Source organism: Salmo salar, chromosome 15 (assembly GCF_965601325.2).
Source record: "Salmo salar chromosome 15, fSalSal1, whole genome shotgun sequence".
Lineage (NCBI taxonomy): Eukaryota > Metazoa > Chordata > Actinopteri > Salmoniformes > Salmonidae > Salmo > Salmo salar.
Window position 1 is genome coordinate 3,737,691 of NC_138305.1, and position 72,089 is coordinate 3,809,779.

The window sequence follows — 72,089 nt, forward strand, 5'->3', positions numbered from 1 at the left end:
CAGGACAACTTGGGAGAATGATGATCCACGACAAACAGCGTATGAGAAGGCCATATTCTCTGATAGTAGGCCATCTATTAATGCTGATACCTCCTGACAAAATAAACACTATGAATTACCTGCTAATGTGGCTTTCTGGACCTTGTAAACTGTCTAGAAAATACCCATTAGTAATCCAGTAGCATACCACCCTGCATCCCAATGCTGGCTTGCTTCTGAAGCTAAGCAGGATCGGTCCTGGTCAGTCCCTGGATGGGAGACCAGATGCTGCTGGAAGTGGTGTTGGAGGGCCAGTAGGATGCACCCTTCCTCTGGTCTAAAAAAAATATATAATATCCCAATGCCCCAGGGCAGTGATTGGGGACATTGCCCTGTGTAGGGTGCTGTCTTTCAGATGGGATGTTAAATGGATCGCCTGACTCTCTTTGATCACTAAAGATACCATGGCACTTATCATAAGAGTAGGGGTGTTAACCTCGGTGTCCTGGATAAATGCCCTCATATGGTCATCTAATCATCCCCAGTTTACAATTGGCTCATTCATCTCTCTCCCCTGTAACTATTCCCCAGGTCGTTGCTGTAAATGAGAATGTGTTCTCAGTCAACTTACCTGGTAAAGTAAGGGTTAAATAAAAATCACTTATTATTTCGGAATGAAACATGCATGCAAAAACACAGGGCTTTTTAGCAGTTATTGAAATGACCAGTCATGGAAAAAGTACCCAATTGTCATACTTGAGTAAAAGATACCTTCATAGAAAATGACTCAAGTAAAAGTCTAAAAGTAATTGGTTTTAAATATACTTAAGTATCAAAAGTATAAATCATTTCAAATGTCTTATATTAAGCAAAGCAGATGGCACCAATTTCTTGTTTTAAAAATGTACAGATAGCAAGGGGCACAACTCCAACACAGCCATTATTTACAAAAGATGCATTTGTGTTAAGTGAGTCCGCCAGAACATAGGCAGTAGGGATGACCACATGTTCTCTTTATAATTGCGTGAATTATGGGTTGTCAGGGAAAATGTATCGAGTAAAAAGTACAATATTTTCTTTAGGAATGCAGTGAAGTAAAAGTTGTCAAAAATGTAAATAGTAAAATACATAAACTCGGCAACAACAAGAAAACACTTCCTCACTGTCAACTGCGTTTATTTTCAACAAACTTAACATGTGTAAATATTTGTATGAACATAACAAGATTCAACAACTGAGACATAAACTAAACAAGTTCCACAGACATGTGACTAACAGAAATTGAATAATGGGTCCCTGAACAAAGGGGGGGTGGGTCAAAATCCAAAGTAACAGTCAGTATCGGGTGTGGCCACCAGCTGCATTAAGTACTGCAGTGCATCTCCTCATGGACTGCACCAGATTTGCCATTTCTTGCTGTGAGATGTTACCCCACTCTTTCATCAAGGCACCTGCAAGTTCCCGAACATTTCTGGGGGGAATGGCCCTAGCCCTCACCCTCCAATCCAACAGGTCCCAGACGTGCTCAGTGGGATTGAGATCTGGGCTCTTCGCTGGCCATGGTAGAACACTGACATTCCTGTCTTGCAGGAAATCACACACAGAGCGAGCAGTATGGCTGGTGGCATTGTCATGCTGGAGGGTCATGTCAGGATGAGCCTGCAGGAAGGGTACCACATGAGGGAGGAGGATGTCTTCCCTGTAACGCACAGCATTGAGATTGCCTGCAATGACAACAAGCTCAGTCCGATGATGCTGTGAAACACCTCCCCAGACCACCTCCAAATCGATCCCCCTCCAGAGTACAGGCCTCGGTGTAATGCTCATTCCTTTGACGATAAACGCGAATCCGACCATCACCCCTGGTGAGACAAAACCGCGACTCGTCAGCGAAGAGCACTTTTTGGCAGTCCGGTCTGGTCCAGCGATGGTGGGTTTGTGCCCATAGGCAACGTTGTTGCCCGGTGATGTCTGGTGAGGACCTGCCTTACAACAGGCCTACAAGCCCTCAGTCCAGCCTCTCTCAGCCTACTGCGGACTGTCTGAGCACTGATGGAGGGATTGTGCATTCCTGGTGTAACTCAGGCAGTTGTTGTTGCCGTCCTGTACCGGTCTCGCCGGTGTGATGTTCGGATGTACCGATCCGGTACAGGTGTTGTTACACGTGGTCTGCCACTGCGAGGACGATCAGCTGTCCGTCCTGTCTCCCTGTTGCGCTGTCTTAGGCACCACATAGTACGGACATTGCAATTTATTGCTCTGGCCACAACTGCAGTCCTCATGCCTCCTTGGAGCATGCCTAAGGCACGATCACGCAGATGAGCAGGGACCCTGGGCATCTTTCTTTTGGTGTTTTACAGAGTCAGGAGAAAGGCCTCTTTAGTGTCCTAACTTTTCATAACTGTGACCTTAATTGCCTATAGCTTAGGTATGATCATTTTCTTGTCCCTAAAGAAGCTTAATCAATTGGGGCGATGTTCGAGCCGGAGCGCAGCCTGGGGAGCACACTATCCTAGTCTACCTGTCATTCCATAATCCGATTTAAAAATAAATATATACATTTCACTGTGTAAATTCATTGGGTATAGGCTATTCACTGCAATATTAGGCCTTATATTCAGCTAATGAATTATGGGTTGCATACGCTTCTACATAACTTAGGCTAGCGACACCTGTCTTCACGTTTCTCTTTGCGCAATTACGCACCTGGCCTCTGCTGCCTCTCAGCTCCAGCTATTCCTCTGAGCTAGTGGAGTCCCAGGAAAAGCTACACTACAATAGCTTGTGTACAATTAATTTGAGCATTTTATTTACTACTACTAGCCTATCAAGGAGAGATTCCAGAGACAGCGAGAGCGTGCGATCAAAATACATAAAAGCCCCGTCCCGGGACCAGAAGTATGTGGACACCTGCTCGTGGAACATCTCATTCCAAAATCATGGGCATTAATATGGAGTTGGTCCCCCCTTTGCTGCTATAACAGCCTCTACTCTTCTGGGAAGGCTTTCCACTAGATGTCACCACAGCAATGTTCCAACTTGCTTCCATTCAGCTACAAGAGCATTAGTGAGGTCGGGCGTTCCAATTCATCCCAAAGGTGTTCGATGGGGTTGAGGTCAGGGCTCTGTGCAGGCCGGTCAAGTTCTTCTACACAGATCGAAAACCATTTCTGTATGGACCTTGCCTTGTGCACGAGGACATTGTCATGCTGAAAAACAGGAAAGGGCCTTCCCCAAACTGCTGCCACAAAGTTGGAAGCTCAGACTCGTCTATAATGTCATTGTAAGCTGTAGCATTAAGATTCCCCTTCACTGGAACTAAGGGGCCTAGCCCGAAGCATGAAAAACAGCCCCAGACCATTATTCCTCCTCCACCAAATTTTACAGTTGGCACTATGCATTGGGGCCTGGCATCCGCCAAACCCATATTAGTGTGTAGCCCAAACTGCGTGGACGCTGCAGATGTTTGTGAGAAAAAAAAGATTTTCGGGATGTCTCCTGGTCTGTAAAAAAAGAGCTTGGCCACCTTCCACCGCAGAACGCCGACATTGGCAGATGGATTTTGACGGGGATGAAAAAAAGGGCATAATATTATGCCTCAAGCGGAGAAGTGCATTTGTTTTATGCCCAGTTCACGAGGCCCCTTGATGAGGCTCGAGGCAATTACCTCTTCTACCTAATGGTAAGTCCACCAGTGCAAACAGGCTGGTCATAAATGTATTATGTTTTGACTCAGTCATTCATTCCACTTTGCTATGTGAAACAAATCAATGGCATGTAGCTAGCTAGCAGAGGTTCAATGACGACAAGAGACAAGAACTTCAATAAATAATGATTTAATAAATATTTTATAAATAGGCAACAACCAGCTGATTGTCGAGTCAGTAAGATATTTATGGGATAGCTAGGCTAACGTTACTTCTCCTTATGGGATAGCTAGGCTAACGTTACATCTCCTTATGGGATAGCTAGGCTAACGTTACATCTCCTTATGGGATAGCTAGGCTAACGTTACTTCTCCTAATGGGATAGCTAGGCTAACGTTACTTCTCCTTTGTTAGCCAACGAAAGCTAACACACAGTCACAGCAAGCAGCTGAAATGATAAACTATGTGCACTTTCATTGGTTTCAACTTTGTTTCTATTGGCATATCTTTGGATATATTCATTTTAAATGATCATGATAAATTAATTTGCCCTGGATCAAAGAAGCTGTCAGTCTCGTCACGTTCATATATGCGTGACACGGTGGAGACCACAAAAAATAAAACTGCAACATGTTTCAGAAGTCGGATAGTCACACAGCGAGACTTAGCTCTTACCCCGCTGTACCCTAACCAATGCTAGGCTAGTGGCATTGGGAAATATTGTCTAGATGCTTTTTTCGGAGGGAGATTGACTGGCTGGGCTGACCATGTAATAGAACTCCTTATGATCTAAAAAGGGAAAAACTGATCCTATATAAGGACTCGTAATATAACACTTGGTGAATACAATCCCAGGTATCATTGACTCTGTACCCTGTATATAGCCTCGTTATTGTTATTTTATTGTGTTACTTTTATTATTTTTTACTTTAGTTTATTTGGTAAATATTTTCTTAACTCTTTCTTGAACTGCACTGTTGGTTAAGGGCTTGTAAGTAAGCATTTCACAGTAAGGTCTAAACCTGTTGTATTCGGCGCATGTGACTGATAACGTTTGATTTGATCACTAAGAGTAAGTAACACTAACAGGGTGAAACAGAACAGACAGAAACAAAGCAGCAACCCACTCCTGGAGAGTCAATGGGTACCTCCCAAATGACACCCTATTCTCTATATAGTGCACTACTTTTAACCAGAGCCCTAGGGGATTAGTGCACTAAGAAGGGAATAGGGAGCCATTTGGGACACATATCAGTGTGAAGATCAAACCTATAAGGGCAATTCCACAGGAGGAGTGGAAAATGTTTTTTTTTTGGTATCTCAGATTGGTCTCACATAGGAACTCCACTGAGAGGAAGGATGTTTATTAACATGCTTTTTTACATTTGTATCAAACATTTTTTTTTTTTTATCCAGATGAAATGTTCAATTTAATGAGGCCCTTTTCAGACCTATACATGCCTCTTGTAAGAACCGATGATCTGTGAACCGTACACGATACAGAAAACATCTTGGTGTCGTTATAGTCCTTTGTTCTCTCAAATATGGAGTATTCTGAAACGCACATTTTCACATTCATTTATTCAACATAAAAAAATATTAATCTCAACTACCCTTATTGATTTTTCAACAATAAAAACTGTAACAATATACTCTTCAAACATCACATTTCCAGAGTTGGATCTCTGTTACTTTTAATGATATGACCTATTTTACACATAGAAATTGACATTGGTTCATGACCTATCACAGCCCTTCTTTAGGATTGCACATTCAGCAAGTCACCAGCAGATGGCATTTCCTTTGAATCCATTTCCCATTCAATGTGCTGGTGGTGATAATAACGTTGATCATACCTTCAAAATTAGCAGAGCCCACTCTGGAAATGTTATGTACTAGTAGAGTATATTGTTCCAAACACGTCTTAATAACATGAACCAAAAAATATATAAAAAACAGGTAGTTTATGTTGAATAAATTCATGTGAAAATTGTATTTCAGAATCTAGTCACAGTCCATATTTTAGAGCACACTAAGGTTTATTATGACGACACCAAGATGTCAATCTTGCACCAAGATGTCAAACTTGCACCAAGATGTCAAACTTGCACCAAGATGTCAAACTTGTACGGTTCACAGATCATAGGGTCTTAAGAGTTTGGTTGGTTCACGGTTGTGCTCTGTCTTAAGGTTTTATAGTTGTACGGTTGTCCGTAGCGAAACACCAGTAATGGCTTGACTAGTTTTTCCTTCTTTGTTTTTGTATGTTGACAAATTCATTATTTGCTGCACTGCTCATCTCAAAGTAGTCAGCAGAACTGACTAGAAAACGACAAGATTAGTGATGGATAACGGATAACCATGGCAGCTTCACATAGACTATTCTTCTACAGTTAGTGGGAGACAAAAGGAATGAAACAGTGACATGATGAATGAAACGGAGACATGGATCTCATAAGTGAAACAACTAAAAGGACTGACAGAATGGTTGTTCTAGTCCCTAACATTGAGAGAGACCTGAACTAAGACTACTAACAGACAAACAGGCCAAGCATACTGTACTCTTCCAGAGCAGAGCCCTTCTCAGATTTCCATTCTCAGACAAAGCTCTGCGGATGAATCCGAGTCCAGGCATTCTCAGGAGGGTGGGAGGGGCCACAAATTACTTGACCTAACAGAGACCCCAAGCCCCCTTCACAAGTATTGAAGAATAGGATAAATTGACCAGCCACTAGACGCTGATCTAGGGACAGTTCTTAGCAGTTCTCGTCCCTAATGGTTAAGGTTAGAAGGTTAGGGGTTGGGTAAGAGGATGCTAGATCTGTGCAGGTAGGCAACTTCTAACCGCTGCCCATCTCCGGTGGAAAAGGAAGTGTATCCTCTCACTGACCAATGACAGAGTTAGTCTATATATCTCACTGACCAATAACAGAGTCCAGCCACTTCCTGTATGCGAGGGCGAAGCGTCCCTGCTCAGGGGAGCGGCAGCTGTCCAGGACACTGGCTACGAAGCTGTGCTCTGAAGGCAGAGCAGGGGGGCAGGGGCCAGGGGGACCCCTCTTCAGGCGCTTGGTGTCACGGGGGTCCGGGACTCCAACCCCGTCCACTTCCATGGCATCCTGACCCTCCTGAGCCTGTCCATTCCTGCGCTGCACCCTGTCTAGACACACACCTCCAGGGCAGGCCGTGTGAGGGTGGCTGCTCAGCCCAGCATCGGTGTGGTTCGGTTGGGGAGACTCGCTGCCAAAGCCCTGGCCGTAGTGGTGGTCCCTCCTCCATTGGTGCCAGAGGTAGAAGACGTGTCGCCTTGAGAAGATAGTTGTTATGAAATACTGCATGAGCATTGGACTGGAATCATGTCAATGTGATACAGTACGCTACACTGCAAAGCCTTTAGGGGGATGTATTATTTATCTGTACGGAATGTGAAGCTTCAAAAATAAATAAGCACTTGATGGTTTTTAAGGGGGAAAAGATACAAAACTATGTAGGCTAAAAAACAATATCCTTTTTAATAAAGTATTTGAGGAGGAGCACAACTGCTGTCATGTAAAAAAAAAAAAAAAATCTACTTTTCTACAATCATCTTTAAAACCTAAGATCGATCTATATGTGTGTGTGTGTCTCACACATTCAACAAGGATATGAACACTGTTGCCATGGCACCACTCACTTCTCCCTATCACAACAAAGCTGGTCAGGATAAACACTTGACTGTGCAGCTGGTCTTCAGCCTCGGGGCAAAACATATCTCTCACTCTCTCCCTCTCTCTCGTCTATCTTCTCTCTTTTCTTTCTCTCCCTTGCTCTCTCGTCTTCATCTCTCCCTCTGTTCTCCCCCTCTAGAAGGAAGAATTTTCCACAGCAAAACAACATCAATGTCATGATAACCCCCAACACATCTACTCCTGAGAACATTGTCATGGTCTAACAGATTAGAAACTGGCTGGTTCAAGCACTGAATGCTGATTGGCTGACAGCCGTGGTATATCAGACCGTATACCAGGGTTATGACGAAACATGTATTTTTACTGCTCTAATTATGTTGGTAACCAGTTTATAATAGCAATAAGGCACCTCGGGGGTTTGTGGTATATGGCCAATATACCACGGCTAAGGGTTGTATACAGGCACTCCACGTTGCGTCCTGCCTAAGAAAAGCCATTAGCCGTGGTATATTGGCCATATACCACACCCCCACGCACCTTATTGCTTAAATAAACATGACTGGCATAATAAAGCATTTGCCACCAATATGGAAGGTAGTGAGACAAACTCTGTACAGTATCTATGACTAAGGCCATGGCTAGAGTTAGGCCAAACCCTAGATAAAGAGACATGGAGTTCCTGTATGCTCCTACCTGTGACGCCAGAGCATGTCAATATAACATGTGTTCTGTGATTGGCTAACATTGTAGTCCCAGGTTGAGTGACAGTAATATCTAAAAGACACTAATAACTAACTAACCCAAGATGTATTATTGGTGTCGTTTCCAATGGAAGCACATTAAGCATAGTTCATAGAACAAGAAAGGAGGTGGGCACAGCCAAGCACGAGCTAGTGAGATCCTATTGGCGTGTTTTAGCATGCATTTGCACATTTACATTAGGTAAAGTCTACTCTGAAGTGTGTGTGGGAAATAACTCAATTCACCCTTGCACTCCTTCTAAACATTGTAATTCTTTCAAACTTGTAGAAAGGGTCAAGTCCCCAAAGTGCACTGTTCGTAACAGATTATAGTTTTGGGAACAGAAAATGGTATTGAGATCAAATGTTTCATTGATGACAAAATTTGCAGAATGGTCGGCCAAGTTTAATCTAGCTCCATTTTATCCCACTTCCTGCCACTGGACTTCCTCTCATCACCATATTTGGTGGTGAGTGGAAGTTCTAAATGCATGCTTCAGATTTATGCCCAGTGACGTGTCTGGGTTTCCCTTTTGGTCTGTGGTAATACTGTCCTGTAGGCTCGTACCTGTGACACCAGAGTGTCTCGTGTCCGGGGAAGGACTTGATGAGGTCAGTACATAGTTCCACCTCCTGGTGGAAGAGCTGGGGCAATGCCGGCACCGAGGCCAGGTCCTCTGGGGAGGGGGGAGAGGGGCAGGGGGCTGCTGCTGTGGCCTCTCCGTTGGCCTGGTGGTGGGGGTTGGCTTTGTGGGGGCTGTGGCTAGGGTTAGAGCTGGGCTGAGGATGGTAGTGCTGGGGAGAGGAGGACAGGGACTGGCTGAGCTCCCTGACCAGGGCCTTGAGCAGGAACTGGCGGTAGTGGAAGCCACTGTGGTCCGACACGTGCATGGAGACCCACTGACGCATAGAGGAGAGCTCATCATGGAGGACCTGGAAGGAGGAGAGAGGTCTTACAGCACTAATCATATGCATAACCATTAATCTCATGTTCTGTTCATCATCATGGGTGATTTCATTCACATGGGAGTGTTTTTTATAAGCGAAGAGCACGGCATTATTCTGTAGCAGAATACAATAGCAACTTCACAGAGAAGAGAAGGAAATGAAAGATTAAATTTGATGATATATGGATGAAACCAAATCAAAGTATGATGACAAAATTATAAAAAATTAATGTTGCTTCTAAACTGATAAAGTTTGATCATATAGTTACACCACCCTTAACTCTCATTTTAATACACCAACGGTAACATGATATTCTATTACCTAGTTTAAATACCGCTTTGTAACCAACATCGGACATGGCGTGGTTAGGGCTGTGGCGGTCATTACATTATGTCAGCCAGTTATTGTAATGCAAATAACTGCCGGTTTCACAGTAACTGACCATTAATTAACAAACATGTTTAGCAGCTGCAGGCCTCCATGCAGCTGCTAAACATCCACCGTCACAATAAATCCGTCACAATAAATCCATTATTTATTTTAGGCAGAAACACTATGATATGAAGAAATGCACTTCAGAAGACAAGAATATGAGTTTGCCTACTGCATGTTATCTGGCTACGCTCCATGCTCTAGGCTGTAGGATTATTCATTTACCTGACAAGATATAAGTCCCATGCCATTCTTTTATATTATAGTAAGAAGAACATAACTTAACTGAATAAAATAGAAAGGAAAACTTTCCCATTCCAGAGTGAGTGCACATATGAAGTGGCTATGTTGAGCATTAAAGTGATCATTTCAAACAGGTCCTATATACTCTATTTAGAGTTATTTGGCAACTTTAGTTGTGAATGATACAAACCTTAGAATGTGTTTGAAATCTAGGCATATATGGGCTGCATGATGCGACTACAGGATATTGATGATTTCAGAAGGTTGCGGGGAAAAAAGCTTGCTCTCTGATCCTCGCCTCAGGCTGCACAGCTGTTCTCTCATCAAGTGATCACATTTTCACCCATCAGACTATTCTCAACGTAATCTTGTCTTCACTAATATGTAAAACAAGTTTTTATTTAGTATGGCCTGTGATCAAATGGACGGGATCAGAGGCAGGGGAAAAATACATGTCATCCGTATGCACTCGAATAGCGACTGGGTGTTTGATGTGATTTTCCATTGCATTTGCATTGATGTCAGAATGGTTAGAGGGACAATAGAGCCCTGAGTACCAGGTCATTAGGACCTGATGGAGGGACAATAGAGCCTTGAGTACCAGGCCATTAGGACCTGATGGTCATTAGCAAGTTGGGTACTACCAAAGCATGTTCAGAGTGCATAAAAGGAGATTACCGTAGAATATTTACTGTGGTCATGACCACAGACCTATATCTATCCAACACTGCCTTTCTAAGGTCTTCGAAAGCCAAGTTAACAAACAGATCACCGACCATTTAGAATCCCACCGCACCTTCTCCACTATGCAATCTGGTTTCAGAGCTGGTCATGGCTGCACCTCAGCCACGCTCAAGGTCCTAAACGATATCATGACAGCCATCGATAAAAGACAGTACTGTGCAGCCGTATTCATCGACCTGGCCAAGGCTTTCGACTCCGAGAATGCGGTGATTGACATCGGCAGACTCAACAGCCTTGGTTTCTCAAATGACTGCCTCGCCTGGTTCACCAACTACTTCTCAGATAGTGTTCAGTGTGTCAAATCGGAGGGCCTGTTGTTCGGACCTCTGGCAGTCTCTTTGGGGGTGCCACAGGGTTCAATTCTCAGGCCGACTCTTTTCTCTGTGTACATCAATGATGTCGCTCTTGCTGCTGGTGATTCTCTGATGCACCTCTACGCAGACAACACTATTCTGTATACATCTGGCCCTTCTTTGGACAGTGTTAACAAACCTCCAGACGAGCTTCAATGCCATACAACTCTCCTTCCGTGGCCTCCAACTGCTCTTAAAATGCAAGTAAAACTAAATGCATGCTCTTCAACCGATCGCTGGCCGCACCTGTCCGCCCGTGTAGCATCACTACTCTGGACGGTTCTGAGCTAGAATATGTGGACAACTACAAATCCCTAGGTGTCTGGTTAGACTAAACTCTCCTTCCAGACTCACATTAAGCATCTCCAATCCAACATCAAATGTAGAATCGGATTCCTATTTCGCAACAAAGGATCCTTCACTCATGCTGCCAAACATACCCTCGTAAAACTGACTTTCCTATCGATCCTTGACTTCGGCAATGTAATTTACAAAATAGCCTCCAACGCTCTACTCAGCAAATTGGATGCAGTCTATCACAGTGCCATCTGTTTTGTTACCAAAGCCCCATATACTACCCACCACTGCGACCTGTATGCTCTCGTTGGCTGGCCCTCGCTTCATATTCGTCGTCAAACCCACTGGCTCCAGGTCATCTACAAGTCTCTGCTAGGTAAAGCCCCGCCTTATCTCAGCTCACTGGTCACCATAGCAGCACCCAACCGTAGCACGCGCTCCAGCAGGTATTTTTGACCCAAAGCCAACTCCTCCTTTGGCTGCCTTTCCTTCCAGTTCTCTGCTGCCAATGAATAGAAACAAACTGAAAAAAATCACGGAAGCTGGAGACTCATATCTCCCTAACTTTAAGCATCAGCTGGCAGAGCAGCTTACAGATTATTGCACCTGTACATAGCCCATCTGTAAATCGTCCACCCACCTACCTCATCCCATATTATTATAATTTTTTTTGCTCCTTTGCAAGCATCTCTACTTGCACATTCATCACTCCAGTGTTAATTGCTAAATTGTAATTATTTCATCACTATGGCCTATTTATTGCCTTACCTTCCTAATCTTACTTCATTCGCAAACACTGTATGTAAACCTTTCTATTGTGTTATTGACTGTACGTTTGTTTATTCCATGTATTTATCTTGGCCAGGTCGCAGTTGTAAATGAGAACTTGTTCTCAACTGGCCTACCTGGTTAAATAAAGGTGAAATATAATTTTTTTGCACTGTTTTTAATAAGTATAAGTAATATGGTCACTAACAGCCCTACGTGTGCTTTATATAGATTGGTGCCAACATTTTACTGTAGGGTGTCAGCAAATATAATTAAACGTCTACCCTATTCATCTACGGCAAAGATAACAAATATTTGGTTGATTTTGAGCATTTCTAACCCACAAAGAATATTATTGTTGATATTCTAGTCACTCAAAAGGCTATTTTACATGGGAATCAGAATGACTGTTCAGGACCTTTAAGACATGGTAGAGACATTCGACCAATCAAATGTCATCAGCCATTACATAACCCAAACACCAATGGCTGATCAGAGAGCAGGGCATCTTACCAATAACAGGAAGTGCCTATTGCAGCTACATATCCCTGGTCCTACCATAGCTCCATGTCCCTGGCCCTACCGGAGCTCCATATCCCTGGTCCTACCGGAGCTCCATATCCCTGGTCCTACCGGAGCTCCATATCCCTGGTCCTACCGGAGCTCCATATCCCTGGTCCTACCGGAGCTCCATATCCCTGGTCCTACCGGAGCTCCATATCCCTGGTCCTACCGGAGCTCCATATCCCTGGTCCTACCGGAGCTCCATATCCCTGGTCCTACCGGAGCTCCATATCCCTGGTCCTACCGGAGCTCCATATCCCTGGTCCTACCAGAGCTCCATATCCCTGGCCCTACCGGAGCTCCATATCCCTGGTCCTACCGGAGCTCCATATCCCTGGTCCTACCGGAGCTCCATATCCCTGGTCCTACCAGAGCTCCATATCCCTGGTCCTACCATTGCATCACTCCATATCATGGGAATGCCACTGCGGCTTAAAAACAAGCCACAACAAAACACTCTCCATACACCTTAAAAATCCCTAGGGCTCAGTCCTGGGGGGTTGGCTGTTCCCAGATCAGTTCAATGGACCACAAAGGTCCTATCGTCATGGTCACACAGCACAGTGACAGGCCAGACAGATGAGACGTGAGGCAGAGAGGCTGGAGACACACTGTCCTTGGTGGTGATACACTATAAACCCTACTGACTGACACACAGAGCGGCCGGTCGGTCAGGATTCCTTACCTTCCTGGCAGTATAAGACCTGCTAGCTGACTGCTTGACTAGAACCCAGAGAGGTTACATTGAAAGAGCAGTTGTTTTAACAGAGACCGTGTACAATTAACATAGGCTATATTTAAGAGGCTGAGAGAGAAGATGATAGAGAAAGAAACAAGAGAGAGAGACATATGTAGAGCCCATCTAGTCCTACTCCTACCTTGAGGTTGCCCGGGGCCATGTTCTGCAGAACCCAGATACGGTGCGACCAGGCATTGTAGTTGCTAGGGTAACGGCCGGCGGCGTCGGCACACACCTTCATCTCTTCATGTAGGACCCTGTGGAGGTGCTCACTCAGACGTGTCTTCTCTGCTGCGTCACGCCGATCACCGTCCCCCTGCTCCTTCCTGTCCGGCCCGGGGGAAGAGCACTCCCGTAACACCTGCTGTAGTATCCAGCGCCTGAAAACACAGGGGACATGTTAGAGTCACGCAGGCACACACACACACACACACACGCACTTTAATCACCCTCGGCTGGTTCCCAAAACAACAGCCCTAAACACAGAACCAACCACAACCTAAGCATCTGGTTAAACAGAGCCAGGACACAAACACGACATGGATAACATCAATACAAGATGGCTACTGCAGTGAAATATCACCTCCATTGGCATTTCTTTGTATACATGGGGCAATCACAGTTTTCTCACGCTGCTAAACCCTTTGCTGGTCAGATGAGGGGTCGTTTGGAGTTGGGGCTGACCCCAATTAGTCGACTCGTCAATTGTTTGGTGATAGGCTGTTGGTTTTTGCTTTGTCATTATGGGATATTGTGTGTAGATTAATTTAAAAAATAAAATAAAACAAATCTCATCAATTTTAGAAAAAGGCTTTAACATAACAAAATGTGGAAAAGGTCAAGATTTGAATACTTTCTGAAAGCACTGTGTGTGTGTGTGTGTGTGTGTGTGTGTGTGTGTGTGTGTGTGTGTGTGTGTGTGTGTATATGTGTGTGTATATGTATGTATGTATGTATGTATATGTATGTATATGTATGTATGTATGTATGTAACATCAAGGAGCTGACCCGATCCTGTAGGTTCATGCTCTACAACATTCGCAGAGTACGACCCAGCCTTACACAGGAAGCGGCGCAGGTCCTAATCCAGGTACTTGTCATCTCCCGTCTGGATTACTGCAACTCGCTGCTGGCGGGGCTCCCTGCCTGTGCCATTAAACCCCTACAACTCATCCAGAACGCCGCAGCCCGTCTGGTGTTCAACCTTCCCAAGTTCTCTCACGTCACCCCGCTCCTCCGCACACTCCACTGGCTTCCAGTTGAAGCTTGCATCTGCTACAAGACCATGGTGCTTGCCTACGGAGGGGAACGGCACCTCCGTACCTTCAGGCTCTGATCAGTCCCTACACCCAAAGAAGGGCACTGCGTTTATCCACCTCTGGCCTGCTCGCCTCCCTACCTCTGCGGAAGCACAGTTCCCGCTCAGCCCAGTCAAAACTGTTCGCTGCTCTGGCACCCCAATGGTGGAACAAGCTCCCTCACGACGCCAGGACAGCGGAGTCAATCACCACCTTCCGGAGACACCTGAAACCCCACCTCTTTAAGGAATACCTGGGATAGGATACAGTAATCCTTCTACCCCCCCCCCCCCCCAAAAAAAAAGATAGATGTACTATTGTAAAGTGGTTGTTCCACTGGATATCATAAGGTGAATGCACCAATTTGTAAGTCGCTCTGGATAAGAGCGTCTGCTAAATGACGTAAATGTAAATATGTATGTATATATATATATACACACATACATACAGTACCAGTCAAAAGTTTGGACACCTACTCATTCAAAGTTCTCGATTTTTACTATTTTCTACATTGTAGAATAATAGTGAAGACATCAAAACTATGAAATAACACATATGGAATTATGTAGTAACCAAATAAAAGTGTTAAATCAACATTTTAGATTTTTCTAAGTAGCCACCCTTTGCCTTGAGATCTCTGCACATTCTTGGCATTCTCTCAACCAGCTTCACCTGGAATGCTTTTCCAACAGTCTTGAAGGAGTTACCACATATGCTGAGCACTTGTTAGCTGCTTTTCCTTCACTCTGTGGTCCAACTCATCCGTAAGCATCTCAATTGGGTTGAGGTCAGTTGATTGTGGAGGCCAGGTCATCTGATGCAGCACTCCATCACTCTCCTTCTTAGTCAAATAGCCCTTACACAGCCTGGAGGTGTGTTGGGTCATTGTCCTGTTGAAAAACAAATGATAGCCCAAACCAGATGGAATGGCATATCGCTGCAGAATGCTGTGGTAGCCTTGAGTGTCACCAGCAAAGCACCCCCACACCACCTCCTCCAAACTTCATGTGGGAACCACACATGCAGAGATCATCCGTTCACCTACTCGGCAGTTGGAACCTAAAATCTCAAATTTCCACTGGTCTAATGGCCATTGCTCATGTTTCTTGGCCCAAACAAGTCTCCTCTTCTTATCGGTGTCCTTTAGTAGTGGTTTCTTTGCAGTAATTCGACCATGAATGCCTGATTCACTCAGTCTCCTCTGAACAGTTGATGTTGAGAAGTGTCTGTTACTTGAACTCTGTGAGGTGCAATCTGCGGTGCAGTTAATTGCTGATTTCTGAGGCTGGTAACTCTAATGAACTTATCCTCTGCAGCCGGGGTAACTCTGGGTCTTCCTTTCCTGTGGCGGTCCTCATGAGAGCCCACTTCATCATAACGCTTAATGGTTTTTGCGACTGCACTTGAAGAAACTTTGACATCTTCCGAATTGACTGACCTTCATGTCTTAAAGTAATGATGAACTATCATTTCTCTTTGCTTATTGAGCTGTTCTTGCCATAATATAGACTTGGTCTTGTCATGACGTTGGCCTGTTGGGGAAGTTTATGACCCCCATAAATACACCCCCCCCCCCCCGTTTCGCTCTCTCTACTCTATAGAGTTGAATCTTGAAAAGCCCTTTGTTAACAGAGCTTCTGGGGACATCAAAAGGTGGGAAATATGCGTTGGGACTTAACCTGTTAGGGCTAGGGGGCAGTATTTACACGGCCGGATAAAAAACGTACCTGATTTAATCTGGTTATTACTACTGCCCAGAAACTAGAATATGAATATAATTATTGGCTTTGGATAGAAAACACCCTAAAGTTTCTAAAACTGTTTGAATGGTGTCTGTGAGTATAACAGAACTCAAATGGCAGGCCAAAACCTGAGAAGATTCCATGCAGGAAGTGGCCTGTCTGACAAGTGGTGTTTCATCTTGGCTCTTTTTATTGAAAACTGAGGATCTTTGCTGTAACGTGACACTTCCTACGGCTCCCATAGGCTCTCAGAACCCGGGAAAAAGCTGAATGATGTAATTCCAGCCCCTGGCTGAAAAACATTAGCGCCTTTGGTAAGTGGTCTATCAGAGGACAATGACACTGAGGCGCATGCACGAGGTGACCCCATGTTTTTATTTTCTCTCTCTTTGAACGTAAACACGCTTTCACGGTCGGAATATTATCGCTTTTTTACGAGAAAAATTGCATAAAAATTGATTTTAAACAGCGGTTGACATGCTTTGAAGTACGGTAATGGAATATTTAGATTTTTTTTGTCACGAAACGCGTCGTGCGCGTCACCCTTCTTTACACTTCGGATAGTGTCTTGAACGCACAAACAAAACAGAGGATATTTGAACATAACTATGGATTATTTTGAACCAAACCAACATTTGTTATCTAAGTAGAAGTCCTGGGAGTGCATTCTGACGAAGAACAGCAAAGGTAACAACATTTTTCTTATAGTAAATCTGACTTTGGTGAGGGCTAAACTTGGTGGGTGTCTAAATAGCTAGCCCTGTGATGCCCGGGCTATCTACTGAGAATATTGCAAAATGTGCTTTCACCGTAAAGCATAGCGGACATAGCGAGTGCATAGAGGAGTTCTGTATCTATAATTCTTAAAATAATTGTTATGCTTTTTGTGAACGTTTATCGTGAGTAATTTAGTAAATTCACCGGAAGTTTGCGGGGGGTATGCTAGTTCTGAACATCACATGCTAATGTAAAAAGCTGGTTTTTGATATAAATATGAACTTGATTGAACAAAACATGCATGTATTGTATAACAATGTCCTAGGTGTGTCATCTGATGAAGATCATCAAAGGTTAGTGCTGCATTTAGCTGTGGTTTGGGTTTATGTGACATTATATGCTAGCTTGAAAAAAATGGGTGTCTGATTATTTCTGTCTGGGTACTCTGCTGACATAATCTAATGTTTTGCTTTCGTTGTAAAGCCTTTTTGAAATCGGACAGTGTGGTTAGATTAACGAGAGTCTTGTCTTTAAAATGGTGTAAAATAGTCATATGTTTGAGAAATTGAAGTAACAGCATTTCTAAGGTATTTGAATAACACGCCACAGGATTCCACTGGCTGTTACGTAGGTGGGACGATTTCGTCCCACCGACCCTGATGATAGGACGACAAACTGTATCTTGGAAAATCAACACATTCTAGTGTAATTTAAATGTTTAAATATGAAACTATTTGTGAAAAGATTACATGTAATTTTAGCTTCTTAAATGAGAGAACGGTTTGTCATGGAGAAACTCTGCTCACTCAGAGGCCCCGCCCAAGTGAACAGACTTTGGTTGTAAACTATGAAACACGCCCTTCTTTCACCACTATATAAACCCGTTGACGAAAATGTAACTTCCTGTTCCGAGGACGACGGTCCTATGTTAAAAGGGCTCAGATAATAACCTAACGAAATTAGCATCGTGTTCAATGTGAAGGTGACGATCGACACGCCGAAAGGATGAATTTCGACTATACCAGCCAGAATATAGCACGAGCTTAAAAGTATGGCAACTTGGTATGAACTTTGAACTCATATTCACTCCAGAAGTGATACCTCCTAGCTGTTGAGTTAGCAGCAGCCGCTGTAAACGTGGGCTAGGAGAGGACGGACAGAGGATCCATTCTACCACGGTCCAGTTCACCACTAGACATTCTTCAGAGGACAAGAGAACCATGCTGGACAACCCGGCCTTCTATCTACGACCAATCTACCGAAGCGCAGCTCCGAGTAAATATTTATTGCATTTTCCATTTTCAAATGGGCGGTTATTTAGAATGCATAAGATACTGTATTTACGATAGCATAGCTGCCTACGGCCCGATAGACAAAATCTTTTTGTTCCTCAGTCTTCCCGCTCTTTCATTCAAAACCCAATCCCCTTCTTTGTGTAACCAGCCGTCATATCTGTTCCGTCCGCTAGGGACGTTTTCCTTTATGACATTTGTAATCAATGTATGATCCATTCTGTGTATATGTAATTCTGTGTGATTATTTAGGTATTTAGTAAATAAATAATTAAACCAAATTTTGTATTGCTGATTCAACTTGTTAGCCAGGGTTTGTGAAGATAACCAAGAATTTACTTTCAGATGAGACTGAATAAATTGACGATTAAATATTGACTGCTACTGATGTAAAATATGACTAGATCTTTAAGAGTTTGTTCGGAAGATAACAGCTCCATAAACATTATTTCGTGGTGCCCCAACTTTCTAGTTAATTACATTTACATGATTAGCTCAATCAGGTAATATTAATTACAGAGAAATTATTTTATAGAATAGCATGTCATATCACTTAATCTGGGAAAGCCAAAGACACGACAGTCTTTTACCAAATAGGGCCATCTTCTGTATACCATCCCTACCTTGTCACAACACAACTGATTGGCTCAAATACATTATGAAAAAAATTCCACAAATTAACTTAACAAGGCACACCTGTTAATTGAAATGCATTCCAGGTGACTACCTCACGAAGCTGGTTGAGAGAATGCCATGAGTGTGCAAAGCTGTCATCTAGGCAAAGGGTGGCTACTTTGAAGAATCTCAAATATATTTTGATTTGCTTAACACTTTTTTGGTTCCTACATGATTCCATGTGTTACTTCATAGTTTTGATGTATTCACTATTATTCTACGATGTGGAAAATAGTAAAAATGAAAACCCTGGAATGAGTAGGTGTGTCAACTTTTGACTGGTACAGTATGTCTTCGTCCTCCATTACTATGACATAATAATCCCTGTTCACATGCTACAGCTAGATCAGCAGTAGTCAAACTTGTTAGTTATTTTCCCTCAAATTTATGAGGATCCCATTTTTTGGCCAAAAACAATCCCGCAACCCCACCGCAAATCTAATGACAACCTTAAAAATTTCACATTTAGATTTTTACATCAGCAAATAACCTTCAATTCAATAGATTTATCTCTTATTAAAATAAAAAGACCAACAAATACATTTACTTGATAAGTAGTATTTTTAAAATTATATATATATATATATATATATATATATATATATATATATATATATATATATAAAACTTTTAGGCCCATACAATAATCTGTCGTCTTTAATTGTGATAACTTCTTTCGTTTTGAGTTTTTGGGGGCGACCTCACTACAGACCTGACATGGAAGACCACTGAGCTAGAGGTGGAACCCCCATCTGGAACCTCCTCACCGGCAGGCAGCACACAATGACAGGATGTAACAATTCCCACACAACAGCCACACCATGACCTTGCATGGCACAGATGTTTGGGGGTAATATATCTCTATGGGAATTACGCTGACCTTCAGTCTCTCAAAATAAATATCTTACTCATCGCCCTCTCCCTCTTTCTGTTTCTTTCGCTCTTTCTTATTCTCTGTCCTTCACCTTCTTTCTCTCCGCCCCCCCCATCTGTTGCTTACGTGCCCTTTCCAACAATGCAGAGTTAAAAGAAAATGTGGACAAAATAAAAACAGGTATGAGGTAGTTGAGGTAACATGTACATTTATGTAAGGGAAAAAGTGACTAGCCAATCAGGCTAGATAAACAAAACAGTAGCAGCTGCGTGTGAAGAGTGTGAAAGAGCGCCTGGGTGTGGCGTCAATATACAATATAGTGTGTGTGTGTGTGTGTGTGTGTGTGTGTGTGTGTGTGTGTGTGTGTGTGTGTGTGTGTGTGTGTGTGTGTGGAGTGTCAGTGAAGCATGTGTGAGTGTGTGGGTCGAGTCCAGTGCGAGAGTCAGAGTGTATGTGTGTGTGTGTATTTACAGTGGAACCTGTAAATGCCATCGCTTTAGAGGCACTGAAGTACACTACATGCCCAAAAGTATGTGGACATAGCGGGGCATTATCATGCTGAAACAGGAAAGGGCCTTCCCCAAACTGTTGCCACAAAGTTGGAAGCACAGAATCGTCTAGAATGTTGTTGTATGCTGTAGCATTAAGATTCCCCTTCACTGGAACTAAGAGGTCAAGCCTGAACCATTAAAAACAGCCCCAGACCATTATTCCTCATCCACCAAACTTTAGTTGTTACTATGCATTTGGGCAGGTAGTGTTCTCCTGGCATCTGCCAAAGTCAGATTCGTCCATCAGACTGCCAAATGGTGAAGCGTGATTCATCACTCCAGAGACCACGTTTCCACTGCTCCTGAGTCCAATGGTGGTGAGCATCACTCCAGCCGACGCTTAGCATTGCGCATGGTAATCTAAGGCTTGTGTGTAGCTGCTTGGCCATGGGAATTCATTCATTAAGCTCCCAACAAACAGTTATTGTGCTGACGTTGCTTCCAGAAGTAGTTTGGAAATCAGTAGTGAGTGTTGCAACCAAGGACATGATTTTTACGCGATACACTCGGCGGTCCAGTTCTGTGAGCTTGTGTGGCCTACCACTTGGTGGCTGAGCCATTGTTGCTCCTAGACGTTTCTACTTCACAATACCAGAACTTACAGTTGACCGGGGCAGCTCTAGCAGGGCACAAATTTGACAAACTGACTATGACGGTGCCACATTGAAAGTTACTAAGCTCTTCAGTAAGGTCATTCTACTGCCAATGTTTGTTTATGGAGATTGCATGGCTGTGTGCTCGATGTTACACGCTTGTCAGCAACAAGCGTTGCTGGAATAGCCAAATCCACTCATTTGAAGGGGTGTCCACATTCTTTTGTATATATACACTGTATTTTGGTCCACTGGTGACGAGACGTGCATTGTAAAATCGCCACAGTTACTAGGGCTGGGAATTACCAGGGACCTCATGATACCATATCACGATACTTGTGCATTGCAATTGTATATATGTATTACGATTTGATACTGCGATTCAATGTTCCAAACATACTGCTCCCCATACGCTGAAAACAAAATTGCTTAATTTAAGAAGATGGAACAACCTATGAATGAAAAATCCTGGAGATTTGGTGCAGGTACAGCCAATTAGCTAAAAGTTACCAAAAGGATGGTAACGTGGAAACTCCACCCCCCACCAGTCCTACCTGTGTATCCATGTCTCAGGGCTCTTGGGGAACTTGGTGAGGGCCAGTTTTCCCAGGTACAGGTCTCTCTCTGGACTCAGGGCTCCACATTGTAGCAGTTCCTTCCTGCCAGAGCAGACAGAGGAACTATTCAATGACTTTACATCTCAATGCTCCTGATGTGAATCTTATGTTACTACATAGTAGTTTTTTGTATGCTATTTGCGTACTTGTGTTTGTTTTAAGAAACACTCCATAAAAGAACTTCCCAAAAGAACAGATCAATTCTCTCTCTCTCTCACAACACACACGTGCACGCCCCCAAAAGATGGTTAGGAGGTCAATAAACAGAATATATATTTTTTTTAATTTAAAGACTAAAATAGACCATGGCAGGGCTGCAGGTCTTGGTTTAATCAAATACAACAGGCACAGATTAGGTCGTGACCTTGACAGTTGGACACGGCATTTGGTACGACAGAATGATTTGACCAGGGCGTTGTCTTTGAAGGGAGGACCTGTATCTTAAAGGTGTTGGTCCACTCTGCACTCAGAGGAACATGAAGCTGAGCTGACTGGTTGGTTCAGGGCAGTGGAGAGTGTTGGAGTCAGGTCAATGTGTTAAAGGAAATGTCATCAACAGAACAACAGGTTAGGAGACACCAACGCACACAGAACCAGATTCCAAGACACAGATTAAACCTAGTCCTGGTCAATTGATAATCTCCTTTGAGCCTGCTTTTTATTCCAGGACTAAGCTTAATCTGTCTCCGGGAAACCGGCCCACAGAGTCACACACCCTTAAAATACCTCCCTGTAAATGGTCTTCAACCCTAGTCCTAGAGACCAATACAGGGTGTGTGTGCAGGTTTATATTCCAACCCAACACTAAATCACCTTGATGACTAGTGATTAGCTGAATTAGGTGTGTTAGTGCCAAGTTTGAACAAAACCCTGCAGCTCTCCAGGAAGAGGGTTGAATAACACTGCCATTATGTTGAGCCACTATAGTGCATGTGGTTATAATATGATATTTAGTGCCATCTCCTGGCCAAAAGTGGAAGCACAAGTTGCAGGTATCAGGCGTAAAATCAGTGTACAAACAGCTGCTTCACGTCTTGCATCCCCTTGATATAAAATCAACTGCATTTATGAACTTAAGTACTAGCTTATAATGACAACTGCCTGAAACAAGAATCAACTACCAAGTCAAACATTGAGGCCAGGCTAGTCAAAGAAAGTCTACTGTGACGTAATATATGAAAGAGCAGCGAGCAAGAGCGAGAAGGCCACAGGCCAGCCCATAGTACAGCAACCAGAGACCTACAGCAGGGAAGAGAGAGGCCCCACTAGACTCTGATGATGATGGGCCATATCAGGGCGGCAGGTAGCCTAGTGGTTAGAGCTTTGGGCAGGGATCGAATCCCGGAGCTGACAAGGTAAAAATCTGTCGTTCTGCCCCTGAACGAGGCTGTTCCTAGGCCGTCATTGAAAATAAGACTTTGTTCTTAACTGACTTGCCTGGTTAAATGATTTTTTTTGGGATCAATACCATGTATTGCCTTGTTAGTTTCTCTGATGCATCTCTACGCAGACGACACCATTCTGTATACTTCTGGCCCTTCTTTGGGCACTGTTAACAACCCTCCTTCCGTGGCCTCCAACTGCTCTTAAATGCAAGTAAAACTAAATGCATGCTCTTCAACCGATCACTGCCCGCCCGCCCGCCCAGCATCACTACTCTGGACGGCTCTGACTTAGAGTATGTGGACAAATACCTAGGTGTCTGGTTAGACTGTAAACTCTCCTTCTAGACTCACGTTAAACATCTCCAATCCAAAATTAAATCTAGAATCGGCTACCTATTTCGCAACAACTGCTGCCAAAAATACCCTCGTAAAACTGACTATCCTACCAATCCTTGACTTCCGCGATGTAATTTACAAAATAGCCTCCAACACTCTACTCAGCAAATTGGATGCTGCCCTCCTCACAGTGCCATCCGTTTTGTCACCAATGCCCCATATACTACCCACCACTGCTCTTCTTGGCGGGCCCTCGCTTTATATTCATCACCAAACCCACTGGCTCCTGGTCATCTATAAGTCTTTGCTAGTTAAAGCCCTGCCTTATCTCAACTTACTGTTCACCATAGCAGCACCCAACCGTAGCATGCGCTCCATCAGGTATATTTCACCGGCCAAAGCCAATTCCTCCGTTGGCCACCTTTCCTTCCAGTTCCTCTGCTGCCAATGACTGGAACGAATTACAAAAATCACTGAAGCTGGAGACTCATATCTCCCTCTCTAAATTTAAGCACCAGCTGTCAGAGCAGTTCACAGATCACTGCACCTGTACATAGCCCATCTGTAATTATCCCATCCAGCTACCTCATCCCCATACTGTTATTTCTTTTTTTGCTCCTTTGCACCCCAGTATCTCTACTTGCACATTCATCTTCTGCACATCTATCACTCCAGTGTTTAATTGCTAAATTGTAATTATTTTGCCACTATGGGCTATTTATTGCCTTACCTTCCTTATCTTACCTCATTTGCACACACTGTATATATACTTTTCTATTGTGTTATTGACTGTATGTTTGTTTATTCCATGTGTAACTCTGTGTTGTTGTTTGTGTCGCACTGCTTTGCTTTATCTTGGCCAGATCGCAGTTGTAAATGAGAACTTGTTCAACTGGTCTACCTGGTTAAATAAAGGTGAAATAAAAAAAGTTCCTGACTGTACACACAATGGACAGTACTAAGACTTTAGAACGCTAAATGATTTACATTATATTCTGAGTTGAGCAGATTTAAGCAAAACTCGGAGTTGCACACATTTATCTTAACTCTGAATCAGGCCCAAACTAACAGACTATATACCTCCAGCATTTATGATGATAGCTCCAGCATTTAAAGGCTTGTGTGGAGTATGAGACCAATGTGAAATAAGACAGAATTCCTGAAAGGATAATAAAATATATTTTTTTACAGTAATTCAGAGTTCACCCTGTCCAGATACAAGTTACCACAGAGATCATACATCCATATAGACAGCATCAGAGTTATCCTCAGAGGACAAGTTACCACAGAGATCATACATCCATATAGACAGCATCAGAGTTATCCTCAGAGGACAAGTTTCAGATACAAACCAGACACGGATACTAGAGTATTATTCTGTCACAACAGTCGTCTGGATACTGTAACATAGAGAGATATTTTGTCCCTTCAGAGGGGGAAGGGCGTACTGGCCCTTAGGCATCGTCTTGGCAGTTATTTCAAAACGTATAGGTTCATTATCATTTTGACATACTTAATATCTAGTTTTACATGTTGAAGAGTGGCCTGGAGTGTTTTTTAGCCCCAAATAATAATCACCTCCATAACAAAACAAAAATATCAAACCTCCCGCGGGCCATATGTTGCCCACCCCTGAGAGGATGGAGTGGGTCTATTTACAGGGATTATTATTGTGTCTTCAATGTGGCCACAACATATACAGATCATAGTCTTTTACACAACACAGCTGGAATGGTGTGAGCCGGAGTTCTTACCTGACATTCCAAGCAGTGGTGAAGTCTGGGTTGAGCAGCAGCAGAGTGCAGGTGATGTCTACCAGAGCTTGAAGAGGGAGAGACAGGTCAGTATATCAACTGATTATTTGAAGTAAAAGTCATTTATAATGCCCATTTTGTTAGGTACAAGAAATTCTGTCCGTCCAAAATGGTAACGAAAGGATTTTGCCACATCCCCAAAAGCTAATTTATACGACGTAGACTGAATTCATCCTGTCTCTAGAAACCAATATGGTTTAGGTATAGGCCAGAGCTGTGTTCGAATACTCATACTAACCGTACTATTTGTGAGGTAAATTGAGTATATAGTATTGCTTATTGGTCATAGTAATGGTATGCCAAAAGTTCCCGGATGTCGTACTACATTCGCCAAAATACGAAGTATACAAGCAGTGGACACTATTTCCGTGCTTTTAGGGCCCATAATGCAATTCTTCGGGAAATGGGCGTGGCTTCTCATCATTTTCAGATTTGAAGAAAATTGTGTTAAATATGCAGCCGAAGTCCGACGAGAGCGCCTACAAATTCATTGCTTTAACTAATTATGACAAATGTTAAGAAAATGTTGCGCAATGTAATAAAGTCATTACTTTTCAAATAAGTTACCTTACACGTTATGTTGGCTGACAATTTGTTAGCTACGCTATCCTTACGAACCACAAAGCATTACAGCAGTATGTACCGGTATGTTAGCTAGCTACCTAACGTTAGTTGGCTACTAACACATCAAACTTGCCAATATATTAACTATAGGCTAACTACCCAACGTTGATTGACTTGATTAGTCCTGTTATTCCTAGTTAAGTGGTATAGTCGTTGGGCGTTCTCAATGGACATTCGGGTGCTTTCGTAAATTCGCTCTGGCTATCTGACTTGCCTAGTTAAATAAAGGTTAAGTGTAACAGAGCGCAGAATAACTGATGCTTTTACGAAGGCTCAACACCCGTTGAATATGGCCTGTGTCAGTAAACATCGGCACAAAAGTGTAATTAAATTGTTGCCAGCATCAGTTACAGTCACTAACGTTCTGGATAACATGAAAACACCCTAACCAGCTCTGCTAGGGCGAGTAAAATGGTCAGAGTGAGTTGTTCTCTTATTTGTCTGGAAGTAGCTAGTAAGTTAGCCAGTTAGCTTGGGTGCCGTTGTGAGGTCAGAACGTTCGAGTTGTGAGGTAGAGCGTCCAGTTTGCACCCTGAAGCGAAACACTATGAATTTACAAAATGGACAATCTGACAACACTCTGAATTGACGAACGCCCAGAGTGCACTCTGGCACTCCATATTGAATTTAAGAACACACCCGAAGTCGTAAAATGTCTAGCTAGTAATTTATTATGCTAACAAGCTAGCAAGAGGTTGCATAGCAACAGCATCAACTTCCGGTAGACCAGCAAAGCGCTAGTACTCTCAACTGTTTGTTTACAGTATACTAAAATAAACTAATAGTATGTAGTATATACTCATTAAGTATGTGGTATACAGTATGTTAGTATGGGTATTCGAACACAGCTCATGACTTCAGAGTACAGTAACCCTTGCAATCTACAGTGAGGTGTCGCCAAGCCAGCAGCTGTACAAAAGGTTACTTTCCCTGTCCTAAAAGCAGCAGGTATGAAAAGGTGTTGATGCCATCTCCAACCGTTGTGCCCTTGAGCAAGGAACTTAACCTCAAACTATTCCAGAGGGCCTCCTGAGTGGCACAGTGGTCTAAGGCACTGCATCGCAGTGCTAGCTATGCCACTAGAGATCCTGGTTCGAGTCCAGACTGTAACTACCAATTGGATACCACGAAATTGGGGAGAAAACAGGGTAAATAATTGTTAAAAAAATCACTGAAAAACTGTCCCAGAGGGTAGAGCTGCATCATGGCTGATCTGTGCTTCCAACCCCTTGGGGGAAATGTGTGTGTATCTCGGGGTGTTGGACAAAAAAAAGAAAATACATTTCTGAGGACAGTAAGGAAACTGGACAATAAAGTTCTTACCTTCCCTGTCCAGCCACTGTTTGCGCTGCCTGTAGAGCAGTAGCTTGTTGTGGACGTAGGGTAGCAGGTATTTGACACACCAGCTCTCCACCCCCAGCTTGTTCTCTACCAGCACGATGGGGCTGCGGTTATACCTGACCTCTGGACACGGGATCAGACCTATCTCATCACTGAGGGAGGGAGGGAGAAAGGTGAGTGAAAACCTGCATGCTAACTGCTCTAACACTACAAGGACACAACACTCCACTCTCAGTGGGATAGCCAGAAAACAGATGTTTTCAGGGATACAGTATTTCAACTTAACTTCCGTTTCCCCTGAAAAACTAGATGTGGGGACTCTGCTCAGGCGTCGTTTTACGGCTACAACGTTAAGTTAGACACACACACACACAGTTTATAAGGAGCAACAACATCCAGCCCAGTCTAATGAGGGCTTTATTGACTGTCTGGTGTAGGGTTGTAACTAGCCCAAATGGGTATCTAGTTGAAGGAGCTTTTAGATGCCCAACATAACACTGGTCTGGACGGGGGACAAGCCTTGTAGAGCGCAACCTAGTTTGCACACATGCATCTCCAGAGAGTCTACGCCATGAGCGCACAGCAAAACTGGTTTGCCTCAAACTGCGGCACACACACACACAGAGTCCCTTTTGCATTAGGGTCATGTACAGTATGCAAAATGTCACAAAAAGAACTGAAGTGATTTCTAATTCTATATGCTAGAGAGGAATGTTCTACACAACTATATCTGAATGTTCCACAATGTTATGCTGAACACAGCCCAGCTCTGGCACAGGCAGAGAGGGACACAGACAGAAGGGTGGGATTTTAACTTTTGAGGGGGTGTGTGTGTGTGTGTGTGTGTGTGTGTGTGTGTAGTCTAGCTATGCATCAGCATGAGTCAGGTGAGTGGTATCAAACACAGACATTCTCAAAGCACTGCACTCAGTACAGCTGAGCACAGCCCAGGTCACTTCCAATAACACCAGAGGGTTGGAGAAGCCTATGCAACATTATACTCACTAACAGTACAAATCAAGCTTAGATGTTGGTTTTTTTGCCTCTTAACCTTACCATATAAATTAGAAATGTAGGTTATCAATCAGAGAAGTTCAGGCACGGTCTGACAATTTTCTACTTTTGATAATAATAACAATTATTTGGTAGGTGCTATGGTACTTGATATTTGTCCTATTTCATGCATCAGTGTGTATTAATAAGAATTGAAATTTGTTTTATTACATATCCCAACTCTCCCTGAGACACTCTTGGAGAATGGCAGACCTGGCTCTCAAGAGAAGACAGGCTATGTGCAACACTGCCCACAAAATGAAGTGGAAACTGAGCTGCACTTCCTAACCTCCTGCCAAATGCATAACCATATTAGAGACACATATTTCCCTCAGATTACACAGACACACAAAGAATTAAAAAACAAACCCAATTTTGATAAAACTCCCATATCTATTTGGTGAAATATCACAGTGTGCAATTACAGTAGCAAGATTTGTGACCCCTTGCCACAAAAGGGCAACCAGTGAAGAACAAACACCATTGTTTATTTATATTTAACTAGTCAAGTCAGTTAAGATTTTTTATTTATTTACAATGACAGTCTACCCCAGCCAAACCCTAACTGGACGACGCTGGGTCAATTGTGCGCCGCCCTATGGGACTCCCAATCACGGCCAGCTGTGATACAGCCTGGAATCGAACACGGGTCTGTAGTGACGCCTCTAGCACAGATGCAGTGCCTTAAACCACTGTGCCACTCGGGAGCTTATTGTAAATACAACCCATATTTATTCATTTTCCTTTTTGTACTTTAATTATTTGCACATCACTACAACACTGTATATAGATATAATATGACATCTGAAATGTATTCATTCTTTTGGAACTTTTGTGTAATGTTTACTGTTCATTATCTATATTACTAGCTTTGGCAATGTTAACATATGTTTCCCATTCAAATAAAGCCCCTTGAATTGAATTGAGTAGCGTCACAGCCAGGGTCTGGATAAACTAACTGAACTGTCCATCAAATGAAAAGTTCTTTCTCCACATTCCGTTGTGCCGCGTACAGCTCTGCAGCATTCTCTCTCTTTCTTTTAAATATGTGTATAGGCTTGTTGTAATGAGCTCTGAGCTGGCTGTCAAAACGCAAGGAAACACAAATGAAAGAAAAGATCTGGAATGTTCAGCATCAAAGTAAAAGCATTCACACCCTGTTCTTAAATGAGAATGTAGGCCAGTTCTAATTTAGAACACTCAGTCAAGGACGCTTCTACACAGAAGCTAGTTACATTCCAGTTCTATTCTGCATTCTACACTCTACATCTGGGTTCCCCAACTGGTGGCCAGCAGGTGATTTTATTGTCCCCCAAGTTTTCTGAGCAAAGAAAATAAAAAATGATATGTTAGTATTTCTTTTTGTCCCCCCCCCCCCAAAAAAAAAAAATTGTTAAACATAAGACTTAAAACACCACGAAATCAGCTCCAAGTGATTTAGATTCTGTAAATCTGTTCCCAAGTATTGACAAAACTGAGTTTGGGAAGCCCTGACATAGTTACCCTGCTATGACATTGCAAGTCGCAAGCCGAGGAAGGTGTGACTCTTCCAACATTATTTGGCTGACTGGTAAAGTTACTTGTATGTGGTGAAAGGCGCTTTCTGATCACATGATTTGTGCATGCCATTCCAGTAATAGGAATAACAACAAGGCTATGTTAACCGTTTCTGCTAATCAAGCTAGATAGCTATGGCCAATCGCCTAGCTAACATTATTTGGCTAATGAATAGCTACTGTAGATAGCTAACTAGGTAAGTGGCAAACAAATTCAGCAGCAAAGTCAAATATATTTCCTCAGCGATTTGTGGCTCAATGTAAGCAAAGACACTAGCTATCTACCTTGCTATTTTTGCAAGCCTATACTGCCCTGGCTAGCCTTTTATCATGCTAGCTAGTTAACGTTAGCTGACCAAAAATCAGTGATGAATAACGTTAGCTAGCTAGCTAATGTAATGATATAGCTTGCTAGCACACCACGCAATGATTCATTTGATGTTATAGTGTAGCTAGCTTATCATCGATAAAGTGGATATACGTACATATTGGGGTTTCTCTTGAAGGCGTTGTTGATATCTTTTACAACTCTCTGGACCAAAACCTCCACCTCGTTCTCCGACTCTGCCATTTTTTTTGTACACTGATGACGTCAACGGATTATCTCAATTTCATCCGGGTCATTGAAAATGAACACACTTGGCTGGCCAAAGTGCGCATGTGTAAAACAGGTTTCACCATGGTAACGTTGTAGCAACTTGCGTGACTATGCTACACTCTTACGTCGATCGAATATTTTACTGCTATGGAATGTTACTCACGTTCTAATCTTTGCTTTGACGGTCCCGTTCTATGACGTCACAGTAATTGGAACGGAATTTGGAAGCCACTTAATTTTGCTAGCTGAGAATCCTGAGTGCAAAAGGCTTCATTCAGTTCAGTGGAAGTTTTATTGGTGAATAACGGTTCAGTCTTCAAATTCAGTCACCATGTCTGATACCAAGATGTATTACAGCAGACCAACTCTTATTTCCAATTGGTAAGTAGACTAGCCAACTATTCATTCTAAAATATCTCTCAACATCACAGCTATCTGCAGATCACATGAATGATGTACATATTATTTCCATCTAGGCATAAAAACAGAGAGGCCGAACCCAAAGACTATGACTTCACTCTGTGTCCAGATGGAAAGAAGAAACTCAGCAAATCTACCTACAAACACTTTGGAACCTACATGGATGCTGTGACCAATACCTCTTCTTTGTGAAACAATAGGAGATTATATATCAAGGCTTTTTATTTGATATTGATTGTTCATGTATCAGTTGGCCTTTAAAATATATATATATATATTTTGTTGTTGTTGCTGCTGCTGTAACATAATCTACTCCTTACCGAAGTTCCCTTTGGGGAAAAAACAATATATTCTAAGAGTTCTATTCTATGCTATTCTATTCTGTTTAACCTCCAGGATTGGAGCACAAGCACAGAAACCCAAATGTCACAGTATCTACTGAAGAGAGATTATGAGCCCAAGAAGATTCTCAAGTCTATGGTAGAGGCTGACCACTTCCAGTCTGCAGACTTTGACAAACGTACAGTCAGGTAGGCTGTAACTGTAGAACTGTAGCATGGTGCCATCAGGTACAGTAGCTGGCTATAGGAGGACTGTAGCATAGTGCCATCAGGTACAGTAGCTGGCTATAGGAGGACTGTAGCATAGTGCCATCAGGTACAGTAGCTGGCTATAGGAGGACTGTAGCATGGTGCCATCAGGTACAGTAGCTGGCTATAGGAGGACTGTAGCATAGTGCCATCAGGTACAGTAGCTGGCTATAGGAGGACTGTAGCATAGTGCCATCAGGTACAGTAGCTGGCTATAGGAGGACTGTAACATTGTGCCATCAGGTACAGTAGCTGGCTATAGGAGGACTGTAGCATAGTGCCATCAGGTACAGTAGCTGGCTATAGGAGGACTGTAGCATGGTGCCATCAGGTACAGTAGCTGGCTATAGGAGGACTGTAGCATAGTGCCATCAGGTACAGTAGCTGGCTATAGGAGGACTGTAGCATGGTGCCATCAGGTACAGTAGCTGGCTATAGGAGGACTGTAACATTGTGCCATCAGGTACAGTAGCTGGCTATAGGAGGACTGTAGCATGGTGCCATCAGGTACAGTAGCTGGCTATAGGAGGACTGTAGCATAGTGCCATCAGGTACAGTAGCTGGCTATAGGAGGACTGTAGCATGGTGCCATCAGGTACAGTAGCTGGCTATAGGAGGACTGTAGCCCGGTGCCATCAGGTACAGTAGCTGGCTATAGGAGGACTGTAGCATGGTGCCATCAGGTACAGTAGCTGGCTATAGGAGGACTGTAGCATGGTGCCATCAGGTACAGTAGCTGGCTATAGGAGGACTGTAGCATGGTGCCATCAGGTACAGTAGCTGGCTATAGGAGGACTGTAGCATAGTGCCATCAGGTACAGTAGCTGGCTATAGGAGGACTGTAGCATAGTGCCATCAGGTACAGTAGCTGATTATAGGAGGACTGTAGCATGGTGCCATCAGGTACAGTAGCTGGCTATAGGAGGACTGTAGCATAGTGCCATCAGGTACAGTAGATGGCTATAGGAGGACTGTAGCATGGTGCCATCAGGTACAGTAGCTGGCTATAGGAGGACTGTAGCATGGTGCCATCAGGTACAGTAGCTGATTATAGGAGGACTGTAGCATGGTGCCATCAGGTACAGTAGCTGGCTATAGGAGGACTGTAGCATGGTGCCATCAGGTACAGTAGCTGGCTATAGGAGGGCTGTAGCATGGTGCCATCAGGTACAGTAGCTGGCTATAGGAGGACTGTAGCATGGTGCCATCAGGTACAGTAGCTGGCTATAGGAGGGCTGTAGCATGGTGCCATCAGGTACAGTAGCTGGCTATAGGAGGACTGTAGCACAGTGCCATCAGGTACAGTAGCTGGCTATAGGAGGACTGTAGCATAGTGCCATCAGGTACAGTAGCTGGCTATAGGAGGACTGTAGCACGGTGCCATCAGGTACAGTAGCTGGCTATAGGAGGACTGTAGCACGGTGCCATCAGGTACAGTAGCTGGCTATAGGAGGACTGTAGCATGGTGCCATCAGGTACAGTAGCTGGCTATAGGAGGACTGTAGCATGGTGCCATCAGGTACAGTAGCTGGCTATAGGAGCACAAAAAACACAAGCACTAAAAGCTAAATCTACTTTGTCATTCTCACTGACCATTCAGGAGCACATTCTCACTGACCATTCAGGAGCACATTCTCACTGACCATTAGGAGCACATTCTCACTGACCATTCAGGAGCACATTCTCACTGACCATTAGGAACACACTCTTGCTGACCATTCAGGAACACATTCTCACTGACCATTAGGAGCACATTCTCACTGACCATTCAGGAACACATTCTCACTGACCATTAGGAGCACATTCTCACTGACCATTAGGAGCACATTCTCACTGACCATTAGGAGCACATTCTCACTGACCATTCAGGAACACATTCTCACTGACCATTAGGAGCACATTCTCACTGACCATTAGGAACTCATTCTCACTGACCATTCAGGAACACATTCTCACTGACCATTCAGGAGCACATTCTCACTGATCATTAGGAGCACATTCTCACTGACCATTAGGAACTCATTCTCACTGACCATTAGGAGCACGTTCTTCTCCTTCATGGGGAAACTCATAGCAAGGCGGCACCTTGTTTTTACGCTCACAGACTCTTTATTCATTTCAAATAACGTTTGTTTCCTGAGAGGGAACTTCATGTGTGGTAAAGGATTGGTACGTACAAGACACATAACACTGAACACACAAACTTAATATACATGTATGCAGTTACAGGCTATACACCAGTGGAGGCTGCTAACGGGAGGATGGCTCATAATAATGGCTGGAACGGAGCGAATGGAATGGTATTTGAAACCATTCCACCTTTTCCACTCGAGCCATCACCACGAGCCCGTCCTCCCAAATTAAGGTGCCACCAGTCTCCTGTGCTAGACACATACAGTATATTCATGATGTTGCAGTAGAATGTTGAGATGCTATGTATGCTATGTGCAGAGATTTACAAATGACATTTAGGTGGACACATTGTGTTGATCCAGTGTTGTTTTACTGCAGAGACACAGCAGGACATGTGACTGGTGTGACCAATAGCATCCTGCCACATCATCGCCCCGCGCATGACAAAATGTAAGAGGCTGTTCTCTGTTCTTCTTACTTCTACGCACACTCAGTAACCAGTTTTCTCTTGTACTAGAGGACAGTGAGAACGGTGAACTCACGCTGTGTGAACTCACGCTGTGTGAACTGTTGACTCTAAATGGTGTCGCTACTGCTGTCTGCCAAAAGAGGGCGATATGACTGTTTGGTCGTTGAGGCCGCATTCTCTGTTGAATAATCACTTTATTTTACACAACAACAAAACAATCTCAAATGTTGATATTGACAAGATTCAAATATGATAACAACTGAGAAAACAGTGCTGTAAGCAAAGTTGGAGAGGTTTTGAACATCCTTTGTTGAGAGGGCAGGAGAAAACACTTGACTTTTGCTCCAATGGAACCCCTTTGTTTCCAGCTTAAAGTGGTCAAATAGGCCTGTAGTTAACATTACTTCCAAACACAATTGCATAAGACATGGAGAGCGCCTGTGGAAACAGTGATGTATTCCTGATGTCGTCGTCGATCCTTACTGTGTGGGAGGCTAAGGCTACAGCTCACAACAACATTTGTAGTGTGTCTCACACACCAGTCACTCACACACACACCACTCCCGCTTTAGAAGGCTTGGCAACACTTAACACAACATTCACTTAACAACATTTGAGTAATGCCAAGAGACCTTTCATGAACATCTGTCTGTATTTTTTGGTGTAGGCTATAAAATCTCCCATTCACACACAGTCTGGGCATAGTGGCAATTTCATTTTACCTTTATTTTATTAGGGAGTCATACTGAGACCAATGTCTCTTTTACAGATGAGCCCTGAATTGCATAAATGACAGCAAATACACACATCAATTTAAATACAAAATGCAAGCAGAAATAAAACAATAATACACTCAGAGTTTATCAAATCAAACTTGATTTAAAGTTCATTTCAAATCAGAATAGACTTTATAGTAGAACAACAAAGTGAAGGAGAGAAGATACATTAGTAACAGGCAGGCCCTAATCATGCAACACATGTAACAGATGTGAGCATAAACACCATGTTGACTAGAGCCTGGGAGTTTGCCTCTGGGGGTCTGCCCAAAGAGAGTTATTCAGCAGTAGATTCTTTCAGGTTCCTGTCAGGGTACCCTTAGACTGGTGGAGGCTGCTGAGGGGAGGACAGCTCATAACAATAGCTGGAACGGAGCAAATGAAATGGCATCAAACCATGTGTTTGATGTATTTGATACTGTTCCACTCATCCGTTCCAGCCATGAGCCCGTCCTCCCCAATTAAGGTGCCACCAACCTCATAATATGATGTAAATCAAATCATATCAATCAAATTAAATGTTATTGGTCACATACACATGGTTAGCAGATGTTAATGCGAGTGTAGCAAAATACTTGTGCTTCTAGTTCCGACAGTGCAGTAATATCTAACAAGTGATCTAACAAATTCACAACGACTACCTTATACACACATAATGTAAGGGGATGGAATAAGAATATGTACATATAAATATATGGATGCGCGATGGCCGTGCAGCATAGGCAGGATGCAATAGATGGTATAAAATATACATATGAGATGAGTAATGTAGGATATGTAAACATTATTAAAGTGGCATTATTTAAAGTGACTAATGATACCATTATTAAATCAATTTATTAAAGTTGCCAGTGATTTTAGTCTATGTTGGCAGCAGCCTCTCTATGTTAGTGATGGCTGTTTAACAGTCTGATGGCCTTGAGATAGAAGCTGTTTTTCAGTCTCTCGGTCCCAGCTTTGATGCACCTGTACTGACCTAGCCTTCTGGATGACAGCGGGGTGAACAGGTAGTGGCTCAGGCAGTGGCTCGCGCATTGGTGTGGGTGTCCTTGATGATCTTTTTGGCCTTCCTGTGACATTGGGTGCTGTAGGTGTCCTGGAGGGCAGGTAGTTTGCCCCCAGTGATGCCTTGTGCAGACCGCACTACCCTTACGGTTGAGGGCTTTAGAAGTTTGTGAGGGTTTTAGGTGACAAGCCAAATTTCTTCAGCCTCCTGAGGTTGAAGAGGTGCTGTTGTGCCTTCTTCACCACGCTGTCTGTGTGGGTGGACCGTTTCAGTTTGTCCGTGATGTGTACCCCGAGGAACTTAAAACTTTCCACCTTCTCCGCTACTGTCCCGTCGATGTGGATAGCGGAGTGCTCCCTCTGCTGTTTCCTGAAGTCCATGATCATCTCCTTTGTTTTGTTGACGTTGAGTGAGAGGTTATTTTCCTGTCACCACACTCCGAGGGCCCTCACCTCCTCCCTGTATGCTGTCTCGTTGTTGTTGGTAATCAAGCCTACCACTGTAGTGTCGTCTGCAAACTTGATGATTGAGTTGGAGGCGTGCATTGCCCCGAGGTCATGGGTGAACAGGAAGTACAGGAGAGGGCTGAGAACACACCCATGTGGGACCCCAGTGTTGAGGATCAGCGGGGTGGAGATGTTGTTTCCTACCTTCGCCACCTGGGGGCGGCCCGTCAGAAAGTCCAGGACCCAGTTGCACAGGGCGGGGTCGAGACCCAGGGTCTCAAGCTTAATGATGAGTTTGGAGGGTACTATGGTGTTGACTGCTGAGCTGTAGTCAATGAACAGACAGCATTCTTACATACAGTTGAAGTCGGATGTTTACATACACTTAGGTTGGAGTCATTAAAACTCATTTTTCAACCACTCCACAAATTTCTTGTTAACAAACTATAGTTTTGGCAAGTCGGTTAGGACATCTACTTTGTGCATGACACAAGACATTTTTCCAACAACTGTTTACAGACAGATTATTTCACTTATAATTCACTGTGTCACAATTCCAGTGGGTCAGAAGTTTACATACACTAAGTTGACTGTGCCTTTAAACAGCTTGGAAAATTCCAGAAAATTATGTCATGGCTTTAGAAGCTTCTAATAGGCTAATTGACATCATTTGAGTCAATTGGAGGTGTACCTGTGGATGTATTTCAAGGCCTACCTTCAAACTCAGTGCCTCATTGCTTGACATCGTGGCAAAATCTAAAGAAATCAGCCAAGACCTCAGAAAAAAACCTCCACAAGTCTGGTTCATCCTTGGGAGCAATTTCCAAACGCCTGAAGGTACCACGTTCATCTGTACAAACAATAGTACACAAGTATAAACACCATGGGATCATGCAGTCGTCATACCGCTCAGGAAGGAGACGCGTTCTGTCTCCTAGAGATGAACGTACTTTGGTGCAAAAGTGCAAATCCATCCCAGAACAACAGCAAAGGACCTTGTGAAGATGTTGGAGGAAAGTATCTATATCCACAGTAAAACGAGTCCTATATCGACATAACCTGAAAGGCCACTCAGCAAGGAAGAAGCCACTGCTCCAAAACCGCCATAAAAAAGCCAGACTATGGTTTGCAACTGCACATGGGGACAAAGATCGTACGTTTTAGACAAATGTCCTCTGGTTTGATGAAACAAAAATAGAACTGTTTGGCCATAATTACCATCGTTATGTTTGGAGGAAAAAGGGGGAGGCTTGCAAGCCGAAGAACACCATCATAACCGTGTAGCGTAGGAAAGGAAGTAGGCCTACAAACCTGACTCAGTTACACCAGCTCTGTCAGGAGGAATGGGCCAAAATTCACCCAAGTTAAACAATTTAAAGGCAATGCTACCAAATACTAATTGAGTGTATGTAAACTTCTGACCCACGGGGAATGTGATGAGAAAAATGTAAGCTGAAATAAATCATTCTCTCCACTATTATTCTGACATTTAATATTCTTAAAATAAAGTGGTGACCTAAGACAGGGAATTTCTACTAGGATTAAATGTCAGGAATTGTGAAAAACTGAGTTAAATGTATTTGGCTAAGGTGTATGTAAACTTCCGACTTCAACTGTAGGTATTCCTCTTGTCCAGATGGGATAGGGCAGTGTGCAGTGTGATGACGATTGCATCGTCTGTGGACCTATTGGGGCGGTAAGCAAATTGGGGTGGGCATAGGGTATCAGGTAGGGTAGAGGTGATATGATCCTTGACTAGTCTCTCAAAGCACTTCATGATGACAGAAGTGAGTACTACGGGGCGATAGTAATTTAGTTCTGTTACCTTAGTTTTCTTGGGAACAGGAACAATGGTGGCCATCTTGAAGCATGTGGGGACAGCAGACTGGGATAGGGATTGATTGAATATGTCTGTAAACACACCAGCCAGCTGGTCTGCGCATGCTCTGAGGACGCAGCTAGGGATGCCGTCTGAGCCGGCAGCCTTGCGAGGGTTAACACGTTTAAATGTTTTACTCACGTTGGCCATGGAGAAGGAGAGCCCACAGTCTTTGGTAGCGGGCCATGTCCGTGGCACTGTATTGTCCTAAAAGCGTGCAAAGAAGTTGTTTCATTTGTCTGGGAGCGAGACGTCGATGTCCGTGACGGGTGCTGGTTTTCTTTTTGTAATCCGTGATTGTCTGTAGACCCTGTAGACTCTGCTTTGTCTCTATACAGAAGCTTTGCTTGTTTGATTGCATTGCGGAGGGAATAGCTAGACTGTTTGTATTTGGTCATGTTTCCAGTTGCATTGCCATGATTAAATGCGGTGGCTCGTGCTTTCAGTTTTGTGCGAATGCTGCCATCAATCCACAGTTTCTGGTTAGGTAAGGTTTTAATAGTTACAGTAGGTACATCTCCAATGCACTTCCTAGTAAACTTACTCACTGAGTCAGCGTATACATCGATGCTATTGTCTGAGGCTACCCGGAACATATCCCAGTCCACGTGATCGAAGCAATCTTGAAGCGTGGAATCTGATTGGTCAGACCAGCGTTGGATAGACCTAAGCACGGGCGCGACCTGTTTTAGTTTCTGCCTATAGGATGGGAGCAACAAGATGGAGTCATGGTCAGATTTGCCAAAGGGAGGGCAGGGGAGGGCCTTGTATGCATTGCGGAAGTTAGAGTAGCAGTGGTCCAATGTTTTGCCCGAGCGGGTACAACGATCAATGTGCTGGTAGAATTTAGGTAACCTTGTTCTCAAATTAGCTTTCTTAAAATCCCCAGCTACAATAAATGCAGCCTCAGGATATGTGGTTTTCAGTTTACATAGAGTCTAATGAAGTTCTTTCAGGGCCATCGAGGTATCTGCTTGGGGGGGATATACACGGCTGTGACTATAATCGAAGAGAATTCTCTTGGAAGATAATGCGGTCGGCATTTGTTTGTAAGAAATTCTAGGTCAGGTGAACAAAAGGACTTGAGTTCCTGTATGTTATTGTGATTACACCATGAGTCGTTAATCATGAGGCATACACCCCCGCCCTTCTTCTTACCAGAGAGATGTTTGTTTCTGTCGGCGCGATGCATGAAGAAACCCGGTGGCTGTACCAACTCTGACAACATATCTTGAGTGAGCCATGTTTCCGTGAAACAGAGAATGTTACAATCTCTGATGACTCTCTGGAAGGCAACTCGTGCCCTAATTTCATCCACCTTGTTGTATAGAGACTGGACATTGCCGAGTAATATGCTCGGAAGCGGTGGATGGTGTGCTCGTACTGTATGATGTAATGACTCTTTTCACTCTACACTGTCAAACCTGTTTTAAAGTGTCTGTCTCCAATTCCAGGAAGTTGGACTCCACATATGCAGTGGATTACCTGCCCCCATGGGACTCCAGCAAAGAGGCGGTGAGTTTGAGTGTCAAACATAATCAGTGGACACCCCATTCAAACCTCAAAACACCTTTTCAAACGGATATCACCATTTCATAGTCTTCTGCTTTATTATTCAATTACTATTCCTTGCTTCTTCTCCTTCTATACATACTGTTTCCTCTCATCTGACACACATCAACCATGTGATGAAATATACATTTCCATGTACCGTCATGTATAGAATTTTATTAGCCATAACATTAGTGCTTACATTTGAGTGTTTCTGCTATGTCATGTGTCATCATTTGGCTGTTCCAGAAGCACTTGTGATAGGCTGCTCTCTCAGCAGTGGCAGGTTTCTAGTGTTATGTATTTAATGTGTGGTTTTATTTTTTCTCTCAGTTTAACTGTTCCCAGATGTGTAATATAATGTCTAATGCTCTACAGGAGGACTAGTCTCTAGGATTCTGATCTCCGGCCTTACCCTGCAGGGAGCTGCATACGTTTCATATTAAACTTTTCATTCCATAATTTTTTTTTTACTTCTCATTTTTAACAGGAAATAAAACAAAGTATGGATTATAGTGCAATAGGTTCCCCATGTGGAGAGATTGTTGTGTGGATTTCTGATTCCCTTATTATGTAAACTTTTGTGAACTTTTTTTTTAGATGAATATGTTTGAGGACGTGTATGCTGATTTCGGTGAGCAAAGTCCACCTGTTGCTGAGGTTGGCTACCTGTTCTTAGAAGACTATACTGCTGTTCCAGAATCTTGGCAATACTTTGAAATGGGACCAAATCTGAAACTTTTTCAAAGTAGATGTTTTAAGCTTCGATAAATGTCACTCCATAGAACCATGTTGAGGCCCACATTATTAAGCTAGTTTGCGATCAAAGTACAACATTTCCACAACTCTTTGTCTTGAGCAAAGAACTAGTGATAGACTCAAACCTTGTCACATTTACACCCCAGGATTTTACACTGGTGCCTGGCCTAACCCCAGGGTTTTACACCGGTGCCTGGCCTAACCCCAGGGTTTTACACTGGTGCCTGGCCTAACCCCAAGGTTTTACACTGGTGCCTGGCCTAACCCCAAGGTTTTACACCGGTGCCTGGCCTAACCCCAGGGTTTTACACTGGTGCCTGGCCTAACCCCAGGGTTTTACACCGGTGCCTTGCCTAACCCCAGGGTTTTACACCGGTGCCTGGCCTAACCCCAGGGTTTTACACAGGTGCCTGGCCTAACCCCAGGGTTTTACACCGGTGCCTGGCTTAAAGCCTCGATCCTGTGAAAAAGCAGCATCTACATCCACACATTGTGTCTCCCCCTCCAGAGGACCATGAAGGGCCTACCAGCAGACAGCATTCCTGAGTACAGGAAGCCCCAGTCCCAGTTCACAGACACCGCCGACTACCGTCGCGGGGGCAGGAACACCTGGCAGGATGAGAGCGGTGTCTATGGTACCCTGGGGGCCACATCCAGGGCCCAGGCTCTGTCATCCAACCCCATCTGCCCCTAGAACCCTCACCCTCCGTGGGGAACCACCACAGCATGGCCTCCTTAACCTGGTTCTCACTGACCAAGACTATTTTTCTCACTATAGACTTTACTGTAGCAACTTTTTACCTCAGTATTTCTCTTTCTTTCACCTCGAGCTATTGCTGTTTTGTCATTTTTACATGAATAAAGCAAGTATGGGGAAAACGCCCAACGTTTATGTTTTCCTACAACAGTGTTTCATTCGAGTGGTGTCAGTGGAAATGGATACACCGCTGTGCTCAGTATTGGTGTTGCATCCCTCAGTGTTCAGTTCAGTCTTTTAGCATCTGGTGTCTCTCTGTGAGGTTTATAATATGTATCTCCTGGTGTTTTCCCCACCCATCTCCCAGGGCTAGGGTTGTCCAGTCATTTATAATGTGTATCTCCCAGGGCTAGGGTTGTCCAGTCATTTATAATGTGTATCTCCCAGGGCTAGAGTTGTCCAGTCATTTATAATGTGTATCTCCCAGGGCTAGGGTTTTCCAGTCATTTGTAATGTGTATCTCCCAGGGCTAGGGTTGTCCAGTCATTTATAATGTGTATCTCCCAGGGCTAGGGTTGTCCAGTCATTTATAATGTGTATCTCCCAGGGATAGGGTTGTCCAGTCATTTATAATGTGTATCTCCCAGGGCTAGGGTTGTCCAGTCATTTATAATGTGTATCTCTCAGGGCTAGGGTTGTCCAGCCATTTATAATGTGTATCTCCCAGGGCTAGGGTTGTCCAGTCATTTATAATGTGTATCTCCCAGGGCTAGGGTTGTCCAGTCATTTATAATGTGTACCTCCAAGGGCTAGGGTTGTCCAGTCATTTATAATGTGTACCTCCAAGGGCAAGGATTGTCCAGTCATTTATAATGTGTACCTCCAAGGGCTAGGGTTGTCCAGTCATTTATAATGTGTACCTCCAAGGGCTAGGGTTGTCCAGTCATTTATAATGTGTATCTCCCAGGACTAGGGTTGTCCAGTCATTTATAATGTGTATCTCCCAGGGCTAGGGTTGTCCAGTCATTTATAATGTGTATCTCCCAGGGCTAGGGTTGTCCAGTCATTTATAATGTGTATCTCCCAGGGCTAGGGTTGTCCAGTCATTTATAATGTGTATCTCCCAGGGCTAGGGTTGTCCAGTCATTTATAATGTGTATCTCCCAGGGCTAGGGTTGTCCAGTCATTTATAATGTGTACCTCCAAGGGCTAGGGTTGTCCAGTCATTTATAATGTGTATCTCCCAGGACTAGGGTTGTCCAGTCATTTCTTTCTATTGTTATTTCTAAATCCCATCCTATTACCTCATTGTACTAAGTTCCTCCAACAAAAGCGTCCGTGTTCGTTTTCTCTCAGCAGAGGCAGAAAAGAACAAACCAATAATTCAACAGTAACAGTCCAAGCGAACTACCCTACCTCCCTCCTGGGGTTTGACCTGTACGTGACCTGGAAACAAACCCTTCTGTTGACCCTTAAAGCATGTGTGTGTGTGTGTGTTTGCGTGCATGCATGCATGGAGTGAGTGGGAGCCTGTTAACACGTCCCTATACACCATGGACATGGCGGTGCTTTGTGCAAATTTTATTTACATGAAATTGTGAACTTCCTGGTGAATTCCCTGGCCCCTCCCCATGGGATCTGAACCATTTCCGTTGGCCTGTAAAGCACATGTGTGTGTGGGTGTCTGCTTACTGTGACCCTACCTAGCCTACACCTTGGACATGAGATAGACTGAGAGAAAACCCAACACATCCTGCCGTGTCTTCTTTTTGTCTTCTTCCAGTGTGCAGTCAGTGGAACTGTGCTCATGATACTGTCTCTGTATAATGTCTATACTGTATATCTCTGCTGCTGGGTGAAAAACCATAGTTGAAATTGTTCACGTTAAAATAAAAAGTTTTGAGGGCACAAATCGGTGTGTGGGTCTCCTTTATGCATTTATAAAAGCAGTGGATGAGTGATAGTGTAACTAGAGAGAGAGAGAGAGACTGCATGCAGAATTCTGCAAAAATATCCTCCGTGTACAACATAAAACACCAAATAATGCATGCAGAGCAGAATTAGGCCGATACCCACTATATATCAAAATCCAGAAAAGAGACGTTAAATTCTACAACCACCTAAAAGGAAGCGATTCACAAACCTTCCATAACAAAGCCATCACCTACAGAAAGAATAACCTGGAGAAGAGTCCCTTAAGCAAGCTGGTCCACAATTAGACCCAACCAAATCATGAGAAAACAAAAAGATAATTACTTGACACATTGGAAAGAATTAACAAAAAAACTGAGCAAACTAGCATGCTATTTGGCCCTAAACAGAGAGTACACAGTGGCAGAATACCTGACCACTGTGACAGACCCAAAATGAAGGAAAGCTTTGACTACATACAGACTCAGTGAGCATAGCCTTGCTATTGAGAAAGGGCGCCGTAGGCAGACCTGGCTCTCAGGAGAAGACAGGCTATGTGCACACTGCCCACAAAATGAGGTGGAAACTGAGCTGCACTTCCTAACCTGCCAAATGTATGGCCATATTAGAGACACATATTTCCCTCAGATTACACAGATCCACAAAGAATTTGAAAACAAATCCAATTTTGATAAACTCCCATATCTACTGGGTGAAATACCACAGTGTGCAATCACAGCAGAAAGATTTGTGACCTGTTGCCACAAGAAAAAGGCAAGCAGTGAAGAACAAACACCATTGTTATCAGGTTTCAGGTAAGACCCAGATGCAGAGTGTCGAAGAAACAACAGTTTATTTCTAGTACAGGGGCAGTCAGTCTCAGGGTCAGGGCAGGCAGAACGGTCAAAACCGGGAAGGACTAGAAAACAGGCGCAAGAACAGACAGGCGCAGGGGCACAAACGCTGGTAGGTTTCACGAAACAAAATGAACTGGCAACAGACAAACAGAGAACACAGGTACAAATACACTGGGGATAATGGGGAAGATGGGCAACACCTGGAGGGGGGTGGAGACAAGCACAAAGACATATGAATCAGATCAGCGTGTGACAATTGTAAATACAACCCATATTTATTTAACCTTTTGTACTTTAACTATTTGCACACTGTTACAATACTAGACATAATATGACATTCGAAATGTCTTTATTCTTTTGGAAATTTGTGAGTGTAATGTTTCCTGTACATTTTTTTCTTGTTTATTTCACTTTTGTTTATTATTTATTTCACTTGCTTTGGCAATGCAAACATATGTTTCCCATACCACAGCCCCTTAAATTCAAATTAAATTGAAATTGAAATGATAGAGAGGGAGAGGGAGAGAGAGACAGGCAGACAGGCAGGCATATCTACAGTATATTGATCTGATTAACATGTTTTCCATCGACCACTTTTGGAGTTCTCTACCAATGCAAGGTTGTGTTTAACTCCTGGGGTGAGTGACATCATGTCCCCATGGTAACTCTTTTTCAATGTGAAATAACAGGGCTGTGAATGTGATATAATTGTGGAGAGGGACATCCACAGAACACAAGCCTGAACTTATATCACTACACTAGAGCTGTGATAACAGAGTATTTTGAGGGTTGTGTCTGTTAAACACATCATGAAAAACATAACGATCAGTTTGGTTGACAGAAATATTCTGTGCTGGATGTGTAATACGTTTGTCTTTGCGAGTTACTATGAGAAACTGTTCAGTTTGAAGCTGAAGCACTCAGTTGAAAGCTTACTGAGTGCTTCACTATGTATGCAGTAATTGAATACATACTGTATTGAACTTCCAGAGAGGTTAAATGTCTGGAGGCCATGGATATGGAGAGAGAATGTCTGACATACAAGAAATGACAATAGGATCATCCAGCATTCCTCTGTGGTAAACAGAGAGCTATGTAGTCAGTAATAAAGAAACCGTTTATATTGAACTTCCAGAGTGGTTAAATGTCTGGAGGCCATGGATATGGGGAGAGAATGTCTGACATACAAGAAATGACAATAGGATCATCCAGCATTCCTCTGTGGTAAACAGAGAGCTATTATCAGAGCTATTACTATATGTGAGGACTCTGGTTTACTATAGAGTCAGAAAAACACATGCATAGAAATGTCACTGTAGCAGTTGACCTATAGTGATTGTGAAATTGGTTTTTCTGTGCAATCTTTCGAATTATTAAACCAAAATCAAATCAAATGTATTTATATAGCCCTTCTTACATCAGCTGATATACCAAAGTGCTGTACAGAAAAGAGAGACATTAAGACATGCAAACAGCTTAATCAGCGTTCCAGCAGTGTATTTGATCTGCTCATGAATGGTGGATATGCAAACAGCTTAATCAGCGTTCCAGCAGTGTATTTGATCTGCTCATGAATGGATGTGGGAAGTAGAGGTGCTGGGGGTGCTGCAGCGTACCCTAAAAAATAAATATATAATAATAATAATAATAATAACAATACTTTTTTATCACAAAAATAGTGCACTGGGCCTTTAATAGTCCTGCATTAGGGGACCGATATAGTGCACTGGGCCTTTAATAGTACTGCATTCGGGGACCGATATAGTCGTCTGCAACGCCAGCGACAATAGTACTGTTTGTCCATTTTGAGACGCGGTAGCCAGTATACACTTCCTCAAAACAGTCCAAATTAATTCATTAATTTAGACGTTTTTTTGCCGAGGAGATCTTAGTCGCGCAATTTTACATCGACTTCGGGTATCGACTTGCTTCTAAAACATTTTTTTTGTGCCTGAAGAACCAAAAAAACGCCTTACCGAAGTCCAAAACTAACAAAATGTCATCATAATATATGCAATGAACTCTTCCGAACTGTTTCGGCTGGGAAGCATGTGAACGTCTTCATGCGGGAGTGAGCGTTCCTAACAACTGAAAGTATGCATCTCACACATAGTTTTCACATACCAACTTTATATGTCCGAACTCAAAATCAAATGGGGTTCACCAAAATTAACATGGTCACTGTGGTAGAACGTTTACTTTGATTGGTGATTTTCTGCATTAACAAAAGACCCATCAGGTAGCCTGATTTCAGATGTGTCCATACACTGAGTGTACAAAACATTAAGAACACCTGCTCTTTCCATGACATAGACTGCCAGGTGAAAGCTATGATCTCTTATTGATGTCACTTGTTAAATCCACTGTTTGCTCTTTTCTATATTATTATATACATTGCTTACATTTACATTTAAGTCATTTAGCAGACGCTCTTATCCAGCGACTTACAAATTGGTGCATTCACCTTATAATATCCAGTGGAACAACCACTTTACAATAGTGCATCTAAATCTTTTAAGGGGGGGGGGGGGGGTTAGAAGGATTACTTTATCCTATCCCAGGTATTCCTTAAAGAGGTGGGGTTTCAGGTGTCTCCGGAAGGTGGTGATTGACTCCGCTGCTTGTTCCACCATTGGGGTGCCAGAGCAGCGAACAGTTTTGACTGGGCTGAGCGGGAACTGTGCTTCCTCAGAAGTAGGGAGGCGAGCAGGCCAGAGGTGGATGAACGCAGTGCCCTTGTTTGGGTGTAGGGCCTGATCAGAGCCTGAAGGTACGGAGGTGCCGTTCCCTTCACAGCTCCATAGGCAAGCACCATGGTCTTGTAGCGGACATGTACATGTACATCCGCTATGACAGGCTCGTTGTCCACCCTCCCGAAAGCCTGGAAGGGATGAGAGAGCCAAGTCTATGGGTTCGTAGCCTCAACCCCACAGCACACACACACTTACACACACCAACTAATGAATGGACTGCTGAATGACTTGCTTTCTTTGCTCTTTTTGATATTATGTCTCTCTGAGAAGCTACCCAGGAAACGGCTGAAAAAAGCCCATATTAATATATGTAGCCTTAGAAATGTAGGGGCTCCCGAGTGGTGCAGCGGTCTAAAGGCACTGCATCTCAGTGCTAGAGGTGTCACTACAGACCCTTGTTCGATTCCAGGCTGTATCACAACCGGCCGTGATTGGGAGTCCCATTAGGGCGGCGCACAATTGGCCCACTGCCCTAACCCATCTGGACAAGAGGAATACCTATGTAAGAATGCTATTCATCGATTACAGCTCATCATTTAACACCATAGTACCCTCCAAACTCGTCATTAAGCTTGAGACCCTGGGTCTCGACCCTGCCCTGTGCAACTGGGTCCTGGACTTCCTGACGGGCCGCCCCCAGGTGGTGAGGGTAGGTAACAACATCTCCACCCTGCTGATCCTCAACACTGGGTCCCCACAAGGGTGTGTTCTCAGCCCTCTTCTGTACTCCCTGTTCACCCACAACTGTGTGGCCATGCACGCCTCCAACTCAATCATCAAGTATGCAGATGACACTACAGTGGTAGGCTAAATTACCAACAACGACGAGACGGCCTACCCTACAGGGAGGAGGTGTGTGGTGTCATGACGTTGGCCTGTGGGTAAGGTTTATGACCCCCCCATAAATACCTTTCTCCCTTCCCCTCTCTCTCTGACCCTACTGAAGGACTTTTGAATAGCCTTTGTTAAATATAGAGAGTCTGGGAACATCAAACAAGTGGGGGGAAAGGAACCATATTTCGGTAATAGAACCAGTTGGAAATATGCGTTGGAACTTAATGAGTATGGATGTCAGTTCGGTTGTCATCTGAGACATTATGACTGATGACAGGACGACATAAACTGTACCTGGGAAAGTCTACACCCTCTAGTTATCAGAGTCACATGGAATTGTTAAGCAATTTAAATGTTTGATATTGAGATTGTTTGTTAGGAGATTAAATGTAATTTTACCTTCCAAATGAGAGAATTGGGTTTTCATAAGGAAAGTGCCCTGCTTAATCAGTGGCCCGCCCCTGTGGAGAGACAGGGGTTATAAACGATGAAACACACCCTTCTCCCCTCGCCACTATATAAGACAATGACACAATGTAACCAGAGTTCCACTACGTGAGGTCTGCAGCCTCTGCGTTAAAAGGACACACATGTCAAGTACAGAACTAAGCCAACCTCGGCGTGAGCTTTGGTTGTGAATGGTATGAACTTTGAACTTATTCACTACAGAAGTGATACTTCCTAGCCGTTGAGTTAGCAGCGGCCGCTGTAGACGTGGGCTAGGAAAGGACGGACGACGGATCCAGTCTAACACACGATGAAGATACCACAACGTATCCAATTTACCAAAAGAGACATTCTTCCGAGGACAGGAAGATCCCTGTTGGCCAACCCGGCCAGCATCTACGACCAACCTACCGAAGCGCAGCTCAGAGTAAATATTTATTGCATTTTCCTTTTCCAAATGGGCGGTAATTTAGAATGCATAAGATACTGTATTTACGATAGCATAGCTGTTTCTTTGTTCCTCAGTCTTCCCGCTCTTTCATTCAAGCCCAACCCCTTTCTTTGTGTAACAAGCCGCCATGTCAGCTCCGTCCACCAGGGGCGTTTTCTGTATGACATAATTTGTATTCTGTGTATATGTAATTCTGTGTGATTAGTTAGGTATTTAGTAAATAAATAATTAAACCCAATTTTGTATTGCTGATTCAACTTGTTAGCCAGGGTTCGTGAAGTTAACCAAGAATTTACAACTTTCATTATGAGACTGAAAATAAGGTGACGATTAATGTTGACTGCTATCGATGTAAAATAATACTACGTTTTTAAGAGTTTATTCGGAAGATAACGGCTCTATAAACACTCTTCTGTGGTGTCCCGACTTTCTAGTTAATTACATTTACATGATTAGCTAATCAGGTGATATTAATTACAGAGAAAGGATTTTATAGGATAGCATGTCATATCACTTAATCCGGCATAGCCAAAGACACGACAGTGGTGTCAGGAAAATAACCTCGCACTAAATGTCAACAAAACAAAAGAGATGATCGTGGACTTCAGGAAACAGCAGAGAGAGCAGCCCCCTATCCACATAGACGGGACAGTAGTGGAGAGGGTGGAAAGTTTTAAGTTCCTCGGCGTACACATCATGGACAAACTGAAATGGTCCACCCACACAGACAGCGTGGTGAAGAAGGCGCAGCACCGCCTCTTCAACCTCAGGAGGCTGAAGAAATTTGGCTTGTCACCAAAAACACTCACAAACCTTTACAGATGCACAATCGAGAGCATCCTGTCGGGCTGTATCACCGCCTGGTACGGCAACTGCTCCTCCCACAACCGGAAGGCTCTCCAGAGGGTAGTGAGGTCTCCTCAACGCATCACCGGGGGCAAACTACCTGCCCTCCAGGACACCTACACCACCCGATGTCACAGGAAGGCCAAAAAGATCATCAAGGACAACAACCACCTGAGCCACTGCCTGTTCACCCCGCTATCATCCAGAAGGCGAGGTCAGTACAGGTGCATCAAAGCTGGAACCGAGAGTCTGAAAAACAGCTTCTATCTCAAGGCCATCAGACTGTTAAACAGCCATCACTAACATTGAGTGGCTGCTGCCAACATACTGACTCAACTCAAGCCACTTTAATAATGGGAAAATTGATGTAATCAATTTATCACTCGCCACTTTATATTATTTATATTAGATAATGTTTACATAACCTACATTATTCATCTCATATGTATATACTGTACGCCATACCATCTACTGCATCTTGCCATCTTGATGTAATTAGATGTATCACTAGCCACTTTAAACAATGCCACTTTATATAATGTTTTCATAACCTACATTACTCATCTCATATGTATATACTGTACTCTATACCATCTACTGCATCTTGCCATCCTGATGTAATGTATCACTAGCCACCTTAAACAATGCTGCTTATATATTTTCATAATCTAGAAAAAAGAAACGCACACCTTTAAAGGCGAGGTGCTGGCTAGCGGAGTAGAACACTAGAAAATAAAGGAAAGCCGCACACTCTAAGAGCTCAGATGCAAAAATTTAATAACCAACGTTTCGACAGCGAAGCTGTCTTCATCAGGGTATCATCAAACACTGCGAGATGAGTCATTTATATAGTGTCAAGAGACACACAGGTGTTTGTAATCATGGCCAAGTATGGCCTAATATCATTGGTTAACTCAAATATTTTAAAAAATGGCATACAAAGAACATACAAAAAGACAAACAAATGGATAGCATACGATCATAGCATTTGTAGTCTAAAATGTATCTAACAAACAATTACAATGGCAAAATCACAACTCATCTCATATGTATATACTGTACTCTATACCATCTACTGCATCTTGCCATCCTGATGTAATGTATCACTAGCCACCTTAAACAATGCTGCTTATATATTTTCATACCCTACAATACTCATCTCATATGTATATACTGTACTCCATACCATCTATTACATCTTGCCTATGCCATTCGGCCATTACTCATTTATATATTTTTATGTACATATTTGTATTCATTCCTTTACACTTGTGTGTACAAGGTAGTTGTTGTGGAATTGGTAGACTACTTGTTAGATATTACTGCATGGTCGTAACTAGAAGCACAAGCATTTCGCTACACTTGCATTAACACCTGCTAACCATGTGTATGTGACAAATACATTTGATTTGATTTTGGGTTAGGGTTTTGGCCGGGGTAGGCCGTCATTGTAAATAATAATTTCTTAACTGACTTGCCTAGTTAAATAAAGGTTAAATAAAATAAATAATAATGTTCATGAAATGAATAACTTGCGAACATCAGATGACATTCATATTTGAGTCATTTCTGAGACTCACTTAGATCATTCATTTGATGATACAGCTGTAGCAATACAAGAATATAACATCTACAGATGAGACAGGAATTCTAATTGGGGAGGTGTTGCTGTATATATTTAGAGCCATATCCCTGTGATGCTTAGAGAAGATCTTATGTCAAGTGTTATTGAAGTGGAGTGGTTGGAGGTTCACTTGCCACATCTAAAGCCTTTTCTTTTGGGGTGTTGCTATAGGCCACCAAGTGCTGACAGTCAGCATCTAAATAATATGTGTGAAATGATTGATAGTCTATGTGATGTAAACAGACCTATCTTGGGGACCGTCCACTCAAGAGGAAGCTTCTCGCTGTAACCAGTGCCTGTAATCTGGTTCAGGTCATCCACATGTATTGATCACATTTTTACTAATACTGTAGAACTTTGTTCTAAAGCTGTATCCGTACCCATTGGATGCAGTAATCACAATATAGTGACTATATCCAGGAAAGCCAGTTCCAACAACTGGGCCTAAAATAGTGTATAAGAGATCATACAAAAGATTTTGCTGTGACTCTTATGTGGATCATGTTAAAAATATGTGTTGGTCTGATGTGATTAATAAGGAGCATCCAGACACTGCACTTGATTAATTTATGAAAATGCTTCTTCCAATTATTGATAAACATGCACCTGTTAAGAAACTGACTGTTAGAACTGTTAAGGCTCCATGGATTGATGAGGAATTGAAAAACTGTATGGTTGAAAGAGATGGGGCAAAAGGACTGGCTAATAAGTCTGGCTGCACACCTGACTGGCTGACTTACTGCAAATTGAGACATTTTGTGACTAAACTCAACAAAAAGAAGAATAAATTATATTATGAAGCCAAGATCAATGATATAAAGAAGTATGGACAAAAACTTCAGAGTACTTTAAATGAAATTATGGGCAGAAAGACAAATACAACTTTTATTGAATCAGATGCCTTATTCATCACACAACCATTTGATATTGCCAATTATTTGAATGATTTCTTCATTGGCAAAGTGGGCAAACTTAGGCAGGAAAACAACGAACAGTGAGCCATCGTACTCACGCATAAAAAAAACAATAATGAAAGAAAAGCATTGCAAGTTTGAATTTTGTAAAGTTAGTGTGGGAGAGGTGGAACAATTATTGTTATTGATCAATAATGACAAACCTGGCATTGCCAACTTAGATGGAAAGCTACTGAGGATGGTAGTTGACTCTATAGCCACTCCTATCTGTCATATAAACTCAGCAAATAAAGAAACGTCCTTTATTTTAAGCAAACTTAACATGTGTAAATATTTGTATGAACATAAGATTCAACAACTGAGACATAAACTGAACAAGTTCCACAGACATGTGACTAACAGAAATTGAATAATGTGTCCCTGAACAAAGGGGGGTCAAAGTCAAAAGTAACAGTCAGTATCTGGTGTGGCCACCAGCTACATTAAGTACTGCAGTGCATCTCCTCCTCATGCTGGAGGGTCATGTCAGGATGAGCCTGCAGGAAGGGTACCACATGAGGGAGGAGGATGTCTTCCCTGTAACGCACAGCGTTGAGATTTCCTGCAATGACAGCAAGCTCAGCCTGATGATGCATTGACACACCGCCCCAGACCATGACGGACCCTCCACCTCCAAATCGATCCTGCTCCAGAGTACAGGTCTCGGTGTAACACTCATTCCTTCGACGATAAATGCAAATCCGACCATCACCGCTGGTGAGACTAAACCGTGACTCGTCAGTGAATAGCACTTTTTGCCAGTCCTGTCTGGTCCAGCGATGGTGGGTTTGTGTCCATAGGCGATGCTGTTGCCGGTGATGTCTGGTGAGGACCTACCTTACAACAGGCCTACAAGCCCTCAGTCCAGCCTCTCTCAGCCTATTGCGGACAGTCTGAGCACTGATGGAGGGATTGTGCGTTCCTGGTGTAACTCAGGCAGTTGTTGTTGCCATCCTGTACCTGTCCCGCAGGTGTGATGTTCGGATGTACCGATCCTGTGCAGGTGTTGTTACACGTGGTCTGCCACTGCGAGGACGATCAGCCGTCCGTCCTGTCTCCCTGTAGCGCTGTCTTAGGCGTCTCACAGTACGGACATTGCAATTTATTTCCCTGGCCACATCTGCAGTCCTCATGCCTCCTTGCAGCATGCCTAAGGCACATTCACACAGATGAGCAGGGACCCTGGGAATCGTTGTTTGGAGTTTTTCAGAGTCAGTAGAAAGGTCTCTTTAGTGTCCTAAGTTTTCATAACTGTGACCTTAATTGCCTACTGTCTGCAAGCTGTTAGTGTCTTAATGACCGTTTGTACTAAATACAATAAACGTGGGTGCATGTTCATTAATTGTTTATGGTTCATTGAACAAGCATGGGAAACAGTATTTAAACCCTTTACAATGAAGATCTGTGAAGTTATTTGGATTGTTTACAAATTGTCTTTGAAAGACAGGGTCCTGAAAAAAGGACGTTTGTTTTTTTGCTGAGTTTATTTAATCTGAGCCTAGAGGAATGTCTTTGTCCTCAGGCCTGGAAGGAAGCCAAAGTAATTTCTGTTTTGGCCAAATACAACGCAACTTCTCTGTAAACAAATTAACAACAGACTCTCAACATGCTTATAGAGAAAGGCACTCAACATGTACCCTATTGACACAAATGACTGATGATTGGTTGAAAGAAATTAATAATAAATAGATTGTGGGAGCACTTCCTAAGTTAGATTTCCATGCAGCCTTTCATATTATTGACCATAACCTGTTGTTAAGAAAATCTATGTTTTATGGCTTTTCAACCTCTGCCATATCGTGGATTTAGAGCTACCTATCTAAAAGAACTCAGAGGGTTTTCTTTAATGGAAGCTTCTCTAAATGTCAAACATGTGAAGGGCAAATCTCTAGGCCCTCTACTCTTTTCTATGTTTACCAATGACCTGCCACTGGCATTAAACAAATCATGTGTGTCCATGTATGTAGGCATCAACAACCACAGCTAATGAAGTCACTGAAACCCTTAACAAAGAGTTGCAGTATGTTTTGGAATGGGTGGTCAGTAATAAACTGGTCCTAAATATCTCTAAAACTAAGAGCATTGTATTTAGTACAAATCATTCCCTAAATTCTAGACCTCAGCTGAATCTGGTAATGAATGATGTGGCTGTTGAACAAGTTGAGGAGACTAAATTACTTGGTGTTACCTTAGATTGTAAACTGCCATGGTCAAAACACCTGTCTATATAAGGTCCCACAGTTGACAGTGCATGTCAGAACAAAAACCAAGCCATAAGGTTAAAGGAATTGTCCGTAGAGCTCCGAGACAGGATTGTGTCGAGGCACAGATCTGGGGAAGGGTACCTAAACATGTCTGTAGTATTGAAGGTCCCCAAGAACACAGTGGTCTCCATCATTCTTAAATGGAAGAAGTTTGGAACCACCAAGACTCTTCCTAGAGCTGGCCGCCCGGCCAAACTGAGAAATCGGGCCTTGGTCATGGAGGTGACAAAGAAACCGATGGTCACTCTGACAGAGCTCCAGAGTTCCTCTGGGGAGATGGGAGCATCTTCCAGAAGAACAACCATCTCTGAAGCACTCCACCAATCAGGCCTTTATGGTAGAGTGGCCAGACAGAAGCCACTCCTCAGTAAAAGGCACATGACAGCCCACTTGGAGTTTGCCAAAAGGCACCTAAAGATTCTCAGACCATGAGAAACAAGATTCTCTGGTCTGATGAAACCAAAATTGAACTATTTGGCCTGAATGCCAAGCGTCACGTCTGGAGGAAACCTGGCACCATCCCTACGGTGAAGCATGGTGGAGGCAGCATCATACTGTGGGGATGTTTTTCAGAGGCAGGGACTGGGAGACTAGTCAGGATCGAGGGAAAGATTAACGGAGCAAAGTACCGAGAGATCCTTGATGAAAACCTGCTCTAGAGTGCTCAGGACCTCAGCCTTCCAACAGGACAACGACGCTAAGCACACAGCCAAGACAACGCAGGAGTGGCTTCGGGACAAGTCTCTGAATGTTCCTTGAGTGGCCCAGCCAGAGGCTCTAGTTTTGTCTTATCTTGATTATTGTCCAGTCGTGTGGTCGAGTCCTGCAAGGAAAGACCTAGTTAAACTGTAGCTGGCCCAGAACAGAGCAGCACATCTTGCTCTTGATTATAATCAGAGATCTGATATAAATACTATGCATGCCAATCTCTCTTGGCTAAGAGTTGAGGAGAGACTGACTGCATCACTTCTTCTTTTTATAAGAAACATTGATGTGTTAAATTCCAAATTGTTTGCATAGTCAACTTACACACACCTCTGACACACACACTTACCACACCAGACATGCCACCAGGGGTCTTTTCATAGTCCCCAAATCCAGATCAAATTCACAAAAGTGAATTGTATAGAGACATTATTGCATGGAACTCCTTTTCATCTCATATTGCTCAAATGAACGGCAAACTTGGTTCAAAAAACAGATAAAGCAACACCTCACGGCTCAAGGCCTCCCTTATTTGACCTAGATAGTTTGTGTGTATGTATTGATATGTAGGCTATTTGACCTAGATAGTTTGTGTGTATGTATTGATATGTAGGCTATTTGACCTAGATAGTTTGTGTGTATGTATTGATATGTAGGCTATTTGACCTAGATAGTTTGTGTGTATGTATTGATATGTAGGCTACGTGTGCCTTTTTTAAATGAATGTAGTTCTGTCCATTGTCTTTTAATGTTCTGTGTTATGTCATGTTTCATGTTTTGTGTGGACCCTAGGAAGAGTAGCTGCTGCTTTCGTAACAGCTAATGGGGGATCCTAATAAAATACCAAATACTAAGTCAGTGTAGATGAAGGGGAGGAGACAGGTTAAAGAAGGATGTTTAAGCCTTGAGACAACAGACATGGATTGTGTATGTGTGCCATTCAGAGGGTGAATGGGCAAGACAAAAGATGTAAGTGTCTTTGAACAGGGTATAGTAGTAGGTGCCAGGCGCACCAGTTTGTGTCAAGCACTCACTACTGTTTCCCCCAATTCCACAGAAATCACATTCAACAGATGTGTATTACTTCATTCTGCAATAATTCATTTCACTTGGTCTGGACAGTTGTTCCGAAGACTTAAACTTAGCTAACAAGATTCAGTTCAACTCTTTTCTGCACAAACCATTTCTATTAATGCAGATGGAGAGAAAATAAACTTATGTCTGGGAAAAGTCACTCAGTCTGAAATTAACTACAGACACACATGCATGCACATTCACACACACAGTACAGTGGAAAACTTGCAAAACACAGAAGCCTGCCCTGGACAAGCCCTGGACAAGCCCTGGACCAGCCCTGGACCAATCAGAGTAATCTGATATATACAGTAGTTCCTGTGAGCCCTTTATTCTGTCTTCTAACCACTATGTCATCATGTCATCATGCCTCCACCTGTAGAGTCTCACTGTCTGTCTTTCTGTCTGTCTGTCTGACTGTCTGATGGTCTGTCTCTCTGTCAGTCTCCCTGTTGGTCTGTCTGTCTGTCTAACTGTCTGTCTCCCTGTCAGTCTCCCTGTCTGTCTGTCTCCCTGTCGTTCTGTCTGTCTGACTGTCCTGAGGAATAAAAGTGAGATGGGATTGTTGGCATAGCATGTTGGCATACCCACAGACCCTTGCTAAAGATCCAAACCAAGGGTACATATACAGTGCCTTCGGTAAGTATTTTTCCACATTTTGTTACGTTACAGCCTTATTCTAAAATGTATTAAATAGTTATTATTATCCCCTCATCAATCTACACACAATACCCTATAATGACATCACAATACCCTATAATGACAAAGCAAAAACAGTTTTTTAGACATTTTTGCTTATGTATTTAAAAAAATAACTTAAATAACGCATTTACATAAGTATTCAGACCATTTCCTCAGTACTTTGTTGAAGCACCTTTGGTAGCGATTACAGCCTTGAGTCTTCTTGGGTATGATGCTACAAGCTTGGCACACCTGTATTTGGGCAGTTTCACCCATTCTTCTCTGCAGATCCTCTCAAGCTCTGTCAGGTTGGATGGGGAGCGTTGCTGCACAGCTATTTTCAGGTCTCTCCAGAGATGTTTGATCAGGTTCAAGTCCGGGCTCTGGCTGGGCCACTCAAGGACATTCAGAAACTTGCCACGAAGCCACTCCTTGGCTATGTGCTTAGGGTCGTTGTCCTGTTGAAAGGTGAACCTTCGCCCCAGTCTGAGGTCTGGAGCAGGTTTTCATCAAGGGTCTCTCTGTAGGGCCTCCCGGGTGGCGCAGTGGTCTAAGGCACTGCATCGCAGTACTAGCGAACCCAGAGATTCTGGGTTTGAGCCCAGGCTCTGCCGCAGCCAGCCGCGACATGGGGCAGCGCACAATTGGCCCAGCGTCATCCATGTTAGGGAGGGCTTGGTCAGCAGGGATATCCTTGTCTCATCGTGCGGTAGCAACTCCTGTGGCGGGCCGGGCGCATGCACGCTGACCAGGTCGCTAGGTGTACGGTGTTTCCTCCGACACATTGGTGTGGCTGGCTTCCGGGTTGGATGTGCGTTGTGTCAAGAAGCAGTGCGGCTTGGTTGGGTTGTGTTTCGGAGGACGCATGGCTCTTGACCTTCGCCTCTCCTGAGTCCGTACGGGAGTTGCAGCGATGAGAAAAGACAAGGTGTTTTACCAAATAGGGCTATCTTCACTGATTGGCTCAAACCCATTAAGAAGGAAATAAATTCCACAAATTACCTTTTAAAAAGGCACAACTGTTAATTGAAATGCATTCCAGGTGACTACCTCATGAAGCTGGTTGAGAGAATGCCAAGAGTGTGCAAAGCTGTCATCTAGGCAAAAGGTGGCAACTTTGAAGAATCTTAAACAAATCAAAATATATGTTATATTTAACACTTTATGTGTTATTTCATAGTTTTGATGTCTTCACTATTATTCTACGATGTGGAAAATAGTCCAAATAAATAAAAACCCTGGAATGAGTAGGCGTGTCCAAACTTTTGACTGGTACTGTATGTAAATAAGTGTAACGCCCTGGCCATAGAGAGGGGTTTTTTGTTCTTTATTTTGGTTAGGCCAGGGTGTTACATTGGGTGGGTGTTCTATGTTCTTTTTCTAGGTTTTTTGTATTTCTTTGTTTTGGGCTGTGTGTGACTCCCAATCAGGCACAGCTGAAGTTTTCTTTGGGTTTTGTGGGGGATTGTTTTCTGTCTCGTTCGTTTTTGACCAGACAGGACTGTTAGCTTTCGTTGATGGTTTGTTTACAGTGGTTCATTTTATTAAATATTTATAATGAATCCACAACCTCCGCTGCATCTTGGTTTCTTGCGACGACAGACGTTACAATAAGGTATTTCTGTTTTTTGGAAAACTACTTTTACATCAATGTTCTCTCTCTCTCTCTCTCTCTCTCTCTCATATAAAAGGGTTTCCACCACTGTTGTGCCTGAGCATCCACTGATCCATTGGGTCCTGGAGACCAGATATCGTTGATGCCTGCCTCAGCTGCCACGGGGCAAAACTAGCCACAGGCTCTCCGTTATGCTGCTGTGAAGCCCTGCCAGTTAGAGCTCAGTAAACAGAGCTGCCTCAGGGAGCATCTGCAAGACATTTGAGCATTCAGTAATAAATAGCAGTGCAATGATGCTCTTTACCCTCAGCACATCTCAGAGTTAGCTAGTCACTGAAATCGTGTACTGACTGTCTCTTTTTCCATCCGGCAGAGTTGAACTGCCTTTATTGGCCTGACAGAACACATTCACAGCCAATATAATGTCGCCATACACACAGCAATAAAACAACTCAAATCATTCATTTGGGATTTTAACGAATAGTGAACAAAACAGCAATTGAGGATACACAGCCATGGAATTACAGTATGTGTGAAATCTTTGTTCCTCAAAGATGATGAATTATTCTCGGCTCACATTGAAGACATCCCTCCCAGCTGCCAGCTATCTGAGTCTCTGTCTCCTACTCCTCTCAAAGCCTATAGAACATCTTGTCACAGGTTGGAATTTCCCTGGATATTTGTGGTTGTCAGATTATTTCTCTCAATTTCTTAATTAAAGACTGTGGATCTTGAATGACTATTTTGATGGATATTGTGACTGCTTTCTATAGGCCAACTGGATGAATAGATGTAATACAAATTCTGTGTCTGTCTCATCCCCTACACATCTTTCATCTCTCTCTCTCTCTCTCTCTCTCTCTCTCTCTCTCTCTCTCTCTCTCTCTCTCTCTCTTTCCTACATACACATTAATCTGTCTCTTCCCATCGCTCTCTCTCTCCTACACACACACATTAATCTGTCTCTTCCCATATCGCTCTCTATCTCTCTCTCCTACACACACATTAAACTGTCTCTTCCCACTCTCTCTCTCTCTCTCTCTCTCTCTCTCTCTCCTACACACACATTAAACTGTCTCTTCCCATCTCTCTCTCTCTCTCTCTCTCTGCTACACACTCATTAATCTGTCTCTTCCCATCTCTCTCTCGCTCTCTGTCCCCTCTCTCTCTCCTACACACTCATTAATCTGTCTCTTCCCATCCCTACTCTCTCTCTCCTACACACTCATTAATCTGTCTCTTCCCATCTCTCTCTCTCTCTGCTACACACTCATTAATCTGTCTCTTCCCATCTCTCTCTCTCTCTCCTACACACTCATTAATCTGTCTCTTCCCATCTCTCTCTCTCTCTGCTACACACTCATTAATCTGTCTCTTCCCATCTCTCTCTCTCTCTCCTACACACTCATTAATCTGTCTCTTCCCATCTCTCTCTCTCTGCTACACACTCATTAATCTGTCTCTTCCCATCTCTCTCTCTCTCTCCTACACACACATTAATCTGTCTCTTCCCATCTCTCTCTCTCTCTGCTACACACTCATTAATCTGTCTCTTCCCATCTCTCTCTCTCTCTCCTACACACTCATTAATCTGTCTCTTCCCATCTCTCTCTCTCTCTCTCCTACACACTCATTAATCTGTCTCTTCCCATCCCTACTCTCTCTCTCCTACACACACATTAATCTGTCTCTTCCCATCTCTCTCTCTCTCCTACACACTCATTAATCTGTCTCTTCCCATCTCTCTCTCTCTCCTACACACACATTAATCTGTCTCTTCCCATCTCTCTCTCTCTCTGCTACACACTCATTAATCTGTCTCTTCCCATCTCTCTCTCTCTCTCCTACACACTCATTAATCTGTCTCTTCCCATCTCTCTCTCTCTCTCTCCTACACACTCATTAATCTGTCTCTTCCCATCCCTACTCTCTCTCTCCTACACACTCATTAATCTGTCTCTTCCCATCCCTACTCTCTCTCTCCTACACACTCATTAATATGTCTCTTCCCATCCCTACTCTCTCTCTCCTACACACTCATTAATCTGTCTCTTCCCATCCCTACTCTCTCTCTCCTACACACTCATTAATATGTCTCTTCCCATCCCTACTCTCTCTCTCCTACACACTCATTAATCTGTCTCTTCCCATCCCTACTCTCTCTCTCCTACACACACATTAATCTGTATCTTCCCATCCCTACTCTCTCTCTGCTACACACACATTAATCTGTATCTTCCCATCCCTACTCTCTCTCTGCTACACACACATTAATCTGTCTCTTCCCATCTCTCTCTCTCTCTCCTACACACTCATTAATCTGTCTCTTCCCATATCTCTCTCTCTCTCCTACACACTCATTAATCTGTCTCTTCCCATCTCTCTCTCTCTCCTACACACACATTAATCTGTCTCTTCCCTTATCGCTCTCTATCTCTCTCTCCTACACACTCATTAATCTGTATCTTCCCATCCCTACTCTCTCTCTCCTACACACACATTAATCTGTCTCTTCCCATCTCTCTCTCTCTCCTACACACTCATTAATCTGTCTCTTCCCATCCCTACTCTCTCTCTCCTACACACTCATTAATATGTCTCTTCCCATCCCTACTCTCTCTCTGCTACACACACATTAATCTGTCTCTTCCCATCCCTACTCTCTCTCTCCTACACACTCATTAATCTGTCTCTTCCCATCTCTCTCTCTCTCTCCTACACACTCATTAATCTGTCTCTTCCCATCTCTCTCTCTCTCTCCTACACACTCATTAATCTGTCTCTTCCCTTATCTCTCTCTCTCTGTCCCCTCTCTCTCTCCTACACACACATTAATCTGTCTCTTCCCTTAACTCTCTCTCTCTGTCCCCTCTCTCTCTCCTACACACACATTAATCTGTCTCTTCCCTTATCTCTCTCTCTCTCTCTCTCTGTCCCCTCTCTCCTACACACTCATTAATCTGTCTTTTCACATATGTCTCTCTCTCAATTCAAAGGGCTTTATTGGCATGGGAAACATATGCAAAAGCAAGTGAAATATAAATTAAGAGAAATAAACACTCTCTCCCTCTCTCTCCACCTCCATGAGTCTCTTCCTTTCTATCTCTCTCTCACTCTTTCCCTCTCCATCTCCATCCCTCTCTTTTGCCTCCAGGTGTGTGTGGAACTTATCTCTAGTCAGAAGTCAGGCTCAGGATCAGAGTGGAACTTATCTCTAGTCAGAAGTCAGGCTGAGGATCAGAGTGGAACTTATCTCTAGTCAGAAGTCAGGCTCAGGATCAGAGTGGAACTTATCTCTAGTCAGAAGTCAGGCTCAGGATCAGAGTGGAACTTATCTCTAGTCAGAAGTCAGGATCAGAGTGGAACTTATCTCTAGTCAGAAGTCAGGCTGAGGATCAAAGTGGAACTTATCTCTAGTCAGAAGTCAGGCTGAGGATCAGAGTGGAACTTATCTCTAGTCAGAAGTCAGGCTGAGGATCAGAGTGGAAGAGCATACAGCTGGTCTGCAGATCCTCCGCCTACTCCACCCACACACACACACACACACACACACACACACACACACACACACACGCGCGCTATTAGATCGATAGTATGAGCGACTTCTTCAAGAAAGCCAAAGAAACTAAAACTATTGCAGCCAGCCAAACTTACATGAGAGAGAGAGTTTTGTTAATGTTTCCACTGCTCTGCTGGGGCTGTACTTTATCCACTGAGGGAAGAGGTCAGGTCAGCCACTAATGATAAAAGCACCAAAGCCTCAGAGAGAGAAAGAAAGAGAGCAAACTCCTGGCTATAATAGAAACTGGGGGACACTTTTCCACTCACTGAAAGAAGTGTGTGGTTTGGGGGATTTGGGCCCTTCATCTCAACAACACCTCAGCTTTACGTAGAGACTGGGTGTCTCTGGGGCCCTACACCATGTTTACATTATGAGAGGGAGATAGAGAGGAGACCAAGCTGACATTGAGAGAGGAGACAGAGAGGAGACAGAGAGGAAACCAAGCTGACATTGAGAGAGGAGACAGAGAGGAGACAGAGAGGAGACAGAGGAGACCAAGCTGACATTGAGAGAGCAGACAGAGAGGAGACAGAGAGGAGACAGAGAGGAGACCAAGCTGACATTCAGAGAGGAGACATAGAGGAGACAGAGAGGAGACAGAGAGGAGATCAAGCTGACATTGAGAGAGCAGACAGAGAGGAGACAGAGAGGAGACCAAGCTGACATTGAGAGAGGAGACAGAGAGGAGACAGAGAGGAGACCAAGCTGACATTGAGAGAGGAGAAAGAGAGGAGACCAAGCTGACATTGAGAGAGCAGACAGAGAGGAGACAGAGAGGAGATCAAGCTGACATTGAGAGAGGAGACAGAGAGGAGACCAAGCTGACATTGAGAGAGGAGACAGAGAGGAGACAGAGAGGAGACCAAGCTGACATTGAGAGAGGAGACAGAGAGGAGATAGAGAGGAGACAGAGATGAGACAGAGAGGAAACCAAGCTGACATTGAGAGAGGAGACAGAGAGGAGACAGAGAGGAGACCAAGCTGACATTGAGAGAGGAGACAGAGAGGAGACCAAGCTGACATTGAGAGAGGAGACAGAGAGGAGACAGAGAGGAAACCAAGCTGACATTGAGAGAGGAGACAGAGAGGAGACAGAGAGGAGACCAAGCTGACATTGAGAGAGGAGACAGAGAGGAGACCAAGCTGACATTGAGCGAGGAGACAGAGAGGAGACAGAGAGGAAACCAAGCTGACATTGAGAGAGGAGACAGAGAGGAGACAGAGAGGAGACCAAGCTGACATTGAGAGAGGAGACAGAGAGGAGACAGAGAGGAGACCAAGCTGACATTGAGAGAGGAGACAGAGAGGAGACAGAGAGGAAACCAAGCTGACATTGAGAGAGGAGACAGAGAGGAGACAGAGAGGAAACCAAGCTGACATTGAGAGAGGAGACAGAGAGGAGACAGAGAGGAAACCAAGCTGACATTGAGAGAGGAGACAGAGAGGAGACAGAGAGGAGACAGAGGAGACCAAGCTGACATTGAGAGAGCAGACAGAGAGGAGACCAAGCTGACATTGAGAGAGGAGACAGAGAGGAGACAGAGAGGAAACCAAGCTGACATTGAGAGAGGAGACAGAGAGGAGACAGAGAGGAAACCAAGCTGACATTGAGAGAGGAGACAGAGAGGAGACAGAGAGGAAACCAAGCTGACATTGAGAGAGGAGACAGAGAGGAGACAGAGAGGAGACAGAGGAGACCAAGCTGACATTGAGAGAGCAGACAGAGAGGAGACAGAGAGGAGACAGAGAGGAGACCAAGCTGACATTGAGAGAGGAGACAGAGAGGAGATCAAGCTAACATTGAGAGAGCAGACAGAGAGGAGACAGAGAGGAGACCAAGCTGACATTGAGAGAGGAGACAGAGAGGAGACCAAGCTGACATTGAGAGAGCAGACAGAGAGGAGACAGAGAGGAGATCAAGCTGACATTGAGAGAGGAGACAGAGAGGAGACCAAGCTGACATTGAGAGAGTAGACAGAGAGGAGACAGAGAGGAGACCAAGCTGACATTGAGAGAGGAGACAGAGAGGAGACCAAGCTGACATTGAGAGAGGAGACAGAGAGGAGACCAAGCTGACATTGAGAGAGGAGACAGAGCGGAGACAGAGAGGAAACCAAGCTGACATTGACAGAGGAGACAGAGAGGAGACCAAGCTGACATTGAGAGAGGAGACAGAGAGGAGACAGAGAGGAAACCAAGCTGACAATGAGAGAGGAGACAGAGAGGAGACAGAGAGGAGACCAAGCTGACATTGAGAGAGGAGACAGAGAGGAGACAGAGAGGAGACCAAGCTGACATTGAGAGAGGAGACAGAGAGGAGATCAAGCTGACATTAACACAGGTCTTCCCTGTGGCTCAGTTGGTAGAGCATGGTGTTTGCAACGCCAGCATGGTGTTTGCAACGCCAGGGTTGTGGGTTTGATTCCCATGGGGGGCCAGTACAAAAAAATATATATATACAAAAAAAAATTACAAATAATGTATGAAATGTATGCATTCACTACTACTCTGGATAAGAGCATCTGCTAAATGACTAAAATGTAATTGAGAGAGCAGACAGAGAGGAGACAGGACCATATGGTATCAGAACTGAGACAATACTTCTTTATACATCAAACATGAGGTATGGATGGATGGAGGAACAAGTGGTTTTCCTGTTCTCCACTAGAAGGACGTGGAATGTTCATTTCCTGTCTTGTCTGGTCTAGTGGAAACACTGTGTGTCCCAAATGACACCATATTGTCTACATAGAGCTGCCACTGTGAGGATCCCAAACTCTATTATCTACATAGAACTGCCACTGGGAGAATCCCAAACTCTATTGTCTATATAGAGCTGCCACTGTGAGAATCCCAAACTCTATTCAAATTTCAAATGTATTTTTATATAGCCCTTCGTACATCAGCTGATATTCTCAAAGTGCTGTACAGAAACCCGGCCTAAAACCCCAAACAGCAAGCAAAGCATGTGAAAGAAGCACGGTGGCTAGGAAAAACTCCCTAGGAAAAACTCCCTAGAAAGGCCAAAAACCTAGGAAGAAACCTAGAGAGGAACCAGGCTATGAGGGGTGGCCAGTCCTCTTCTGGCTGTGCAGGGTGGATATTATAACAGAACATAGTCAAGATGTTAAAATGTTAAAATGTTCATAAATGACCAGCATGGTCAAATAATAATAATCATAGTAGTTGTCGAGGGTGCAACAAGCACGTCCGGTGAACAGGTCAGGGTTCCACATCCGCAGGCAGAACAGTTGAAACTGGAGCAGCAGCACGGCCAGGTGGACTGGGGACAGCAAGGAGTCATCATACCAGGTAGTCCTGAGGCATGGTCCTAGGGCTCAGGTCCTCCGAGAGAAAGACAGAAAGAGAGAAAGAGAGGATTAGAGAGAGCATATTTAAATACACACAGGACACCGGATAAGACAAGAGAAATACTCCAGATGTAACAGACTGACCCTAGCCCCCCGACACATAAACTACTGCAGCATAAATACTGGAGGCTGAGACAGGAGGGATCAGAAGACACTGTGGCCCCATCCGATGATACCCCCGGACAGGGCCAAACAGGCAGGATATAACCCCACCCACTTTGCCAAAGCACAGCCCCCACACCACTAGAGGGAATCCCAAACTCTATTGTCTATATAGAGCTGCCACTGTGAAGATCCCAAACTCTATTGTCTATATAGAGCTGCCACTGTGAGGATCCCAAACTCTATTGTCTACATAGAGCTGCCACTGTGAGGTTCCCAAACTCTATTGTCTATATAGAGCTGCCACTGTGAGGATCCCAAACTCTATTGTCTACATAGAGCTGCCACTGTGAGAATCCCAAACTCTATTGTCTATATAGAGCTGCCACTGTGAGAATCCCAAACTCTATTGTCTACATAGAGCTGCCACTGTGAGAATCCCAAACTCTATTGTCTATATAGAGCTGCCACTGTGAAGATCCCAAACTCTATTGTCTATATAGAGCTGCCACTGTGAGGATCCCAAACTCTATTATCTATATAGAGCTGCCACTGTGAGGATCCCAAACTCTATTGTCTATATAGAGCTGCCACTGTGAGAATCCCAAACTCTATTATCTATATAGAGCTGCCACTGTGAGGATCCCAAACTCTATTGTCTACATAGAGCTGCCACTGTGAGGATCCCAAACTCTATTGTCTACATAGAGCTGCCACTGTGAGAATCCCAAACTCTATTGTCTATATAGAGCTGCCACTGTGAGAATCCCAAACTCTATTGTCTATATAGAGCTGCCACTGTGAGAATCCCAAACTCTATTGTCTACATAGAGCTGCCACTGTGAGAATCCCAAACTCTATTGTCTACATAGAGCTGCCACTGTGAGAATCCCAAACTCTGTCCCCTTCCTTACAATAAAAAGCAGATGTTTTAACAGACGAGACTCCACAAACGGACAGCAGGAAAAAGGCAACGGTGGTGAGATAGTGTTTATTTCTGTTAAGATAAGCAGAGGACCTATCTCAAGGTGGATTACATGACCACAAACAGCTCTCCTCTCTGCATGACACACTAAGTCCAGATCACTTAGTGTGTCATGGAACCTCACCCTATATACATACACACACATGCGTGTGCAGGCAGCCAAACACACACACACACACACACATACACACGGACGCACACACACACACACACACACACACAACCATCACTTACAATACTCCACACACACTGGTGGTACAGAACTTTGTGTGTGTGTGTGTGTGTGTGTGTGTGTGTGTGTGTGTGTGTGTGTGTGTGTGTGTGTGTGTGTGTGTGTGTGTGTGTGTGTGTGTGTGTGTGTGGCTGCCGTGAATTCATAATAGCGGTATATCAGCTGCTCAGACTCCTGCTAACCCTGTTATAACAACCTGGCTCAGTTTCACCAGTAAAACTAACCACAGAACAGCTTCACAAAGTTCCATTACCTCATCCCAGACAGACACATTAACACTCTCTCTAACTGGGACATTACTGGGTACTACAGACAGACACATTACCTCTCTAACTGGGACATTACTGGGTACTACAGACAGACACATTACCTCTCTCTAACTGGGACATTACTGGGTACTACAGACAGACACATTACCTCTCTCTAACTGGGACATTACTGGGTACTACAGACAGACACATTACCTCTCTAACTGGGACATTACTGGGTACTACAGACAGACACATTAACACTCTCTCTAACTGGGACATTACTGGGTACTACAGACAGACACATTACCTCTCTAACTGGGACATTACTGGGTACTACAGACAGACACATTACCTCTCTCTAACTGGGACATTACTGGGTACTACAGACAGACACATTACCTCTCTCTAACTGGGACATTACTGGGTACTACAGTCAGACACATTACCTCTCTCTAACTGGGACATTACTGGGTACTACAGACAGACACATTACCTCTCTCTAACTGGGACATTACTGGGTACTACAGACAGATACATTACCTCTCTCTAACTGGGACATTACTGGGTACTACAGACAGACACATTACCTCTCTCTAACTGGGGCATTACTGGGTACTACAGACAGACACATTACCTCTCTCTAACTGGGACATTACTGGGTACTACAGACAGACACATTAACACTCTCTCTAACTGGGACATTACTGGGTACTACAGACAGACACATTAACACTCTCTCTAACTGGGACATTACTGGGTACTACAGACAGACACATTAACACTCTCTATACCTGGGACATTACTGGGTACTACAGACAGACACATTAACACACTCTCTAACTGGGACAGTACTGGGAACTACAGACAGACACATTAACACTCTCTCTAACTGGGACATTACTGGGTACTACAGACAGACACATTACCTCTCTCTAACTGGGACATCACTGGGTACTACAGACAGACACATTACCTCTCTCTAACTGGGACATTACTGGGTACTACAGACAGACAGACACATTACCTCTCTCTAACTGGGACATTACTGGGTACTACAGACAGACACATTACCTCTCTAACTGGGACATTACTGGGTACTACAGGCAGACAGACACATTACCTCTCTCTAACTGGGACATTACTGGGTACTACAGACAGACAGACACATTACCTCTCTAACTGGGACATTACTGGGTACTACAGACAGACACATTGCCTCTAACTGGGATATTACTGGGTACTACAGACAGACAGACACATTACCTCTCTCTAACTGGGACATTACTGGGTACTACAGACAGACACATTACCTCTCTAACTGGGACATTACTGGGTACTACAGACAGACACATTACCTCTCTCTAACTGGGACATTACTGGGTACTACAGACAGACACATTACCTCTCTCTAACTGGGACATTACTGGGTACTACAGTCAGACACATTACCTCTCTCTAACTGGGACATTACTGGGTACTACAGACAGACACATTACCTCTCTCTAACTGGGACATTACTGGGTACTACAGACAGATACATTACCTCTCTCTAACTGGGACATTACTGGGTACTACAGACAGACACATTACCTCTCTCTAACTGGGACATTACTGGGTACTACAGACAGACACATTACCTCTCTCTAACTGGGACATTACTGGGTACTACAGACAGACACATTAACACTCTCTCTAACTGGGACATTACTGGGTACTACAGACAGACACATTAACACTCTCTATAACTGGGACATTACTGGGTACTACAGACAGACACATTAACACACTCTCTAACTGGGACAGTACTGGGAACTACAGACAGACACATTAACACTCTCTCTAACTGGGACATTACTGGGTACTACAGACAGACACATTACCTCTCTCTAACTGGGACATCACTGGGTACTACAGACAGACACATTACCTCTCTCTAACTGGGACATTACTGGGTACTACAGACAGACAGACACATTACCTCTCTCTAACTGGGACATTACTGGGTACTACAGACAGACACATTACCTCTCTAACTGGGACATTACTGGGTACTACAGGCAGACAGACACATTACCTCTCTCTAACTGGGACATTACTGGGTACTACAGACAGACAGACACATTACCTCTCTAACTGGGACATTACTGGGTACTACAGACAGACACATTGCCTCTAACTGGGATATTACTGGGTACTACAGACAGACAGACACATTACCTCTCTCTAACTGGGACATTACTGGGTACTACAGACAGACACATTACCTCTCTAACTGGGACATTACTGGGTACTACAGACAGACAGACACATTACCTCTCTAACTGGGACATTACTGGGTACTGCAGACAGACAGACAGACACATTACCTCTCTAACTGGGACATTACTGGGTACTACAGACAGACACATTACCTCTCTTTAACTGGGACAGTACTGGGTACTACAGACAGACACATTACCTCTCTAACTGGGACACTACTGGGTACTACAGACAGACAGACACATTACCTCTCTCTAACTGGGACATTACTGGGTACTACACACAGACAGACACATTACCTCTCTAACTGGGACAGTACTGGGTACTACAGACAGACATATTACCTCTCTCTAACTGGGACATTACTGGGTACTACAGACAGACACATTACCTCTCTCTAACTGGGACATTACTGGGTACTACAGACAGACACATTACCTCTCTAACTGGGACATTACTGGGTACTACAGACAGACACATTACCTCTCTTTAACTGGGACACTACTGGGTACTACAGACAGACAGACACATTACCTCTCTCTAACTGGGACATTACTGGGTACTACACACAGACAGACACATTACCTCTCTAACTGGGACAGTACTGGGTACTACAGACAGACATATTACCTCTCTCTAACTGGGACATTACTGGGTACTACAGACAGACACATTACCTCTCTCTAACTGGGACATTACTGGGTACTACAGACAGACACATTACCTCTCTCTAACTGGGGCATTACTGGGTACTACAGACAGAAAGACCCATTACCTCTCTCTAACTGGGACATTACTGGGTACTACAGACAGAAAGACACATTACCTCTCTCTAACTGGGACATTACTGGGTACTACAGACAGACACATTGCCTCTAACTGGGATATTACTGGGTACTACAGACAGACAGACACATTACCTCTCTCTAACTGGGACATTACTGGGTACTACAGACAGACACATTACCTCTCTAACTGGGACATTACTGGGTACTACAGACAGACAGACACATTAACTCTCTCTAACTGGGACATTACTGGGTACTGCAGACAGACAGACAGACACATTACCTCTCTAACTGGGACATTACTGGGTACTACAGACAGACACATTACCTCTCTTTAACTGGGACAGTACTGGGTACTACAGACAGACACATTACCTCTCTAACTGGGACAGTACTGGGAACTACAGACAGACACATTAACACTCTCTCTAACTGGGACATTACTGGGTACTACAGACAGACACATTACCTCTCTCTAACTGGGACATTACTGGGTACTACAGACAGACACATTACCTCTCTCTAACTGGGACATTACTGGGTACTACAGACAGACACATTACCTCTCTCTAACTGGGACATTACTGGGTACTACAGACAGACACATTACCTCTCTCTAACTGGGACATTACTGGGTACTACAGACAGACACATTACCTCTCTCTAACTGGGACATTACTGGGTACTACAGACAGACACATTACCTCTCTCTAACTGGGACATTACTGGGTACTACAGACAGACACATTACCTCTCTCTAACTGGGACATTACTGGGTACTACAGACAGACACATTAACACTCTCTCTAACTGGGACATTACTGGGTACTACAGACAGACACATTAACACTCTCTATACCTGGGACATTACTGGGTACTACAGACAGACACATTAACACACTCTCTAACTGGGACAGTACTGGGAACTACAGACAGACACATTAACACTCTCTCTAACTGGGACATTACTGGGTACTACAGACAGACACATTACCTCTCTCTAACTGGGACATCACTGGGTACTACAGACAGACACATTACCTCTCTCTAACTGGGACATTACTGGGTACTACAGACAGACAGACACATTACCTCTCTCTAACTGGGACATTACTGGGTACTACAGACAGACACATTACCTCTCTAACTGGGACATTACTGGGTACTACAGGCAGACAGACACATTACCTCTCTCTAACTGGGACATTACTGGGTACTCGACAGACAGACAGACACATTACCTCTCTCTAACTGGGACATTACTGGGTACTACAGACAGACACATTACCTCTCTCTAACTGGGACATTACTGGGTACTACAGACAGACAGACACATTACCTCTCTCTAACTGGGACATTACTGGGTACTACAGACAGACACATTACCTCTCTAACTGGGACATTACTGGGTACTACAGACAGACACATTACCTCTCTCTAACTGGGACATTACTGGGTACTACAGACAGACACATTACCTCTCTCTAACTGGGACATTACTGGGTACTACAGGCAGACACATTACCTCTCTAACTGGGACATTACTCGGTACTACAGACAGACACATTACCTCTCTCTAACTGGGACATTACTGGGTACTACAGACAGACACATTACCTCTCTCTAACTGGGACATTACTGGGTACTACAGACAGACACATTACCTCTCTCTAACTGGGACAGTACTGGGTACTACAGACAGACAGACACATTACCTCTCTAACTGGGACATTACTGGGTACTACAGACAGACAGACACATTACCTCTCTAACTGGGACATTACTGGGTACTACAGACAGACACATTACCTTTCTAACTGGGACAGTACTGGGTACTACAGGCAGACACATTACCTCTCTCTAACTGGGACATTACTGGGTACTACAGACAGACACATTACCTCTCTAACTAGGACATTACTGTGTACTACAGACAGACACATTACCTCTCTCTAACTGGGACATTACTGGGTACTACAGACAGACAGACAGACACATTACCTCTCTCTAACTGGGATATTACTGGGTACTACAGACAGACACATTACCTCTCTCTAACTGGGACATTACTGGGAACTACAGACAGACAGACACATTACCTCTCACTAACTGGGACATTACTGGGTACTACAGACAGACACATTACCTCTCTAACTGGGACATTACTGGGTACTACAGACAGACACATTACCTCTCTCTAACTGGGACAGTACTGGGTACTACAGGCAGACACATTACCTCTCTAACTGGGACATTACTGGGTACTACAGACAGACACATTACCTATCTCTAACTAGGACATTACTGGGTGCTACAGACAGACACATTACCTCTCTCTAACTGGGACATTACTGGGTACTACAGACAGACACATTACCTCTCTCTAACTGGGACAGTACTGGGTACTACAGACAGACATACACATAACCTCTCTAACTGGGACATTACTGGGTACTACAGACAGACAGACACATTACCTCTCTAACTGGGACAGTACTGGGTACTACAGGCAGACACATTACCTCTCTCTAACTGGGACATTACTGGGTACTACAGACAGACACATTACCTCTCTAACTAGGACATTACTGTGTACTACAGACAGACACA

General features: G+C 43.7%; 2 protein-coding genes across 3 annotated transcripts; one reads left to right on the top strand and one right to left on the bottom strand.

Annotated features, from left to right (window-relative positions):
- Nucleotides 1-3,799: 3,799 nt before the first annotated feature.
- On the bottom strand, nucleotides 3,800-30,173 carry ptar1 (protein prenyltransferase alpha subunit repeat containing 1). The gene is made up of 7 exons (XM_014143364.3): nucleotides 30,076-30,173; nucleotides 26,964-27,133; nucleotides 24,957-25,023; nucleotides 21,419-21,523; nucleotides 13,262-13,502; nucleotides 8,603-8,967; nucleotides 3,800-6,932 (listed from the first exon to the last, which is right to left on the bottom strand). The coding sequence occupies exons 1-7, from the start codon at nucleotides 30,159-30,161 to the stop codon at nucleotides 6,542-6,544; spliced, it is 1,425 nt and encodes a 474-aa protein (XP_013998839.2). The 5' UTR covers nucleotides 30,162-30,173; the 3' UTR covers nucleotides 3,800-6,541.
- Nucleotides 29,611-42,819, top strand: LOC106570807 (cilia- and flagella-associated protein 95). 2 transcript variants are annotated; one of them, XM_082961554.1, is made up of 6 exons: nucleotides 29,611-30,569; nucleotides 30,665-30,776; nucleotides 31,005-31,138; nucleotides 33,710-33,781; nucleotides 39,362-39,422; nucleotides 40,059-40,735. In XM_082961554.1, the coding sequence occupies exons 1-6, from the start codon at nucleotides 30,520-30,522 to the stop codon at nucleotides 40,227-40,229; spliced, it is 600 nt and encodes a 199-aa protein (XP_082817680.1). In that variant the 5' UTR covers nucleotides 29,611-30,519; the 3' UTR covers nucleotides 40,230-40,735. The 2 variants fall into 2 exon arrangements, with proteins under 2 accessions (XP_082817680.1, XP_045551290.2); XM_045695334.2 differs by having other exon boundaries at nucleotides 29,895-30,569; nucleotides 40,726-42,819.
- Nucleotides 42,820-72,089: the final 29,270 nt, after the last annotated feature.

Bases quoted from the DNA above. Each gene is read 5' to 3' on its own strand.
- LOC106570807 (XM_045695334.2), top strand. From the start codon at position 30,520: ATGTCTGATACCAAGATGTATTACAGCAGACCAACTCTTATTTCCAAT. The intron at 30,570-30,664 runs GTAAGTAGACTA...ATTTCCATCTAG, and splicing joins CCAACTCTTATTTCCAATTG to GCATAAAAACAGAGAGGCCG. The intron at 33,782-39,361 runs GTAAGAGGCTGT...CTCCAATTCCAG, and splicing joins CGCCCCGCGCATGACAAAAT to GAAGTTGGACTCCACATATG.
- ptar1 (XM_014143364.3), bottom strand. From the start codon at position 30,161: ATGGCAGAGTCGGAGAACGAGGTGGAGGTTTTGGTCCAGAGAGTTGTA. The intron at 27,134-30,075 runs GTACGTATATCC...TCCCTCCCTCAG, and splicing joins TTCAAGAGAAACCCCAATAT to TGATGAGATAGGTCTGATCC. The intron at 8,968-13,261 runs GTAGGAGTAGGA...TCCTCCTTCCAG, and splicing joins TGGCCCCGGGCAACCTCAAG to GTCCTCCATGATGAGCTCTC.